Source organism: Somniosus microcephalus, chromosome 12 (genome assembly GCF_052327205.1).
Source record: "Somniosus microcephalus isolate GS21.2 chromosome 12, FLI_Smic_1.0, whole genome shotgun sequence".
Lineage (NCBI taxonomy): Eukaryota > Metazoa > Chordata > Chondrichthyes > Squaliformes > Somniosidae > Somniosus > Somniosus microcephalus.
In genome coordinates, this window is record NC_140998.1 from 11,578,107 (window position 1) to 11,650,195 (window position 72,089).

Here is a 72,089-nt window from a genome sequence, read left to right on the forward strand (position 1 = left end):
CAACACTGCTGGTGGACCCAAATAGCGCCTGAAGCCATGCAGAAGGCCCGTGAACGAGCGCAGCGCTTCTCAGAGCATGCTTTCAGGGTGCTGCTTAGGGGGTTGGAAAAGAGAAGAGAGATCTTGTGCCCGGACAGTGGCAAGAAGGCTCCCAGGAGGCAGTACAGGAGAGCCTGGAGGGAAATCGCCCACAGGGTGTCAGTCAACAGCGATGTCCCCAGGAGTGCGGACCAATGCCGCAAGAAGTACAACGACCTCACTCGGATGGTCAGGGTGAGTACCCTTTCCAGTGTCCTCCTCATCCTTGCATGTGCACCTCACATTATGGGCAAAGGGACCTCAAAGGCCTAATGGCCATCCCTCCTCCCGCAGCTATGGCACTGGCATGATCATCAATAGCACTTTCTGCACTTTACACACTGGCCAAGCTATTCGACCATGGGAGGCAGTGCACACAACAACAGGGCACCACACTGGCCATGCTATTCGACCATGGGAGGCAGTGCACACAACAACAGGGCACCACACTGGCCATGCTATTCGACCATGGGAGGCAGTGCACACAACAACAGGGCACCACACTGGCCATGCTATTCGACCATGGGAGGCAGTGCAGACAACAACAGGGCAACACACTGTACTTAGAGGCCGTCTTTTCTCTTGCAGGCCAAGCTGGCCAAGAATATGAAGAGCCGGAATGTCACCGGGGGAGGCCGTGGCCAGTTCCAGGAGCTCAGTGACCTGGAGGTGCGCGTGGCTCGACTCATGCGTGGCCGGGTGGTTGGCCCCGTTGCTATTGGAGATGCCGACCCTGTGCTGGGCCCCAATGGTAAGGACATGACCGTTTGGACCTCTCTCGTTCCCCTTGCGCTTCAGATCTACATCCTTTGCCACTGTCCGACCAATGCGCATAATGCCACCACTCATGCCTCCCTCGCTGACGCCCTGTCCTCACTCTAAAGCTACTCTTGTGCCTTCCTGCTTTCAGTTGGTGAGGAGGAGGTCCATGAAGCTGAGAGTGCCAGTCCCTCGGAAGAGGAGGACGACGAGGACCAAGAGGAAGGCGGCACATCGGGGGAACCCTCATCCGCGCCAGGGGATGGCAATGGAGGGGACACGTCTTGCCTGGAGGAGAGCCAGGGGGAAGTGTTGCAGGGGGGTGCAGCTCCTGGGCCCAGTGGCGTCCAGGCAGGCGGGAAGGGTCGGGTAGCACGGCTGCCTTCTCCCCAGAGGGGGGAAGTGTTGCAGGGGGGTGTAGCTCCTGGGCCCAGTGGCGTCCAGGCAGGCGGGAAGGGTCGGGCAGCACGGCTGCCTTCTCCCCAGAGGGGGGAAGTGTTGCAGGGGGGTGTAGCTCCTGGGCCCAGTGGCGTCCAGGCACGCGGGAAGGGTCGGGCAGCACGGCTGCCTTCTCCCCAGAGGGGGGAAGCGTTGCAGGGAAGGGCAGTTGCTGGGCCCAGTGGCGTCCAGGCACGCGGGAAGGGTCGGGCAGCTCGGCGGCCTTCTCCCCAGATGGAGAGTCCGCCCTCCAGTCCGGAGACGGTCCTCGCCCAGGAGGTGCGCCTCCTTGATGAAGTGTCCGCGGCCTCCGAGCGGCGCCACAACGAGGTCATGGGGGTTGTGGGACAGTTGCCTCAGGCCATTGAGTCCCTGGCTCATAGTGTGGCCGCTTTCGGGGACTCACAGGCCAGGGGTGTCGAGCAACTCGCGGCAGCACAGGCCAGGGGTGTCGACCAACTCGCGGCAGCACAGGACGCGAGTCGCGAGTTCATGAGTGGTGCCGTGCAGACACTGGCTGATCTGATGCGGGCACAGACCAGGGCAGTTCGGGCACTCACTTCTGCCACACTCGCTGTGTCACGGAAGCATCGACAGGGCACCCGCCGCCCTGCTGCAGCACAGCGGTCTGGCCTCCACCAGATTGCTGCGCTTGCTGCAGTGCCAGCCCGGCCGAGTGCCAATGTCTCTGGCGACCAGCGAGCGCCTGGCATCAGCCAGCTTGCCCCCATTGCTGCAGCCGCCACTGCCACTCCCCCAGCCAAGGTGCGACGAGCTGCTGCAGAGACTGATGCTGCCCAGCCACAGCTGCAGCAGTCAGCAGCCGGACCCTCCAGGGCTGGACCTCGTCTAGGCCGACCCCCAAGGGCATCTGCCGTTACGCATTGTGGCCCTCAGGAGCCTTCCCCCAGCCTTCCAACACCCACAGGGCCCAGGTTGAGGCGGAGCAACAGGTCGGGCAGGGGCCGGAGAAGCCTGCACAAGGACTTGCCCTCTCGGCACACCAAGTAGAGGGTGTCGGCAACTGTTTTTTTTATATGGGGGTGTTTGTGTTCTGGAGGTGGGAGGGCTTATTTTGGAAAGGCCGAAGATGAAGGCCAATTGGATTGACAAGTTTTGTTATTCCTCCCCAGGTTGTGGGAGTGAGATATGTTTTTCACTGTTTTTTGGGGGTCTTGTCTGTTTTTCTGTTTCATGTGGGAAGGGCCCTGAGTTTGTTAAATAAAGCTTTTTATTTATTCAGCTTGTCCAGGTGTCATGTTTCAAGTGGTTGTTGCGTTAACCGGCTGAGGGCTTGCGGAGCGGCTGCATTCAGGTGCGTTCATTGCCACAAGCCATTCCCTGACAGGGGGCCTAGAAGTGTCGTTCAATAAGCCGCCGGCGGACGGCCCTTGGACCTTGTGGCTCCCTTCTAGGCTGGTACTCCTCCTCCTCCTCCTCCTCCTCCTCATGGTCCTCCTGCTCGTCCTCCTGAGGTGGTGGCCCAACGTGAGGTGGCAGTGCCTGAGTCCTGCGGATAGCCAGGTTGTGCAGCATGCAGCAAACGACGACGAACTGGGAGACTCTATCCGGCGAATACTGTAGAGATCTGCCGGATCGATCCAGGCAGCGGAACCGTTGCTTCAGGACGCCAATCGTTTGCTCTATGATGTTCCTTGTGGCTTGATGGCTTTCGTTGTATGCCTCCTCCGCAGGGGTCCTGGGCGCGCGGAGCGGGGTCATGAGCCATGTGCACAAAGGGTAGCCCTTGTCCCCAATAAGCCATCCCCTTGGTGGAGGCTGTGCCTGGAACATGTCAGCCACAGTAGTCTGGCGCAGGATAAATGCATCGTGGCTGCTTCCTGGAAAGCGGGCATTGACAGCTAGGATGCGCTGCCTGTGGTCACACACCAGCTGTACATTGAGGGAATGGTAGCCCTTCCGGTTGCGGTAATCCTCGGCATTGTCGATAGGTGCCCGCAAAGCCACATGCGTGCAGTCAATGGCGCCCTGCACCATGGGGAAGTCGGCGATCCTGGCAAATCCGACTGCACGCTGCTCCTGCCTCTCTCGGGTCATGGGGAAGGAGATGAATTGGTGTCTCCTTGCGAAAAGGGCATCGGTGACCTGCCGGATGCAGCGATGCACGGCGAACTGGGAGATGTTCGCTATGTCCCCAGCAGCGGCTTGGAAGGAGCCGCTTGCATAAAAGTTCAGAGCCACCGTGACCTTCACTTCCACCGACAGAGACGTCCTGCACATCAGCTGTGGACGCAGATCTCTGTGAAGCAGCTGGCAGATCTCTGCAACCACCTCCCTTCTGAAGCGCAGCCTCTTAACACAATGCGCGGCAGTCATGGTGAGATAGGACACCTGCTGCCGGTATTCCCTGAGTGGGTAAGGCCTACATTGCCGACGCCTGATGGCCCCTCTGCGTCTAGGCATGGCTGGCCCTCTCACACAGCGTCTGCGAGCCCTTCGCACATAATGCTGGAACTGAGGGTTGGAACCCCATGCAGCCCCCATAATAAACTTGCAAACAGTGAAATCACAAAGAGTCAAATTTCCAAGCTCTGGCCAGAAGCCAAAAATACCTCTCCTATGTTGTCCCAAATCAGTAAGGTCTGTTCCTTGGTCTCTGTCCAGAAATCCAAAGCACTAAAGTCATTGCTGCAAAATGGCTGGCCTTTATAGTTCAGTGTAAGTGCCCTTTAATTAGCGCTCCCCGAGGCCCGCAGGGCCTCTGCTGCGTTCCACTTCACAGTTCTTAACAGCGCCACGCCCACATTGGGCGGGCGCCACTGAATTTCCGGTTTGGGGCGCACAAACAGCGTTGCACGACGAAATGATGTCATAAGCTGCGCGCGCAGCTGAGCGGGCGCAAACACTTTGCACCGGCGCTAAATGTCAACTGAAGTTGGGCGTTGCCGCAGACCGGCCTGCGCCCGGGCGCTAAGTGCCTAGCGCTGGAAATCTACCCCTCTTATGGCGTTAACGGCTGGCGAACGCAACTGAATTTCTAGGCCACTAAGTCTGTACCTTGTCAAAGTTTTTCTCAGTTTGCTATCCTTTACCATGGTCAGGTAATCAGCCATGTTGTATTGTCTGTTTAGGGCCAAGTAGCAATTGAGTTTGCTTTGGGTTTTTGTTGTTTCTGCCCAATATGACAGATATTTTTCCTTTTGCTCAGTGACAATTGTGTTGGGTTGAATTCTCTGTGCTACGATGTCACTGTCCTGGGGCTGGTTATTGTTAGTAGTGTTAGTGGTTGCTTCACTGAGTCCCAGGACTAGTTGACTGAGGGTGTTCTTCTTTATGGTCCTCTCTTGGCATTTCAAGGCTTCGTAATGATAGCAGTGGGGGTTGCTCATTTTTAGGTGTTTCCAAAATTTGGTGGCTCTTTTTTGGATAGTAATTATTAGTGGATATTGGCCTAGTTCTGCCCTGCATGCATTGTTTACGGTTTTCCTTTGAGTCCGGAGGATACTTTTACAGAATTCTGCATGTAGGATCTCAATTGGGTGTTTGTCCCATTTTGCAAATTCTTGTTGTGTTAGCGGTCCCCACACCTCACTGCCATAGAGTGCAATTGGTTCAATTACTGATTTGAAAATTTTGAGCCAAATGCTAATTGGGATTTCTATTTGGATTGATCTTTTAATGGCATAGAAAGCCCTTCTAGCTTTCTCTTTCAGTTCATTCACAGCCAGTTTGAAATTTCCCGTAGAGTTGATTTTTATGCCCAAGTATGTGTAGTTAGTGGTTTGTTCGATTTTAGTTGTTCCTAGTGTGAGATTTATTTTGGGTCCCTGATGTCTGGATCTTTGCTGGAACACGAGGACCTTGGTTTTTTGGGGGTTTATTGTCAGGGCCCAGGTCTGACAGAACGACTCCAGCAGATCCATGTTCTGCTGTAGACCCTCCTTAGTTGGTGACAGCAGAACCAGGTCGTCTGCATAGAGGAGGAATTTAACCTTGGATTCATATAGGGTGAGGCCGGGTGCTGTAGATTGTTCAAGTAGTTTTGCCAATTCATTTATGTAAATATTAAAGAGTGTCGGTGAGATTGGCGAGCCCTGCGTCACCCCCCGCCCCTGTGGGAAGTATTTTGTTTGTTTGTCTCCAATTTTAACTGCACATTTGTTGTTTGTATACATTGATTTGATTACATCATATGTTTTTCCCCCTACCCCGCTTTCGATAAGTTTCAGGAATAGACCGTCATGCCAGATGGAATCGAAAGCCTTCTGGAAATCTATAAAGCATGCGTAGATTTTGCTTTTGTTTTGATGAACGTGTTTGTCAATTAGGGTCTGTAGGGTGAAGATATGATCTGATGTTCTATAGTTTGGCAGGAATCCAATTTGGCTTTTACTCAAGACATTGTGCTCCTCAAGGAAGTTTATAAGTCTTTTGTTTATGATACTACAGAAAACCTTCCCCAGGTTACTGTTTACACAGATGCCTCGATAGTTATTTGGGTCAACTTTATCCCCACTTTTGTATATGGGTGTTATGAGTCCTTTGTTCCAGATATCAGGGAAGTAACCGACACTCAGAACCAAGTTGAAGAGTTTCAGTATAGCCAATTTCATTTTATCGTCCGTGTGTTTAATCATCTCGCTTAGGATGCCGTCTGCACCGCAATCTTTTCCTGGTCGCAGGTCCTTGAGTTTTTCAATTAGCTCTTTTTCAGATATTATGGGGTCTATCGGGTTTTGGTTATCTTTTATGGCAAATTCTAGCTTTGCCAGTTTTTCGCATATTTGGTATTGCTCTGGGCTTAGTGTGTTTTTCTGGTAAAATTTTTCAAAATGGTTTTCCCATGTGTCTCCGTTTTGAATGGCCAATTCGTCGTGTTGTTTTTTGTGTAATGTATTCCAGTTGTCCCAGAAACAATTGGAATCAATGGATTCCTCAATGGAGATGAGTGTATTCTTAATATACTGCTCTTTCTTGGTTCTGAGTGTGTTTTTGTATTGTGTTAGTGCCTGACAATAAGTAAGGCGTAATTCCTCATTTTCTGGTTGTCTGTGTTTTTGGTTTGATATTTTTCTGAGTTTTTTCCTCATGTTCTGGCAATCGGAGTCAAACCATTTTTCGTAGTTTTTTGTTTTGGGTTTGTTCTTTCGAACTTTCAAGTTTGACATTGATGCCAAATTATCAAAAATATTATTTAGGTTATTCACTGCCCGGTTTACGCCTTCTTTATTGTGTGTGTATGTATTTTCCAGAAAGGTGTCCAAGAGAGCTTGAGTTGTTTGGTTGCTAATTGCTTTCTGGTATTTTTCCGTGCTGTTTTTGGCCCATCTGTACGATTTTTTGGTAAGAGCCCATGGGATCCAGGGCAATTTGGCACATTGGAACCAAAATTGGCTTAGTGGCAGGAGGCAGAGGGTGATGGTCGAAGGTTGTTTTTGTGACTGGAAGCCTGTGTCCAGTGGTGTACCACAGGGATCGGTGCTGGGTCCCTTGCTGTTTGTAGTGTGCATTAATGATTTAGATATGAATGTAGGAGGTATGATCAGTAAGTTCGCAGATGACACGAAAATTGGTGGAGTGGCAAATAGCGAGGAGGGAAGCCTCAGGCTACAGGACGATATAGACGGGTTGGTCAGATGGGCAGAACAGTGGCAAATGGAATTTAACCCTGAAAAGTGTGAGGTGATGCATTTTGGGAGGACTAACAAGGCAAGGGAATACACAATGAATGGTAGGACCCTAGGAAGGACAGAGGATCAGAGGGACTTTGTTGTGCATGTACATAGATCCCTGAAGGCAGCAGGACAGGTAGATAAGGTGGTTAAAAAGGCATATGGGATACTTGCCTTCATTAGCTGAGGCATAGAATATAAGAGCAGGGAGGTTATGATGGAGCTGTACAAAACGCTAGTTAGGCCACAGCTGGAATACTGTGTGCAGTTCTGGTCGCCACACTATAGGAAGGATGTGATTGCATTGGAGAGGGTGCAGAGGAGATTCACCAGGATGTTACCTGGGCTGGAGCGCTTCAGCTATGAAGAGAGACTGGACAGGCTGGGGTTGACTGAGGTGTACAAAATGATGAGGGGCACAGATAGGGTAGATAGAAAGGAACTTTTCCCCTTAGTAGAGGGGTCAATAACCAGGGGGCATAGTTTCAAGGTAAGGGGCAGGACGTTTAGAGGGGATTTAAGGAAAAACATTTTCACCCTGAGGGTGCTGGAATCTGGAACTCACTGCCTGAAAGGGTGGTAGAGGCAGGAACCCTCACAACATTCAAGAAGCATTTAGATGAGAGCTTGAAACGCCATAGCATACAAGGCTACGGACCAAATGCTGGGAAATGGGATTAGACTGGACAGGGCTTGATGGCCGGCGCGGACACGATGGGCCGAAGTGCCTCTTTCTGTGCTGTATAACTCTATGACTCTATCACTAACTCACGCATCACTCACTCGCTCATCACCCACTCACTCATCACTCACTCACTGATCACTGACTCACTCATGCATCACTCAATCACTCAATCACTCACTCCTCACTCACTTCTCACTGACTCATTCACTCATCACTCACTCATTTATCACTCACTCACTCACACACTCACTTACATTCACTTACACTCACTCATCACTCACTCATCAATGACTCATTCACTCATTCACTCATTCATCATTCACTCTCTCACTCTCACTCATCACATCACTCATTCACTCATCACTCACTCACTTACTCATCACTCACTTACTCCTCACTCATCACTCACTCACTTACTCATCACTCACTTACTCCTCACTCATCACTCACTCACTCATCACTCACTCACTCATCACTCACTCACTCATCACTCACTCATCACTCACTCGTCACTCACTCGTCACTCACTCGTCACTCACTCGTCACTCACTCATCACTCACTCATCACTCACTCGTCACTCATCACTGACTTGTCACTCACTCACTCATCTCTGACTCCGTCACTCACTCACTCATCTCTGACTCACTCACTCACACACTCATCACTCACTCCACTCAATCACTCACTCATCACTCATTTATCACTCACTCACTCATCACTCACTTGCCCCTCACCGCTCACTCTCTCACTCATCACTGACTCACTCACTCCTCACTCACTCACTCTCTCACTCATCACTGACTCACTCACTCCTCACTCACTCACTCACTCATCACTCGCTCACTCATCACTCAATCATCAATCTCTCATCACTCACTCCTCATTCACTCACCCATCACTGACTCACACACTCACACAATCACTCACTCATCACTCATCTCTCACTCACTCATCTCTCACTTATCACTCACTCACAACTCACTCATCACTCACCACCTCACTCACTCACCGCCCACTCTCTCACTCATCACTGACTCACTCACTCACTCACTCATCCTTCACTCACTCATCACTCAATCATCAATCCCTCATCACTCACTCACTCCTCATTCACTCACTCATCACTGACTCACACACTCACTCACTCATCACTCATCTCTCACTTATCACTCACTCACAACTCACTCATCACTCACTCACAACTCACTCATCACTCACCACCTCACTTAACACTCACTAACTCACTGATCACTGACTCACTCTCTCACACACTCCTCATCCACTCACTCATCACTCAATCATCAATCCCTCATCACTCACTCACTCATCAATCACTCACTCACTCCTCACTCACCCATCACTGGCTCACACACACTCACTCATCACTCATCTCTCATTCACTCATCAGTCACTTATCACTCACTCACAACTCACTCATCACTCAATCACTCATTGCTCATTCGCTCCTCACCCACTCAGTCATCACTGACTCACTCACACACTGATCACTGACTCACTGATCATGGACTCACTCACTCACTCATCACTCACTCACTCATCACTCACTCATTACTCACTCTCTCACTCACTCATCACTCACTCATCATTCACTCCTTACCCACTCACTCAGTCATCACTCACTCAGTCATCACTCACTCCTCGCCCGTTCACTCATCACTCACTCAGTCATTGATCACTGACTCACTCACTGGTCACTGACTCACACTCATCAATGACTCACTCAGTAATCACTCACTCACTCATCACTCACTAATCACTCACTCGCTGATCTCTCACTCAGTCACTCACTGATCACTGACTCACTCATCACTCACAGTCACCCACTCATCACATCGCTCACTCATTCCTCACTCACTCACTCATCACTCACTCACTAATCACTGATGCACTCTCTCATCTCTCACTCCTCACGCATCACTCACTCACTCAACACTCACTCAACACTCACTCATCTCTCACTCACTCATCACTCACTCACTGATCACTGACTCATTCATCACTCACTCACTCACTAATCACTCACTCACTGCTCACTCACTCATTCATCACTCACTTACTCATCACTCACTCATCACTCACTCATCACTCACACTCTCTCACTCATCACTCACTTATCACTCATCACTCACTCCTCACCCACTCACTCATTACTCACTCAGCACTCAATCATCAATCACTCATCACTCACTCACGGACTCACTCTCTCACTCACTCCTCATCCACTCACTCATCACTCAATCATCAATCACTCACTCACTCATCAATCACTCACTCATCACTCACTCACTCACTCACTCTCTCATTCATCTCTCACTCATCTCTCACTCACTGGCTTACACATCACTCACTCATCACTCACTCACCTCACTCATCTCTCATCACTCACTCATCACTCACTCATTCCCTCACTCATCACTTACTCACTAATCACTGACACACTCTCTCATCACTCACTCTTCACTCAGTCATCACTCACTCATCACTCACTCATCCCTCATCCGCTCACTCACTCACTGATCACTGACTCACTCACTCATCACTCAGTCATCACTCACTCATTCATCACTCACTCACTCATCACTCATTCACTAATCACTGATGCACTTTCTCATTCACTCTCTCACTCACTCATCTCTCTCTTACTCATCACCCACTTATCACTCATTCACTCACTCATCACTCACTCACTCACTTATCACCCACTCACTCATTACTCACTCAGCACTCAATCATCAATCACTCATTCACTAAGTCACTGATCACTCACTCACTCATCTCTCTCTCACTCATCACTCACTCATCACACACTCACTCACTCATCACTCACTCACTCATCACTCAGTCATCAATCACTCACTCACTCATCTCTCTCTCACTCATCACTCACTCATCACGCACTCACTCACTCATCACTCACTCACTCATCACTCAGTCATCAATCACTCACTCACTCATCTCTCTCTCACTCATCACTCAGTCATCAATCACTCACTCACTCATCACTCACTCACTCATCACTCAGTCATCAATCACTCACTCACTCATCACTCACTCACTCATCACTCAGTCATCAATCACTCACTCACTCATCACTCAGTCATCAATCACTCACTCACTCATCACTCAGTCATCAATCACTCACTCACTCATCACTCAGTCATCAATCACTCACTCACTCATCTCTCACTCATCTCTCACTCATCACTCACTCATCACACACTCACTCCTCACCTCACTCTCACTCTCACTCACCCATCGCCCATCACTCATCACTCATCACTCATCTCTCACTCAACAGCAACTTGTATTTATATAGCGCCTTTAACGTAGTAGAATGTCCTATGCACTTCACAGGTGTATTATAATACAAAAAATTTGACACCGAGCCACATAATGATAAATTAGGGCAGGTGACCAAATTCTTGGTCTAAGAGGTAGGTTTTAAGTACCTTCTTAAAGGAGGAAAGTGAGTTAGAGAGCTGGAGAGGTTTAGGCAGGGAATTCCAGAGCTTAGGGCCTAGGCACCAGAAGGCTCGGCCACCATTGGTTGAACGTTTATAATCATGATGCTCAAGAGTGCAGAAATAGAGGAGCTCAGATATCTTGGGGGGTTGTGGGGATGATGGAGATTGCAGAGATAGGGAGGGCCGAGGCCATGGAGGGATTGGAAAACAAAGATGAGAATTTTGAAATCGAGTCGCTGCTTAATCGGGAGCCAATGTAGGTCAGCGAGCACAGGGGTGATGGTCGAACGGGACTTGGTGCGAATTAGGTCACAGGCATCAGAGGTTTGGATGACCTCAAGTTTACGTAGGGTAGAATGTAGGAGGCCAGCAAGGAATGCATTGGAATAGTCAAGTCTAGAGGTAACAAAGGCATGGATGAGGGTTTCAGCAACGGATAAGAACTTAAGAAATAGGAGCAGGAGTAGGCCATTTGGCCCCTCGAGCCTGCTCCACCATTTAATGAGATCATGGCGGATCTGATCTTGGGCTCAGCTCCATTTCCCCGCCCGCTCCCCATAACCCATCACTCCCTTATTGTTCAAAAATCTGCCTATCTCCACCTTAAATGTATTTAATGACCCAGCCTCCACAGCGCTCTGGGGCAGAGAATCCCACAGATTTACGACCCACTGAGAGAAGAAATTCCTCCTCATCTCAGTTTTAAATGGGTGACCCCTTATTCGGAATCTATGCCCCCTAGTTCTAGATTCCCCCATGAGGGGAACCATCTCTGCATCTACCTTGTCGAGCCCCCTCAGTATCTTATGGGGGAAAAATTCAGTTGGTTTGCGTCTCCCGTTAGCGCCTTAAGAGGGCGCTAATGGGGCGCAAAGCAACTAGCGCCCGAGCGCAACGATGTTTGCGCCGCTCACGAAATTAACTAGACATTTTGTGGCGGTGCTAAACACTGCCGCCACGATCTCCTGCGCCCGCAGATCGTGACGTCAGTCGAATGTGCAACGCCCCGTTAGCGCCCCGGACCGGATATTGAGTGGCGCCCCCTGTCTTACCGCCTGCCGCTAGCAACGACAGGTTGAGGGGAGCGTTTTGCAGTTAGGAAGGGACTGGGGGAGCGCTATTTAAAGGCGACCGCTTCCTGCCTTTTTCTGTTGGTGGCATTTTTGCACCACGCATTCTGAACGAGAGAGAGAGAGAGAGAGACTTCTGGAGAGATTCAACGCTGTGTGAAGGAGTTTTGGGTACTGAGCAGCACTTTGCAGGTTCATTTTGATTTGCCCTTCCTTGTATCGATTTAGAAGAGACTGTGGGGGCTGCATTCTGAGCTCTTTCCCTGGGCATCTCCATTGTTCTTTCTAGCAGATTTGATGTACAGGTCTCTCCAGGCCGAGTTTCAAGGCTGCAATGAGCAGGGTGTGGATGGTGAGCAAGATTGACCCTCCCCTTTAAGAACTGGCCGGCGCCATTGTGTCTGTGTTCCATTGCTGACTGACATCACATGAGCTTCGCCAGCGCTCTGAGGTAGCGCCTCGCTCCTCAGCCTTTGCGCTTTAAGATAGGTGTGTAGCGCCTGATTTAGCGCTCCAATCACCTCCAGGGGCGATAAAAGCCAAGTTTGCAGTTGGAGGCAATAATTAGCGCCAGGCGCTAATCTTTGCACCCGGCCAATAATTACGCCTGAAATGGGGCGATACTGAATTTCTCCCCCTATATGTTTCAATAAGATCACCTCTCATTCTTCTAAACTCCAATGAGTATAGGCCCAACCTGCTCAACCTTTCTTCATAAGTCAACCCCTTCATATCAGGAACCAACCTCGTGAACCTTCTCTGAACTGCCTCCAATGCAAGTATGTCCTTCCTTAAATAAGGAGACCAAAACTGTACGCAGTACTCAAGGTGTGGTCTCACCAATACCCTGTACAGTTGTAGCAGGACTTCCCTACTTTTATACTCCAACCCCCTTGCAATAAAGGCCAACATTCCATTTGCCTTCCTAATTACTTGCTGTACCTGCATGCTAACTTTTTGTGATTCATGTACAAGGCCCCCACGTCCCTTTGTACCGCAGCATTTTGTAATCTCTCTCCATTTAAATAATAATTTGCTTTTTTATTTTTCTTACCAAAGTGGATAACCTCACACTTTCCCACATTATACTCCATCTGCCAAATGTTTGCCCACTCACTTAGCCAGTCTATTTCCCTTTGCAGATTCGTTGTGTCCTCTTCACAACTTGCTTTCCCACCTATCTTTGTATCATCAGAAAATTTGGTTACATTACACTCGGTCCCTTCATCCAAATCATTGATATAGATTGTAAATAGTTGAAGCCCCAGCACTGAGCCTTGTGGCACCCCACTAGTTACTGTTTGCCAACCAGAAAATGACCCGTATATCACAACTCTCTGTTTTCTGTTAGTTAGCCAATCCTCAATCCTCTATCCCAACCCCATGAGCTCTTATCTTGTGCAGTAACCTTTCATGTGGCACCTTATCGAATGCCTTCTGGAAGTCCAAATATACCACATCCACTGGTTCCCCTTTATCCATCCTGCTCGTTACATCCTCAAAGAACTCCAGCAAATTTGTCATAGAAACATCAAAGATAGGAGCAGGAGTAGGCCATTCGGCCCCTCAAGCCTGTTCCGCCATTTAATGAGATCATGGCTGATCATCCAAATTCAGTACCTTGTCCCTGCTTTCTCCCCACATATAGAACATCCACTACATGATTTCTGTTACGTCCGTGAATAATTGAGACACGGACAGCAGGAGTGAACAAAGTAAGTCTTTACTGGTGGAAGTCAATAGTGAAACTAAATACAGCCAGTCTTCGGCATCTTGCAAATCTAAAATGCCTTCTTCCCCGATTTAACAAAATGGCGCCTCCCGCGCTTTGCCTTCTTCCCCGCTGTTGTTAGCGCTGCTTTCCACGGTTTCTTGCGCGTTTAATATTGATTTTTTTTCTTTTATTATTTTCCCGTCGTGGAGCGGACCCTCTGGGACACTTCCCTCCCTCTTCTTAGGTCTGAACGCTGCCCGGCTCCGAAGCACCGGCCACGCCCTGTGTGCTCCACCCTCTCTCTCTCTCTTTGCTTCCCGACTCACTGCCCGGCCCCGTTGAAAAGCCACCTGATTGAGCTTCAGCCCGCCGCAGCCCAGGAAGGATCAGTGCACTACCTGCCACCAGCCCGATTAGCTGGGAAACCACAGACCGAGGAACCAAGCCTGGCTCTGGACAGTCTCTCCTGCAAGTTTCCAATCCGACGATTTGGAGGGCGGTTGCCCACGGTCGACGCCCGTTTCTCGAGTTTCTTTGGATTTTTTTTTTTTTCTTTCTTCTGGCTTCGACTTTCAATAACGTCGTCTGAGGTGCTGCCGAGTTGCAGGTAAGTTCGTTTCTTACTCGTCGTCAGTGTTACGTCCATGAATAATTGAGGCACGGACAGCAGGAGTGAACAAAGTAAGTCTTTACTGGTGGAAGTCAATAGTGAAACTAAAAACACAGAGGCTCAATAGCGCCTTTTATACAGGGGTGGTCACTGCCGGTACTGCAGTCTGAGACCAGTTATTCTCTTAAAGGCACATACACAACAATTTCCCTTTCATAAAACCACGCCGACTCTGCTTGACTATATTATGATTTTCTAAATGTCCTGCTACTGCTTCCTTAATAATGGACTCCAGCATTTTCCCAATGACAGATGTTAGACTAACTGGCCTATAGTTTCCTGCTTTCTGTCTGCTTCCCTTCTTAAATAGGGGCGTTACATTTGCGGTTTTCCAATCCACTGTGACCTGTGCATAATCCGGGGAATTTTGGTAGATTGTAACCATCTCTGCAGCCACTTCTTTCAAGACCCTGGGATGCAGGCCATCAGGTCCAGGGGACTTGTCCACCTTTAGTCCCATTATTTTACTGAGAACTTTTTCTTTAGTGATAGTGATTGTTTTAAGTTCCCCCCTCCCTATAGCCCCTTGATTATGTATTATTGGGTTGGTTTTAGTGTCTTCTACTGTGAAGACTGATATAAAATATTTGTTCAAAGTCTCTGCCATTTCCCTGTTTCCCAATATTAATTCCCCAGTCTCATCCTCTAAGGGACCAATGTTAACTTTAGTTACTCTCTTCCTTTTTATATACCTGTAGAAGCTCTTACTATCTGTTTTTATATTTCTTGCTAGTTTACCCTCATAATCCATCTTCTCTCTCTTTATTATTTTTTTAGTCATCCTTTGCTGGTTTTTAAAAATTTCCCCATCCTCTGGCCTCCCACTAATCTTGGTAACATTGTATGCCTTCGTTTTCAATTTGATACCATCCTTTTCTTCCTTAGTTAGCCACGGATGATGCTCCCTTCTCTTAAAGTCCTTCCTTCTCACTGGAATATATTTTTGTTGAGAGTTATGAAATATCTCCTTAAATGTCTGCCATTGCTTATCAATCGTCTTACCCTTTAATCTCTTTTCCCCAGTCCACTGAGCTGAGGCAAGGGCGGAGACGGGCGATGTTACGGAGGTGGAAGTAGGCGGTCTTTGTTATGCTGCGGATATGTGGTCGGAAGCTCATTTCAGGGTCCAATATGACACCAAGGTTGCGAACAGTGTGGTTCAGCCTCAGACAGATGTTAGGGAAAGGGATGGAGTCAGTGGCGAGGGAACGGAGTTTGTGGCAGGGACCGAAAACAATGACTTCGGTCTTCCCAATATTTAATTGGAGAAATTTTCTGCTCATCCAGAACTGTATGTCGGACAAGCAGTCTGACAATTTAAAGACCGTGGAGGGGTCGAGAGAAGTGGTGGTGAGGTAGAGCTGGGTGTTGTCAGTGTACATGTGGAAACTGACGCTGTGTTTTCGGATGATGTCACCAAGGGGCAACATGTAGATGAGAAATAGGAGGGGCCAAGGATAGATCCTTGGGGGACACCAGAGGTAACGATGTGGGAGCGGGAAGAGAAGCCGTTGCAGGTGATTCTCTGGCTACGATTAGATAGATAAGAATAGAACCAGGTGAGTGCAGTCCCACCCATCTGGACGACGGTGGAGAGGCGTTGGAGGAGGATGGAGTGGTCAACCGTGTCAAAGGCTACAGACAAGTCAAGAAGGATGAGGAGGGATAGTTTACCTTTGTCACACCCACAAAGGATGTCATTTGTGACTTTGATGAGAGCCGTTTCGGTACTGTGGCAGGGGCGGAAATCTGATTGGAGGGATTCAAACATGGAATTGCTGGAAAGGTGGGCACGGATTTGGGAGGCGACAACACGTTCAGGACTTTGGAGAGGAAAGGGAGGTTGGAGATGGAGTGGTAATTTGCAAGGACGGAGGAGTCAAGGATTTTTTTGGTGGAGAGGGCTGATGACGACAGATTTGTGGGAAGGGGACTCACTCATCACTCACTCACTCATCACTCATCACTCGCCTCACTCACTCATCACTCATCACTCATCACTCGCTTCACTCACTCATCACTCATCACTCATCACTCACCTCACTCACCTCACTCACTCATCACTCACTCATCACTCACTCATCACTCACTCACTCATCACTCACTCATCACTCACCACTCATCACTCATCACTCACTCATCACTCACTCATCACTCACTCACTCATCACTCACCACTCATCACTCATCACTCACTCATCACTCACTCATCACTCATCATTCGCCTCACTCACTCATCACTCATCACTCACCTCACTCACTCATCACTCACTCATCACTCACTCATCACTCACTCACTCATCACTCACTCATCACTCACCACTCATCACTCATCACTCACTCATCGCTCACTCATCACACACTCACTCATCACTCACTCATCACTATCAGTCACTCACTCACTCATCACTCCTGAAGACCGATCTCCTTGACCACCTGTCCTAATATCTCCTTATGTGGCTCAGTGTCAAATTTTGTCTGATAACGCTCCTGTGAAGCGCCTTGGGACGTTTTACTATGTTAAAGGTGCTATATAAATGCAAGTCGTTGTTGTGGACCAAGGCTTGTTGACATCAGTTGTGCGATGGTTAAATTGGAAGTGAAGGGGGAGGGGTACTGAGACGAAATGGATATAGCTCAAGGGGAAGAGGTTACGATGAGGCATTAGGAGCCCAGGAGAGGCGAATAATCAATAAAGAGTTAAATAATAGATATTGTAAACTGATCTAATAGGATGCTTCTCATAGCTCCTACATGTCCTCTCCACTCATTGTGTCAATTAGTTCTGTTGATTAATTCTTACACTCTCTGCCCTTTGATTCCTTTTGTTGACAGATTCAGATAATTAATCTGCTGATTAGATCTCCAGGTTGGAGCTGACTTGTATAGTTGGTTGGTATCATCGATTGGTTCAATAGTCTGTGGCATTTCGAAGGGAAAAATTGTGTCCTTTGTTCTGACAGACTTCACCTGCCGCAGCTGGAGTATAGAGCGCAGAACAAGAGTGTGTCATTCAAGACAGCTCCAACAACAGATCACGTACGATCTGCTTCATCGCAGCTTCCAGGCACTCATTCAATCTCATGAGGATAGGTACTGTAAGTGACGCCCTTCCTGCCCTATCGCATTCCCCACAGCTCAATTGAGTGAAACTCTAAATACCTAAGTAGCTTTGCATCCTTCTATTATTCATCCCTGACCTTCCTTGTCATGACACTTCCATGATCTAGCTCTGGAACTCTTGTGTAACAATCTCTGTAACCTCCTCCTGCCCCAACAACCCTCCGAGATCTCAGTGTTTTTCCAATTCTGGCCTCTTGCGCATTCCCCAGATTGTAATCACACCACCATCGGCGGCCGTGCCTTCTGTTGCCGAGGCCCTAGGCTCTGGAATTCCCTCCCTAAACCTCTCCGCCTCTCTACCTCTCTTTCCTCCTTTAAGTCGCTCCTTAAAACCTACCTCTGTGACCACCTGTCCTAATATCTCTTTATGTGGCACGGTGTCAATTTTTGTCTGATTTACGCTCCTGTGAAGCACCTTGGGGCGTTTTACTATTTAAAGGCGCTGTATAAATCCAAGTTGTTGTTGTTGTCGCATGCATGATTGGGTCGGTCAGTACCTTACCGTTTGCATCCTTCATCCCATTTCCTAATCAGGTGCATATCCAACTATTTTAAACAAGGTTTAATCTATACAACTGAAAGGGTTAAAACGGGCTAAGATGAGGGGTTAAGGAACGGAGCATATCTCCAACCATATAAGGAATGGTTGTGAACAGAGGGGATGTCTGGCGTAACGTGGCCAAAGTGCACAAACCGTGAATCACTAACTGAGGAATGTATTGAGAGATAACGTATGGGGTCACAAGACCAATGCACACAGGTCACAAGAATTTACACCCGAAGCCAACTGTATGATGAAAGAAATGTATACGTGTAATGCACCTAATTGCAAACAGTAGCCACGACTCAGAACAAAACCTGTATATAAGGCAGGGGATTTTCAGCGATCGGGGAGCATTCGTCCCAGGATGAGTGCCTCCCCTGTCGACTTGTATAAAGTGGCTTTACTGAACGAACCTCCGGACTCCGAGTGATTGAGCGGGAATAAGTCGGACGTCGACCCTTTATATCAAGAGGGTCCGTCTCGGGGAGAAGAAGCTCTCCCGGTTTACCCTTGCAACAACGTTAACTACTTTTGGTGGGAGTCTATTCTTCACGATCCACTATTCCGGGAGAAAGAAAAGTTCTGCGATCGAAGGTTGTTAATTTTATATTCAGGTCCTCTAGTTCTGTGATTACAGCCCAAGTTTAATAACCTAAGGCTGAAGTTTCATCAACCGCCCCCCAGCAGCAGAGTGTGGGAAGAGCGGCATTTTAGTTTGGGGTCCAGTTACGTTGAGTCCTGCACCTTCTGCCTGCCTCAAACTCGAAGGTGGGTCAGTGAGATTAAGGGATATGGCGAGATGGTGAGAAGGCGGGATTGTGGGATATGGTGAGAATGGAGGGTTGAGGGATTATTTTTTATTCTTTCTCGTGATGTGGGTGTCGCTGGCAAGGCCAGCATTTATTGCCCATCCCTAATTGCCCTTGAGAAGGTGGTGGTGAGCTGCCTTCCTGAACCGCTTCAGTCCGTGAAGTGAAGGTACTTCCACAATTACCGCCCAATCAGCCGACTTTCAATTGTCAGCAAAGTGATGGATGGTGTCGTCGACAGTGTTATTAAGTGGCATTAACTCATCAATAACCTGCTCACCAGTGCAGGTGATGACTCCAGCCAGTGGAAAGTTTTCCCCTTGATTCCCATTAACTTCAGTTTTACTAGGACTCCTTGATGCCACACTCGGTCAAATGCTGCCTTGATGTCAAGGGCAGTCACTCTCACCTCACCTCTGGAATTCAGCTCCTTTGTCCATGTTTGGACTAAGGCTGTAATGAGGTCTGGAGCCAAGTGGAACCCAAACTGGGCATCAGTGAGTAGGTTATTGGTGAGTAAGTGCTGCTTGATAGCACTGCTGATGACACATTCCATCACTTTGCTGATGATTGAGAGTAGACTGATGGGCGGTAATTGGCCGGATTGGATTTGCCCTGTTTTTTGGGGACAGGACATACCTGGGCAGTTTTCCACATTGCTGAGTAGATGCCAGTGTTGTAGCTGTACTGGAACAGCTTGGCTATAGGTGCGGCTCGTTCTGGAGCACAAGTCTTCAACACAACAAAATTAGGGCTCATGGGATTGGGGGCAATATACTCGCATGGATTGAGGATTGGTTAACGGACAGAAAACAGAGTAGGAATGAACGCGTCATTTTCGGGATGGCAGGCTGTAACTATCTGTTCAACCTCCATCGCCTCCAGTCCAGATCCAAGGTCGTCCCAACCTCTGTCATCAAATTACAGTATGCAGATGACGCTTGCGTCTGCGCACACTCTGAGGCCAAACTCCAAACCATCGTCAACACCTTCACCGAAGTGCACGAGAGCATGGGCCTTACACTAAACATCCTTAAGAAAAAGGTCCTCTACCAACCTGCCCCTTAGCTACAAGGACAGGTTGGAGAAGCTGGATTTGTTTTCATTAGAGCAAAGGAGGTTGAGGGGTGATTAGACAGACTAACTGAGTGGGCAAGAACATGGCAAATGGAATATAATGTGGAGAAATGTGAAGTTATCCACTTTGGTAGGAAAAATAGAAAAGCAGAGTATTTTTTAAATGGTGAAAGATTTGGAAATGTTGATGTTCAGAGGGACCTGGGTATCCTTGTACACGAATCACTGAAAGTTGACATTCAGGTACAGCAAGCAATTGGGAAAGCAAATGGTATGTTGGCCTTTATTACAAGAGGATTTGAGTATAAGAGTAAAGATGTCTTACTACAATTGTATAGAGACCACACCTGGAGTATTGTGTACAGTTTTGGTCTCCTTACTTAAAGAAGGATATACTTGCCATAGAGGGAGTGCAACGAAGGTTCACCAGACTGGTTCCTGGGTTGGGGGGGGGGGGGGGGGATTGTCCTAGAGTTTAGAAGAATGAGAGTTGATCTAATTGCAACATACAAAACTCTTACAGGGCTTGACAGGTTAGATGCAGGGAGGATGTTTCCCCTGGCTGGGGAGTCTAGAACCAGGGATTGTTGTGTATGTAACCTGTTCCACCTTAAGAGAGCTTAAGCCTGTTCCACCTTAAGAGATGTACTACTTTCTCAGGCTGCTGTAGACGTAATGCCAGGGGTGAACACACCGGTATATAAGCACTGTGCAGTAATCTTGTATTCAGTATAGTCCCTACCTCCAACCAGTAAAGACCTGTTTTGTTGTTACTCATTAGTCTGTGTGTTAATTAACTAAACAACGCGCAGAATTAACACTGGCGACGAGTCAGATTCTTACCCTGCGGCAGTTATTCCACGGCAGCTTCGTCCACAGACAGGACGTCGAAGAGAGGTTTCAACCCTCACCACCCCACTGGAAGCAGGCATCGGGACCCTGAAGCCTCCATCAGCGACTGTGAACTGGAGTGCAGAAGACATCCCGACAGCTTCCAGCGACTGTGAACTGGAGGACAGAAGACATCCTGCAGTTTCCTTTTCAACCTCGGTGGTGGGGTAAGCCGGGCAGCGTCGGCTGCAAAGACAGGGCTGGGGAAGTCGGAGGAACAAGGGCGATCGCGATCGGGAGATAAGGGCCATCGATCGCAATCATAGATAAGGGCCGCAATTGGACTGCAAGGCGCAGCGTCGGCAGAAATTGAAGGCACGAGAGCCGCGGTGAAAAGCGCGGGCCATCGATCGCGGCGGAGATAAGGGCCGCACTCGGGGCTGAAGGGAGACGGCGTCGGGGGACGGGTGAAGACCGCCAAGCGTGGGAAAACCGCCATTTTGTGGGCGGAGGACGACGGCAAGAGCGGGAAGCCGCCATCTTGGATAGCAGTAAAAAAAAAAAAAAAAAAAATCTGAGAAATTGCAAATCTGATAAAGTAGTACAATGCCTAAACACGGGAATATTAGCAACTTTGATAGTGACATCGAAGATTGGGCCATATATGTTGAACGAGTTAAAAATTATTGTAAGGCCAATAAAATTCCTGAAGCAGATAAAGCACTAACATTATTAAATTTAATGGGTGCGAAGACGTACGGGCAATTGAAACACCTGTTATCACCAGATGAACCGGCGGATAAGACGTTCGATGAGATTGTTACTGTCCTGAAAGATCATCTAAACCCCACGCCGCTGATGCTAGCGGAACGATTTAAATTTTACGACAGAAGGCAGCTACAGAATGAAAGCAATGCTGAATATTTGATGGAATTACGTAAGTTAGCGAAATATTGTCAGTTTGGAACGGGACTGACAGAAGCACTACGAGATAAATTTGTGTGTGGTTTATTTAAACAGGATACACAAAAGCGACTGCTCGAGGAGAATGAGCTGACGCTTGAGAAGGCAGTCACTATGGCAGCAGCACACGAAGCCGCAGCGAGAGGCACGGCAGTAATGCAGCTATGGTCACCGGAGCTCAGTGCAAACAAATTGGGGTTGAGTTCTGTCAAATGTTATCGTTGTGGAAAGACAACGCATGATCAGAACCAGTGTTGGTTTAAAAACCAAGAATGCAGAACATGTGGTAGGCTTGGACATATAGCTAGAGTATGCAGGTCAGGGAAGAAGACCAGCAACAAGAAGTCACCGCAAGGGAAATACGCAAAGGTACACAAGGTGGCCGAACAGGAGTCCGATTCAGACGCTAGCAGTAATGAACTGGCTGGCTTAAGCAGTATTGAACTGGCTAGCTTAAGGGTACTCAACGTTGGTAAGGGTGCAGACCTCCAGACAATTTGGGTTACTCTTCAGATAGAAGGAGTCCAAGTAAAAATGGAATTGGACACTGGATCGGCATTGTCGGTCATGAATAAGAAAGATTACAGAAGGTTATTCCAACATATTCCCCTACAGGATACGGAGATTATATTGACAACCTACACGGGGCAGAGAGGGTACCCCATCGGGACAATAAAGGTTGCAGTGGCCAACAAGGGCGAAGGAAGTCAAATAATGGACTTATATGTGCTACCGGAGGGAGGTCCACCACTACTAGGCCGGGAGTGGTTTAGAAACATAAATATGGACTGGCATTCGCTAAAAGCCATAAAGAGTGAGAACTCGGTGCAGATAATCAGCCCAGACTCTAGAACTGATGATGGTAAGACCAACCCATGTGCAAAAGACAAAGTTTCAGCACAGAATTCCACTGAGCAACAACAACATAGTTTAACAGAGAATTCTGAGTCTGTCAAGTCTACTGATATGCACATTTTTGAGGGACACTGGGCTCGAACTCAACTCCATTTCAAACTACAACAGCAATTAGAACAAATGATTCGCCGTTTTGAGCAAGAGATGAATGAAATAAAAAAGTTCTTTGTTACAGAGTGGGAGAATCTGGAAAGGCAACAGAAGCAACTGATGGAGAAAATGGAGCAGGAGCACACCAACCATCTGCGCGAGGAGGCCGAACGAATCAAAGCTGATTCAGGTTCTGAAGGTGCGTGCCATAACCTGGTGTCAGAAGAGTTAACGGTCAGCCAACTCCTTCATATGCTGAGGGACAAGACTCTGAAATGGGAAAAACTTGAACACGAGCTGCGATCTTCAAAGGAAAAGGGTTCGGAGTTCTCAAAAGTCATTGAGATGGCTGATGTGACGACACAGACTGAAACGACTGCAACAGAGCAGCCATTGGATGCCAAAAGTACGCTGACTCACGTCAATGTAGAACAACAGACCGCTGAAACAGCTGCTCCGGTAGAGGGATTGCATAGTCCGATCAATCAATCTCCAAAGGAAGTTGAAGTATTAAAATCACAAATGAGGTCACTAGTAAACGACTTGCTGAAAGCCCAGAAAAAGCTGGATGCAGAGGTACACATGAAGAAGTCTCTTCAGGAAAGATGTCTGGATTTGGAACAAGAGCTGGCTAACGTCCAGCTGGGTATGGAGGAAATAGACGACCCTCTCACTGGTCTAGCTCAGGACGACACCGAATATTACCATGACCTGGTGGACGACACCGAATATTACGATGTCCTGTCCTGCCCAGCTTGTAACTTCGACTCCCAAAGTGCAGAAATCATGGAGGAGCACCAAAAGTCTACGGAACATCGGGAGAAGCTGGCTCTACGACGGAAACAGGAGGAAGAGAAGGAGGAACTGCGCATGCAGCTGGCAGCTGTGGCAGCTGACAATGGAGCCCAGAGAGTCTCCAAGAAGCAGAAAAGGAAAAGTAAAAACAGAAGATGACCCATCTGAACCATTGTCACCTCTACCAGATCACACACGTGGTCCCTCCGAACGGAGCCAAATCAGTTCGGAAGTTCAAGCTGTTAAATCCATGAAAGGACTATTGAATGAGTAACGTGAACCGACTACACCACAGAGATTGAATCTGTGAACTGTTTTCCGCAGAGACTGAATCTGTGATATGTTACGTTAAACATGAAGTTATATATGTATATATGTTATTACGTTATGTTAAATGGGGGGATGACTATAAAGCTAAGAAGGGAGGAGTGTTGTGTATGTAACCTGTTCCACCTTAAGAGAGCTTAAGCCTGTTCCACCTTAAGAGATGTACTACTTTCTCAGGCTGCTGTAGACGTAATACCGGGGGTGAACACACCGGTATATAAGCACTGTGCAGTAATCTTGTATTCAGTATAGTCCCTACCTCCAACCAGTAAAGACCTGTTTTGTTGTTACTCATTAGTCTGTGTGTTAATTAACTAAACAACGCGCAGACTTAACAGGGATCACAGTCTCAGAATAAGGGGTCGGCCATTTAGGACTGAGATGAGGAGAAATTTCTTCACTCAGAAGGTGGTGAATCTTTGGAATTCTCTACCCCAGAGGACTGTGGAGGCTCAGTCGTTGAGTATATTCAAGACAGAATCGATAGATTTTTGAATATTAAGGGAATCAAGGGATATGGGGATAGTGCAGGAAAGTGGAGATGAGGTAGAAGATCAGCCATGATCTTACTGAATAGCGGAGCCGGCTCGAAGGGCCAAATGGCCTACTCCTGCTCCTATTTTTTATGTTCTTAACAGCCGGGGTGTTGTCGGGACCCAGAGCATCTGCTGTATCCAGTGCGCTCAGCTGTTTCTTGATATTCCATAGAGTGAATCAAATTGGCTGAAGACTGGCTTCAGTGGTGGTGGGGACCGCAGGAGGAGGCTGAGATGGACCACCCACTTGGCACTTAGAGTCAGAGAGTCATAATGGCACAGAAGGAGGCCATTTGGCCCAACGAGTCCATGCTGGCTCTCTGTGGAGCAATCCAGTCAGTCCAGTCAGTCCCAAGGCTGGTTAACGAAATTGAGGCTCATGGAATAGATGGGTCAGTGGCAGCTTGGATAAGAAATTGGCTTAAGAACAGAAACAGTGAGTTGTGGTAAATGGCTGTTTTTTCCAGACTGGAGGATGGTAGACAGTGGTGTTCCCCAAGAGTCAGTGCTGGGACTGAAGAGATCGCAAAGTCTCTGTTTGAAGAATGGACTCAGTCGAGAATATTTTTGTGGACATTATAGGCTGAGGGTGTTTTCCCTGTGGTGGGATCGCCCTGTGCAGATGCGTGGGGGACTGGTTTGTTAAAACTCCAGAGAACGCATGGCAGTTGGCTGTGACAAAAGAACTGTCAGTCATCCAGGATGTATGGGTTCGCCCGACAGTCCTGGAAAAAGGAAGGGAGCCATTGAACTTGAACTTGTTAGAAAGCCACTCTAATATACAAAAGCACTTCTCACCTCCATCTCAGAAGAGAAGCAGAACAATGAACCCACTGAAGAGGAGCCAGTTTTTCTCAGCACAAAGACCAAAGATATGTCCCAGACTTAGGGCCATTAATCCAATCACGGAATACTCATGGGTCTGATGATGACCCATCGCTGATTAAGCACCAGAGTGCTTAGAAACAAAAGGATTTTAAAGATTGGCGGGAAAGATAGGAGTACCCAGACTCCTATAAAAATAGATCCTTTTCCACCATTCTCTCTCGCACTCTTGCTCTCGCTCCACCAAGATCGACCTAACGAGAAGTACCAGAGAAGCCGCCGAGCGGAGCGATCGAAACCGACCGTGTGTGGGGGTAAGCACAGTCTCGAGTGTCCCAAGCCGGTAACCCGATATCCCAGGGTGAGCTCTAAGTGCTCTCAGAAGTGAAGTTTTTGGGCTATTCCGAGGGGGGAGCTTGGTTTGGTTCAGCCAGGTGAAGGGGCTTATGCGACTGGGTAATTTATTGGTAGGGGTGGAGTTAGAGTCCACCATAGCAACACGGGAATTACTGCTTGTTATAATCCCCAGTTGTGTACTGTATGTATGTTGTTTGTAACCTGGATTTGATTCTCCACAGAGACAGTGATTTTGTTTAGTAGTGCATGTTTTAGCCAGTGTATGTTAGACCAAGTAAATATAAGTTTGATTTTTCACCGAAGCATTCCTGTCCATTACTTATTTCATTTACACTCTGAATAATAATTCCCGGTATAGAACTTTCGTAAGGTGGGGGTGATTCGAACCGTCCGTCTAGCAATTGGGCTAGGATCAAAAACAACTTACATCACTGTTATGTTCATAAATAAATAGACGTTTTCATTATGAACAGCTAGCTTGAGCTAGTCATTTATTCAGCCATTGTACAGGCATCCATCTTGACTACTGCCTTGTGGGTAGCCCCTTACTAAACATACAGCTCCACCTAGTGTACCATTCTAGAATGACATGTTACTGATCATTACATCCCCCTTCCTTAGAGGTTAAACAAAATCAATATCAATCAATCATAACATAAACATCTTCACAACAGTCAACACATTTTCAAAGCTTTACTTTATGAACTCTACGCTTTTCATTCTTTTATTATAGTTTTCTTTGTACTCAAAGATTAAGTCTATCAGGCTTTTTTACTTCACGTGTGGATCTTCTCAGCACAGGTAAGCCTGATGTGTTTTCATGAGAGCCTGTATGTGTGTTTGTGTTAGATTGTTCTGGTGGTGAGTGACAAGATTCAGTTGCGGCATTGTCATCAATTTGCTTTTGGATAGTTTCTTGTGTTTTCAGGAGGGAACGGCGGTTCCTCCTGAGAATCTGTCCTTCCTCAGTTCTAACAGTATATGACCTCGGTCCTACTTCCTCAAGAACTGTAGCTTTCCTGTTCCATGCATCTAGATCCTCAATCCTGACAACATCATCCCTTGTCAATGGTTTCAGAGTTTTGGATGACTTGTCATAGTGCGATTTCTGTTTCAGCTTTACCAGTTGAAGTCTCTGTCTCAGTTTCTTACTCTGCTTTTCTTTTGCGACCCATTAGGAGTTCAGCAGGTGAAGAACCACAGTCTAAAGGGGGGGCTCGGTAGCTCAGCAGGGCGAGATAAGGATCAGACTTGCTTTCTGTTGCTTTCTTCAGTAGCTGTTTGAGAACTTGAACACCTTTCTCTGCCTTACCATTCGACTGAGCATACAGAGGACTGGATGTGATGTGTTGAAAGTCATAATGTGCTGCAAACTGTTGCCACTCCTTACAGTTGAAGCACGGACCATTGTCGCTAACGGCAATCCTGGGAATTCCATGTCTGGCGAAGATGGATTTCACATGCATTATGACACTGCTTGCTGATGTGCTTGAGAGCAGCGCCATCTCAGGATAATTAGAATAGTATTCAATCACTAATAGATAGTCTTTACCATTCAAATGAAAAAGGTCCATACCAACCTTTTGCCATGGTGCTGTTGGTAAGTCAGCTACTATCATTGGTTCCTTTGCTTGTTTGTTTTGGTGTTTCTGACATGTCTCACATTCGCCTATCATGTTCTCAATGTCCTTATTTATGCCAGGCCAATAAACAGTGTCTCTTGCTCTCCTTTTGCATTTTTCAATTCCGAGGTGTCCCTCATGAATCCTTTGGAGCATGTCTTGACGTAGAGCCTGTGGAATGACTATTCTGTTCTGTTTTAGTAATAGTCCACTTGCGACACTTAACTCTGACCTGATGTGATAGTACTTTGGACAGGAACCTTTTGGCCAACCATGATGAATGTTCTCTAATACTGTTTGTAACACTGTATCTTTTACTGTTTCTTCTGCTATTCACTTTGATTTTGTGTCTGACACGGGCAGGGCAGCAGTGACCATACTCACATGAACATCCACGTCTTCCTCAGTAGAGCTCACATGACTCATTGTGGGTGCTCGGGATAGTACATCTGCTAACACTCTGGCCTAGAAATTCACTAGCCTTAGCGCCGCTTTTGAGGCGCTAGAGGGACTAGCGCCAGAGTTATGGCCAGTTGAAAAATTCCCTGGGGCCCTAAAGCGGCGTTGCACCGGTAGCACTGCGCCGGCACCGATGACGTCATCGGTGTGCGCAGCGTCCCGGTTGCCATGCCGACGGGCCCCAGCACCGAAATTCAGTTGCGGCCGCCTCGCCCGTGGCAGCCGCAACTAAGACTCTGGCAACAGAGTCCAACATGTGTTTGCGCCGGCGCATTAAAGGCCCCGCAGCGGCCGGCCGCTTTCCTGCCGGCCGCCTGCCCGCAGCTCCCTCCCCGGACTTCTCCCCCCCCCCCCGGAACAGATGCAAGCCCGGCACTTGTCCGAGGTGCCGGGCTCATTTTTAAACAGATTTGCGCGCGCCGTGGCCGGGTGCAGGCAGCTCCTCCTTAACGGAAGGAGGAGGCCTGCACTTCCTCAGCCTGCCGCACCGCATCGGGTGCCGCAGCGCCGGAATTGCGGCGTTAAACGGCAGTTAGCGCCCTTTTCCAGGCGCTAAGACCCTTCAGTAGCGCCGGCAGCCGTTTGGGCGCGGCGCTACTGAATTTTTGGCGCGCGCAGGGGGACTTAGCGCCGGCACTAACTTCCGGCGCTAAAGCCCTGGCTAAGCCAAAACCCAATTTCTAGGCCTATGTGTTTGCCTGGTGTGTAGATCAGTTCAAAGTCATATCTTTGCAGCTTCATCATGAGTCATTGAATCCTTGGAGACATCTCATTCAGGTTTTTTTTTATGATGGCAACCAGTGGGCAGTGGTCTGTCTCAACTGTGAAGGTGGGAAGTCCATATATGTAGCCATGGAACTTTTCTAGTCCAACTACCAAGCCTAGACATTCCTTTTCAATCTGGGCGTATTGACACTCAGAGTCAGTCATAGACCTGGAGGCATAGGCAACAGGCTTCCAATCTTCACCCTCTGCTTGTAGCAAGACCGCACCTAGGCCATCTTTTGATGCATCCGTTGACACTTTGATTCTCTTTGTTGGGTCAAAGAAGGTGAGTACAGGTGTGGTTGTCAGCACTGTTTTGAGGTTCATCCACTCTTGTTCATGTCTTTCTGTCCATGCAAACGCATTTGTTTTATGTAGCAGGTCTCGCAGACAGGCTGTCTTGGCTGACAAGTTAGGAATGAACTTTCCAATGAAGTTTATCATCCCCATGATGCGTAGCACTCCTTTTTTGTCAGTGGGTCGGGGCATGTTGAGTATGGCATTTACTTTTTCCATATCTGGCTCTATTCCTTTACCAGATAGATTATCTCCTAGGAAAGTGACTTCCTGGACGTCAAACTGACACTTGGCTTTGTTGAGCTTCAGTTCATTCCGGCGTATGCTCTGTAGCACTTTAGTCAGTCTCTCATTGTGTTCTTTCAGTGTGGAGCCCCAGATGATGATGTCATCAACATAGACCCGAACTCCTTCCAGACCTTCAATTATGTGTTCCATCGCTCTATGAAAGATTTCAGATGCAGATATTATCCTGAAAGGCATTCTGAGGAAACAATACCTGCCAAATGGTGTGTTGAAGGTACAGTATTTGGTGCTCTCTTCATCCAGTTTTAGTTGTCAAAATCCTTGTGAGGCATCGAGCTTTGTGAAGTATCTGGCACCTGACATTTCACTGGTGATTTCTTCTCGCTTGGGAATCTGGTAGTGTTCACGTTTTATGTTTGCATTTAAGTCCTTTGGATCCATGCATACTCTTGGATCATTGTTCTTTTTCTTTACACATACCATGGAGTTAACCCAGTCTGTTGGCTCTTCGACTTTCCTGATGACTCCCAGTGTGGTCATTCTGTCCAGTTCTTTCTTGAGCCAGTCACGCAGGGGTGCTGGAACTCTCTGTGGAGCATGTACCACTGGCTGAGCATCCTCCTTTAGCTGGATCTTGTAAGTGAATGGTAGAACTCCAAATCCTTTGAACACATCCTGGAAATTACTCAGTACAGAATCCACCAAGTCATCTGGTCTGCTTATGGCACAGTTTATACAGTAGACTCTCTTGACCAGTTCTAAGTCCTCACAAGCTTTGTCACCTAGTAGTGAATCAAGTCCTTCAGCCACGACAGAAAACGTGAGATGATGCACTTTGTCTTTGACTGTCACTTTTAGTGTGCATACACCTAAGCTATCTATTTTCTGTCCATTATAGTTCTTCAGTAGTACTGACTTTTTCTGTATTTTGGGCTTTTCTTTCATATTTTTAGTGTCACTCATACTGATTAAGTTTGCTTTTGCCCCAGTGTCTAGTTTCAATGTAACTGATGCTCCATTTACCTGCAGTGGCATTATCCATTTGTCCTCTTTTACTGCATTAACTTTATGTTCAGCATTGTCCATTCCTGAGGGCTGCACATTTTCTGTATCCTTTTTGATATTGTCACATGACACCATTCCTACAAAAAATGTCTCACTTAAATCAGTGTTCTCAATCACATTGACTTGTTGCCCTTTCTTTGTTTTTACTTTTGAAAAGCATTGTTTGGCAAAGTGATTCTTTCCATTACATTTTGTGCACATTTTCCCAAACGCTGGGCATTGTCTTGACTGGTGCTGGTAACCACAGCATTTACAATTAAAAATTCCATCCTCCGATTGCTTTGCATTTCTGTTCTGCCCACGTTTCTTCCCCTCGTAGGACACAGCACCGACAGCAGCACTATCACTTACTACAGTCGCATTATTATTAATTTCACTGAAAGTCTTTGCGTGCTGTTGAGCTAGTTCACTGGCATGGCATATTTTCACAGCTTTCTCCAATGTTAGTTCAGTTTCTCTCAACAAACGTTCCCTGACCTTTTTATCATGAATACCAAACACAATCTGGTCACGAATCATGGATGATTTCAGTTCAGAGAAATTACATGTCTGTGCTTTCAGTTTCAGATCGGTCACAAAGCTATCAAAAGTCTCATTTTGCTGCTGTGTCCGTGAACGGAACACGTACCTCTCATAGGTCTCGTTCTTTTTGGGAGAACAATGTGTATCAAACTTCTTTTGCAAATCGTCCATTTTTTCTCTGTCCTCCTCTTGATCAAATACAAACGTATTAAATACCTCTATCACCTGCGGGCCTGCAACCGTGAGCAGTAACGCTATTTTCCTTCCGTCTGGCTCCGTACCGAACCCGATGGCAGCAATATAGAGTTCGAATTGTTGTTTGAAAGTCCGCCAATTGCAGTCGACATTCCCCGTGAGTTTCAAACCCTCTGGTAGCTTCAAATTCTCCATGTCGCATTTCACAATATTCAGCAGATATTACCACTCCTGGTACCATGATATGTTCATAAATAAATAGACGTTTTCATTGTGAACAGCTAGCTTGAGCTAGTCATTTATTCAGCCATGTGGACTAGTGTACAGGCACCCATCTTGACTACTGCCTTGTGGGTAACCCACCCTAAACATACAGCTCCACCTAGTGTACCATTCTAGAATGACATGTTACTGATCATTACAATCTCCACTGCTTTTTTTGATATATATAAATGACCTGGATATTGGAATACAGAGTAGAATTTCTAAATTTGCTGATGACACCAAACTTGGGGGTGTGGCAAGCAGTGATGATGATATCAATTGACTGCAACAGGACATAGAAAGGCTAGCAGAATGGGCAGACAAGTGGCAGATGGAATTTAATACAGAGAAGTGTGAGGTGATGCATTTTGGCAGAAGGAACAGGGAGAGGCAATATACACTTAATGGCTAAAGCAAAATACTGCGGATGCTGGAAATCTGAAATAAAAATATTAGAGCAAAGGAGGTTGAGGGGTGATTTGATAGAGGTGTACAAGATTATGACGGGTTTGGATAGGCTAGACGGGGAAAGACTGTTCCCACTAGTTGAAGGTACAAGGCCTAGGGGACACAGATTTAAGGTTTTGGGCAAGAGATACAGGGGGGACGTGAGGAAAAACTTTTATGCAGCAAGTGGTGTGGACCTAGAACTCGCTGCCGATGGAAGTGGTAGAAGCGGAGACACTCAGGGCTGAAAATTCAGGAGGGTTAGCGCCCCATTTGAGGCGCTGGAGGGCCTAGCGCCGGAGTTATGGCCGGTTTGTAAATTCAGTGGGGCCCTGCCATTGGCGTTAGACCGGTTGCGCTGCGCCGGCACCGATGACGTCATCGGTGTGCGCAGCGTCCCGGTTGCCGTGGTGATGGGCCCCAACGCTGAAATTGAGTTGCGGCCGCCTCGCCCGTGGCAGCCGCAACTAACGATGTTTCAGCAGAGTCCTACGCGAGTTAGCGCCGGCGCATTAAGGTCGCGCGGCGGCCGGCCGCTTTCCCGCCGGCCGCCTGCCCGCACCTCCCTCCCCGGACTCCTCCACCCCCCCCCCCGCGGAACAGATGCGTCTGGCCTGCGAGCCCGGCACTTCTCCGAGGTGCCGGGCTCATTTTTCTCCACAGATCAACGGCCAGCGGGCGGGTGCAGGCAGCTCCTCCTTAACTGAAGGAGGAGGCCTGCACTTCCCCAGCCTGCCGCACCGCATCGGGTGCCGCAGCGCCGGAATTGCGCCGCAATGCGGCAGTCAGCGCCCATTTTGAGGCGCTGACACCCTCCTGTAGCGCCGGCAGCCGTTTGGGCGCGGCGCTACTGAATTTTTGGCACGCGCAGGGGGACTTAGCGCCGGCACTAAATTTCCGGCGCTAAAGCCCTGGCGCGGCGCCAACTGAATTTCTAGGCATCAATGTTTTCAAGGGGAGACTGGATAGGCACTTGAGGGAAATAAACTTGCAGGGCTACAGGGATAGAGCGGGCGAATGGGACTGACTGGATTGCTCTACAGAGAACCAGCATGGACTCGATGGGCCGAATGGCCTCATTGTGTGCCATTATGACTCTATTGTGGAAAAATTCAGTTGCTTTGCACCGCCCAAAAAGGGCGCTAATGGGGTGCAAAGCAACTAGTGCCCGGGCACGGCAATGTTTGCGCCGCTCTCAAAATTGACCAGAGTTTTTGTGGCAGCGCAAAAGTCTACCGCCCTGATCTCCTGCGCCCGCAGATCGTGACGACAGTCGAGCGTGCAACACCCTTGTGGTGCCCCGGACCGATATTGAGTGGCGCTCCCCTCCTTTCCACCTGGCGCTAGCAACGACAGGGAGACTGGAACGTTTCCCAGTCGCTGTGGGGCCTGGGGGGCGCTATTTAAAGACGGCCTCTTCCTGGCTTTTTATGTGGTAGACATTTTTGCACCACTCATTCTGACAGAGAGATAGAGGTTCTGAGAGAGGGGAGAGACTTATGCATAGAGTCAACGCTGTGTGAAGTAGTTTTGGCTACTGAGTATCACTTTGCAGGTTCTTTTGGATTTGACCTTCATTGCTTCGATTGTCAAGAGATTATGGGGGCTGCACTGATTCGAGGCGTCATCCTACGCCTGCAGAATCGGAGGCAACAGAGATGCAGAGAGAGAGTGGCAATCATGGCCAGAGGGAGGAGGGCCAACAGGCCTCTGCACAGGAGGCCTTACCCTCCCAGGGTATTCCGGGAGCAATTCTCCGACATTAATTTGTCTGAGGAGCAGTGTTTGCCAAGGCTGCGCTTCAGCAAGGAGGTGGTCACTGAGCTCTGCCACCTGCTGTAGCCAGATCTGCAGCTTCTACTGAGGACCAGGACGTCTCTGTCGGTATCAGTGAAGGTCACAGTGGCTCTGAATTTTTATGCCACTGGCTCCTTTCAAGCAACTACTGGGGACATCGCCAATATCTCCTAGTTCGCAGTCCATTGCTATATCTGGCAGGTCACAAATGCCCTGTATAAAAGGAGACGCCAGTACATCTCTTTCCCGATGACCCGGGCCAAACAGCATGACTGCACATTGGGCTTTGCGAGGATAGCGGGATTCCCCATGGTGCAGGGCGCTATTGACCGCAAATGGTCACATTGTCCAGATATGGGAAAGTGGCCTGCAACGCATTTTGATCGACCATCCGGTCCATCTCCCTTTGGAAGACGGAGACCCCGTTGGTGACGCCAAAGGGAACCCTAAGGAAGTGGTAGAGGCAGCCGTGTGCCTCAAAGGCAGTGTACTGGCGGTCCTCAGGGCGGATAGGGAGCTGGTGGTATGCTGATTTCAGGTCAATGGTCGAGAAGGCGCGGTACTGCGCGATCTGGTTGACCATATCAGCTATGCGGGGGAGTGGGTAAGCATCCAGCAGGGTGTAGCGATTTATTGTCTGGCTGTAGTCGATGACCAGGCGCTGCTTCTCGCTGGTCTTAACGACCACAACCTGGGCTCACCAGGGGCTGGTGCTGCCCTCAATAATCCCCTCCTTCAGGAGCCGCTCCACTTCGGTTTTAATGAAAACCCTGTCCCCGGCATTGTATCGCCTGCTCTTTGTGGCGATGGGCTTACAGTCGGGGCTGAGGTTAGCAAACAGTGGGGGGGGGTGACTCTGAGTGTGGAGAGGTTGCACCTGGTGCGCGGCGGGCAATTTGGAAGCTGCTGGCTGCGGACTGTGAGTGGGGGGAGGGGTCCACCGTACGCCATCGTAACACTTTTAAGGTGGCACTGAAAATCTAACCCCAGTAGAACGGCAGCGCAGAGGTGGGGCAGGACCAGAAGTTTAAAATTATCGTACACAGTCCCGTCTACTAAGAGTGTCACCACGTAGTGTTTGCGTGGGTTTCCTCCGGGTGCTCCGGTTTCCTCCCACAGTCCAAAGATGTGCGGGTTAGGTTGATTGGCTATCATAAATTGACCCTTAGTGTTAGGGGGATTAAATACGTGGGGTTACAGGGATAGGGTGGGATATGTGTTGGTGTAGGGGTTACGGGGATCGGGTGGGATATGTGTCGGTGCAGGCTCGATGGGCCGAAATGGCCTCTATCTGCACTGTGGCGTTTCTGTGATTCTGTTTCTGTTTCTGTGATTCTGCAGTAGCTGCCAATGTCCGCCGACTGGGACTCGGAGGCCATAGAAATCCACTGGTGCGCAGGCAGGACTGGGAGAGAGCAACGCCGCACCGTGTCGGGGTGGATGAAGCTCTCAGTGCTCCCAGAGTCAAAAAGGCAGGTTGTTTCGTGACCATTTACCTTAATGTCCATTGTGGACCGGGCCAGTTGGTGCGGTCTCGCTTGGTCCAGCGTAACGGAGGCCAGCGTAGGGGTCGGTGTGTCGCTGCGGGTATCAGATGAGGCGGTGTTGGGGGCCTGCTGCATCCCGGCTGGCGTCCAAGATGGCGGCGTCCATGATCCCCATGTGGCTGGAGGCATCCAAAATGGCTGCTGTTCCGGTGGTTCGCACATGGCTGGGGAGGCCCAAGATGGTGGCCCGCACGGCCCACACGCAGCGCTGCTGGGGTTCGGGGTGGCTTTGGCCCTGCAGATGCTGGCGTAGTGTCCCTTCTTCCCGCAGCCCGAGCAGATCGCATTTTTCACCGGGCAGCGCGCTCTGGGGTGTTTGGCCTGGCCACAGAAGTAGCATTTCTGGCCTTGGGACACTGCTGCAGTAGTTGGGCCATTGCTGGGATGTGGCTGGGGTGGCACAGCGCTATGAGACGGTCCTACCGTGTCCCAGGCTGTCATTCCCCGCGGCGTCTACGGTGCAGAGGAGTAGGCATCCATGCCCCGGTAGGCTGCGTCCAATGATAGTGCGAGTTCAGAGGCCTTGTTGAGGTCGAGGTCACTCTGCTCCAACAGTCGCTGTCGGGTGTAATTGGACCTGTGGCCCACCACAAAAGCGTCCCGGATAAGTTCCTCTGTGTACACGGCGGCCTTTACATCCTTACAACCACAGGCCCGGCCAAGCACAGACAGTGCCTGAAGGTATTCCTCGGTCGATTCCCCAGGTTGTTGTTTACGACTCCCCAGGAGGTGCCTGGCGTACACCTCGTTCACTGGGCGCGTGTACTGGTCCTTGAGGAGCTTGAGAGCAGCCGTGTACGAGGTCGCATCCTGGATGACCGAGTACGCTCGGTGGTTCACTTTGGAGGTCAGGACATCCAGTTTGTCCTCGTCCGATTTGACCGTTGCAGCGGAGGCGATCAGGAATCTTTCAAAGCACCTAAGCCAGTGAGTAAACTTGGTGGATGCGTCCGCCTCCCGATGGTCTAAGTCCAGGCATGCTGGTGTGAGGATCTTCTCCATTATAAAAAATCTTGTTAATAAAATTGATGCGCTATCAATTACTCAAAAGACTGAGGTGAAGCGAGTAACTAACAGGCTTTTATTAACAAGAGAATGAAGGTGTGCCTCGAGTGGTCGACCAGTCCAGAATACAGAGGGACTGTGGAGCAGTCACCTTTATACCTGGACTCGTGGGAGGAGTCAGCCGAGGCATGTACAGACATGTACACAGTGGAATACAAACACCCACACAGGCAGGTATAACAGTGGTTTACCACATCACCCTACTGCACCTCCATAATGGGGCCCCAGTGGCTGCAGCAAGGCTGGTGGAAGGCTGCTGAATGTCAGTTGCAGAGACTACAGATGCCCTTGCAGGACGGCCTTGACCAGCTCTGGGCCTGGAGGCCCCGGCTGCAGTCTGCACCAACTCTGCACGGGCGGCAGCAGTCTGGGCTACAGGCGGCGGCGAGTGCAATGGGGAAGTGACAGTGGTGGCAGCAAGAATGCTGTCCTCTTGAGAGAGGACAGCACCGCCCTACTCGACCGACACACTGGCACTCCCACGGGGCAGCACTTCAGCATGCGGAGCAATCTGCTGGAGCACAGATTGCTGGCCTGCTGCAGCACGGTGAGAGCCCTGGGGAAATGTGTCCGAACCAGCGAGGATGGCAGCAGTCAGTGCTTGCGTGACCTCAATCTGAGTCTGCATGAGAGCAGTCTGAGATTGGATCACAGCAGCCACTGACTGAATTGCAGCACTAAACATTTGCGTGGCATACGCCTGTGCTACAGCATAGTGCTCCACACTCCTTGCCAGTGCATCAATGCTTTCGGGCACCCTTCCCACTGCACCCATGAGCTGAGTGTGCATGTCCACCGCCTGGGTGTTCATTTCAGCGATGAGCCACTCCTCCTCTGCGTCCAGTGCAGCAGGACTCGCTGGCCTACTCTCCCTCCGGGGAGAAGGCCCCCGAGTTTCCCTACCCCCATCGCGTTTCTGTAGCCCGCTGGGTCCCGGAGCTTCACCCTCATCAGACCCTTCTTCCCTGCTCCCTTCCAGGGAAGACGTGGTCCCAGTGTGGGCATGGGCTTCCTCGGGTGAGGGTGGCGCTGATGCTCCGGCTTCCTCTTCCTCCTCGCCTGCGGCTTCGCTCCCACTGGCAGCTTCAGGGCCCGTCTCCTCAGCTGGTGAATCACCATCTGAAAGCAGGGAAGTACAAGAGTGGCTTTAGTGTGAGGACAGGGGGACAGTAAGGGAGGAATGAGTGCAGCGATTTAGTAAGTTGGATTGAAAGTGTCAAAGACTGGTGTTGTGAGGGACAAGTGGAATGACCTTACCATTGCTGTCCCGAATGGGGTCGACCTCTCCAGGGGCGACGGGACAGATCACCTGGCTTGCCACAATCCTATGGACGTGCTCCTCAAGATCGCTGAGGGGTTGCAGCTGAGGCCGCCCTCCACCCGTCCGTTGCTGCTGTCTCCTGTTATGAGATAGCTTGACCTGCAAGAAAAAGGACAGCGTCTGAGTAACTATACAGCCATGGTCTTGCCTGATGTGCCTCCCATAGTTGAATAGCGCTTAATATATGCAGCCATGGTCTTGCCTGATGTGCCTCCCATAATTGAATAGCCTTTAATATATGCAGCCATGGTCTTGCCTGATGTGCCTCCCATAATTGAATAGCCCTTAATATATGCAGCCATGAGTCTTGCCTGATGTGCCTCCCATAATTGAATAGCCCTTAATATATACAGCCATGGTCTTGCCTGATGTGCCTCCCATAGTTGAATAGCCCTTACTGTATGCAGCCATGCTCTTGCCTGATGTACCTCCCATATTTGAATAGCTCTTACTGTATGCAGGGTGTGGAATGTGCGTGTGTCTTTTATGAGAGGGCCATAGGTGTTGGATGAGTGTTGGGCATTGGGGTTTTAAGACCCTCTGGCCATAGAGTGAGGTTGCGATAGAGGGATGGAGAGGTATTGAAAAAAAGCCACTCACCCTGACGACCCGAGTGAAGTCGTTGAACTTTTTGCGACATTGAGTATGGGTCCTGGGCACCATGCTCCTGGAACAGATGCGCTGAGCCACCTCCCTCCACACTCTTCTGTACTCGCGCAGCAAAGGCCTCCTGCCACTCTCAGGGTAGAGTATAGATCTTCTGTGCTTCACCACGCCAACCAGAGCCTCCAAGGCCCACTCGCTGAAGCGCTGAGCTCGTTCTCTCACCCTCTCCATAGTCCTTGGCTGGAAAATTTAGCCACAGGTCTGCCCAGGCCGAGATTCAAGGCTGCAATGAGCAGGGTGTGGATGGAGAGCAAGATCGACCCTCCCCTTTAAGAACTGTCCGGCGCCAGTGTGTCTGTGTTCCATTGCTGACTGACATCACCTGCGCTGCGCCAGCGCTCTGAGGTAGCACCTCGCTCCTCGGCCTTTGCGCCTTAAGACAGGTGTAGCGCCTGATTTAGTGCTCCAATCTCCTCCAGAGGCGATAAAAGCCAAGTTTGCAGTTGGAGGCGATAATTAGTGCCAGGCGCTAAACTTTGCGCCCGACCGATAATCGCGCCCCAAACGGGGCGACACCGAATTTCTCCCCCATGACTGTAATTAAAGTCCTCCAATATCACCACTCTATAGCTCTTGCATATCTCTGCGATTTCCCTGCAGATTTGCCCCTCTCACTATTTGGAGGCCTATAGAATACCCCCAATAGCGTGATCATACCCTTTTTGCTCCTCAACTCTAACCAAATGGATTCCGACCTTGTGCCCTCAAGAACATCCTCCCTTTCCAACACTACAATGTCTTCCTTAATCAGCACTGCCACCCCACCTCCCTTTTTTCCTTCCCTATCTTTTCTGAACACCTTGTACCCTTGAATATTAAGTGCCCAGTCCTCACCGTTTTTAAGCCATGTTTCCGTTATTGCCACAACATCATATTGCCACACAGCTAATTGTGCTTGTAGCTCACCAACCTTATTCACCACACTTTGTGCATTTATGTACATGCATTCTAAATCCATTTTCAAATTTTTCGTAGTCTTTCTTAGTCTGCTCCTAATATGGTACTACTACCACCTCTAGTACTATCTTCTCTAGTACTATCCAACACACTTGCTCTTTTATGCACCTTATTCCTCTTTTCTACTCCTACATGCTGTTGCCCATCCCCCTACCAAGCTAGTTTAAACCCTCCCCAACAGCACTAGCAAACCTCCCCGCGAGAATATTGGTCCCGGCTCTGTTGAGGCGTATCCCGTCCGGCTTGTACAGGTCCCACCTTCCCCAGAAACGGTCCCAATGTCCCAGGAATCTAAAGCCCTCCCTCCTGCACCGTCTCTCCAGCCACGCATTCATCTGTTCTAGCCTCCTATTTCTGTACTCACTAGCACGTGGTACCAGGAGTAATCCGGAGATTACTACCTTTTGAGGCCCTGCTTTTTAATCTCTCTCCTAGCTCCCTAAACTCTGCTTGCAGGACCTCATCCCTCTTCCTATTTATATCGTTGGTACCGATATGGACCACGACCTCTGGCTGTTCACCTTCCCCCCTCAGTGTGTCCTGCAGCTGCTCAGTGACATCCTTGACCCTGGCACCAGGGGGGCAACATACTATCTTGGAGTAACGTCTACCTCCGCAGAAACGCCTGTCTACTCCCCTAACTATTGAATCCCCTACCACTATTGCTCTTCCACTCTTTTTCCTCTCCCCCTGTGCAGCTAAGCCACCCGTGATGCCGTGGACTTGACTCTGGCTGCTCTCCCCGGAGGAACCATTGCCCTCACCAGTACTCAGTGCTGAATACTGGTTGGGGAGCGTGATGCACTCCGGGGACTCCTGCAGTACCTGACCGGTCCTCCTCTTCTGTCTGGTTCTCACCCATTCTCTCTCTGCCTGCACACTCTTAAGCTGCGGGGTGACCACCTCCAGAAACGTGCTATCCACATAACTCTCAGCCTCGCGGATGCACCGCAGTGTCTCCAGCCACCGCTCAAGCTCCGAAACCCGGAGCTCAAGTTGCTGCAGCTGGCGACACTTCCCGCACATGTGGTCGTCCAGACCACGGGAGGTGTCCAGGACTTCCCACATGGCACAGGATGTGCACTCCACGGGACTGAGCTGCCCTGCCATGCCTCTATATAATATACTAAGAACTAACCCAGCAGAAATAAACTTAAAACTTAACAAAAAAACACTCCCCAGCTACTCACCAATCATCTCTTTCCCTCTATTTAATATCTATTATCTAACTTAGCAGAAATAAACTTTTAAACTTTAAAAAAAAATACACTCACTAATCAGCTCCTTCCCTTGTGCCGACGTCACTTTTTTTACTCTGACGTCACTTTTTCAAAAACTGCCTCTGTTGAGTTGCTGCCGCTCCTTTTAACTGCTCCACTCTCGCTGTGATCCATCCAGGTCCGCTCCTTCCTGTCTCCGGCTCCTGCCACTCGGGACTGGATCTTTTAACTGCTCCGCTCTCACTGTGCTCCCTCTAGGTCCGCTCCTCCCAGTCTCAGGCCTGAAGATTTTTGCAAATGCTTCAACTTTGTCTTTTGCACTCAAGTGCCGGGCTCCACCATCATTGAGGATGGGGATGTTAATGGGGCCTCCACATCCCGTTAGTTGTTTAATTTTCCACCATCATTCACGACTAGATGTGGCAGGACTGCAGAGCTTTGATCTGATCTGTTGATTGTGGGGTCACTTAGCCCTGTCTATAGCATGCTGCTTCCGCTTTTTAGCATGCATGTAGTCCTGTGTTGCAGCTTCCTCAGGTTGGCACCTCATTTTTAGGTATGCCTGGTGCTGCTCCTGGCATGCTCTTCTACACTCCTCATTTAACCAGGGTTGGTCCTCTGGCTTGATGGTAATGGTAGAGTGAGGGATATGCCGGACCATGAGGTTACAGATTGCGGTGAAATAAAATTCTGCTGCTGCTGATGGCCCACAGCGCCTCATGGATGCCCAGTTTTGAGCTGCTAGATCTGTTCTGAATCTATCCCATTTAGCACGGTGGTAGTGCCACACAACACGATGTCCTCAGTGTGAAGACGGGACTTCGTCTCCACAATGACTGTGCAGTGGTCACTGCTACCAATGCTGTCATGGACAGATGCATCTGCGACAGGTAGATTGGTGAGGACGAGGTCAAGTAGGTTTTTTCCTCATGTTGGTTCTCTCACCACCTGACGCAGGCCCAGACTGGCAGCTATGTCCTTCAGGACTCGGCCAGCTCAGTCAGTAGTGGTGCTACCGAGCCACTCTTGGAGATGGACATTGAAGTCCCCCACCCAGAGTACATTCTGTGCCCTTGTTACTCTCAGTGCTTCTTCCAAGTGGTGTTCATCAGCTGAGGGAGGGCGGTAGCTGGTAATCAGCAGGAGATTTCCTTGCCCATGTTTGACCTGAAATCATGAGACTTCATGGGGTCCGGAGTCAATGTTGAAGACTCTCAGGGCCACTCCTTCCCGACTGTATACCACTGTGCCACCACCCCTGGTGGGTCTGTCCTGCCGGTGGGACAGGACATACCCAGGGATGGTGATGGAGGAGTTTGGGACATTGGCTGAAAGGTATGATTCTGTGAGTATGACTCAGTCAGGCTATTGCTTGACTAGTCTGTGGGACAGCTCTCCCAATTTTGGCACAAATCCCCAGATGTTTGTGAGGAGGACTTTGTAGGGTTGGATGGGCTGGGTGTGCCTTTGCCGTGTCAGAATCTGGTGCCGAGGTCGATGCTGGGTGGCCCATTAGGCTTTATTCTTATTGTTTTTCGTAGCATTTTGATACAACTGAGTGACTTGCTCGGCCATTTCAGAGGGCAGTTAAGAGTCAACCACATTGCTGTGGGTTTGGTGTCACATATAGGCCAGACTGGGTAAGTGTGGCAGATTTCCTTCCCTAAAGGATATTAGTGAACATGGTGAGAAGGTGGGGTTGAGGGATATGGGGAGAAGGGGAGGTTGAGGGATATGGGGAGAGGGTGGGGTTGAGGGATTTGGGGAGAGGGTGGAGTTGAGGGATAAAGGGAGAGGGTGGGGTTGAGGGATTTGGGGAGAAGGTGGAGTTGGGGAAATGGGGAGAAGGTGGGGTTGAGGGATCACAGAATCACAGAAACCCCACAGTGCAGATAGAGGCCATTTCGGCCCATCGAGCCTGCACCGACACATATCCCACCCGATCCCCATAACCCCTACACCAACACATATCCCACCCTATCCCCGTAACCCCACGTATTTAATCCCCCCTAACACTAAGGGTCAATTTATCATAGCCAATCAACCTAACCCGCACATCTTTGGACTGTGGGAGGAAACCGGAGCACCCGGAGTAAACCCACGCAAACACGGGGAGAATGTGCAAACTCCACACAGATATGGGGAGAGAGTGGGGTTCAGGGATATTGGGAGAAGGTGGCATTGAGGGATATGGGGAGTGGGTGGGGTTGAGGGATATGGGGAGAGGGTGGGATTGAGGGATATGGGGAGAGGATGGGGCTGAGGGATATGGGGAGAGGGTGGGATTGAGGGCTATGGGGAGAGTGTGGGGCTGAGGGATATGGGGAGAGGGTGGGATTGAGGGATATGGGGAGAGGGTGGGATTGAGGGATATGGGGAGAGGGTGGAGTTGAGGGATATGGGGAGAGGGTGGGGTTGGGGGATATGGGGAGAGGGTGGGATTGAGGGATATAGGGAGAGGGTGGAGTTGAGGGATATGGGGAGAGGGTGGGGTTGGGGGATATGGGGAGAGGGTGGGATTGAGGGATATAGGGAGGGGGTGGAGTTGAAGGATATGGGGAGAGGGTGGAGTTGAGGGATATGGGGAGAGGGTGGAGTTGAGGGATATGGGGAGAAGGTGGAGTTGAGGGATATGGGGAGAGGGTGGGATTGAGGGATATGGGGAGAGGGTGGAGTTGAGGGATATGGGGAGAGGGTGGAGTTGAGGGATATGGGGAGAGGGTGGGATTGAGGGATATGGGGAGAGGGTGGGGTTGAGGGATACGGGGAGAGGGTGGGATTGAGGGATACGGGAAGAGGGTGGGATTGAGGGATATGGGGAGAGGGTGGATTTGAGGGATACGGGGAGAGGGTGGGGGTAGCTGGGGACTGATTTATTAAAAAGCAAATGGCTTGCTGAAACCTCGTGGCCTTCTGCTATTTATAAAATTACCTCTCATTGCCCGTGGTCCTACCCTCTGGTTATTTTATTTATTTTATTGCTTGTTTTACGGACAATACAGAGCGGAGATGCTCAGTGACTGATGCCCAGCACATGTTGCCAGAAGCTGACACGAGTGTCATAGTCACACCATCGCCTGTAAGCAAAGCTGCTCGCAACTCGAGTGGGCAGCCTGCTATTTATACAGCTGTTCCAATCTGAGCAGCAAGCCAAATATACACTGGCTCCGTCACCAACAGCACAGAATCCCCTGGGTTCAGATCACCTCACCTACTATCCACATTTACTCAGCTTACTGTATTGACCCAATGAATTCTTACCCAGCCTGTACTACAAATGTACTCGCCCCTCCCAATATCTGTAATCTCCTCCAGCCCTACACCCGCCTCCCCGCCCCCCCGAGATATCTGCGCTCCTCTTATTCTGGCCTCTTGACCAGCCCCAATTTTAATCGCTCCACAATTGACGGCTGTGTCTTCAGCTGCCGAGGCCCTAGGCTCTGGAAATTCCTCCCTAAACCTCTCCGCCTCTCAACAACAACAACAAGTTGTAGTTATATAGTGCTTTAACGTAGTAAAACATCCCACTGGAGAGTTAAGAAACAAAATTTGACACCGAGCCACATAAGGAGAAATTCGGACAAGTGACCAAAAGCTTGGTCAAAGAGGTAGTTTTTAATGAGCGTCTTAAAGGAGGAGAGGAAGGTAGAGAGGTGGAGTTGTAGGGCTGGAGGAGATTACAGAGATAGGGAGGGGGGCGAGGCCATGAAGTGATTTGAAAACAAGGATGAGAATTTTTAAATTGAGACATTGGAAGCTAATGTAGGTCAGCGCGCTAAGGGGAGATGGGCGAACGGGACTTGGTGCGAGTTAGGACACGGGCAGCCGAGTTTTGGATGACCTCAAGTTTACGTAGGGTGGAATGTGGGAGGCCAGCCAGGAGTGCATTGGAATAGTCGAGTCTAGAGGTAACAAAGGTATGGATGAGGGTTTCAGCAGCGGATGAGCTGAGGCAAGGGAGGAGACGGGCGATGTTACGGAGGTGGAAGTAGGCGGTCTTAGTTATGCTGCGGTTATGTAGTTGGAAACTCATTTCAGGGTCAAATATGACACCAAGGTTGCGAACAGCGTGGTTCAGACTCTGACAGTTGCCAGGGAGAGGGATGGAGTCAGTGGCGGGGACCGAAAACAATGGCTTCGGTCTTCCCAATATTTAATTGGAGAAAATTTCTGCTCATCCAGAACTGGATGTCGGACAAGCAGTCTGACAATTTAGAGACTGTGGAGGGGTCGAGAATAGTGAGGCAGTGAGGTAGAGCTGGGTGTCATCAGCATACATGACGCTGTGTTTTCGGATGATGTTGCTGAGGGGCAGCATGTAGATGAGAAACGGGCAATAAATGCTGGCCTTGCCAACGATGCCCACATCCCAGGACCAAATAGTAAAAAAATAGGAGGGGGGGGGGCCAAGGACAGATCCTTGGGGGACACCAGAGGTAACGATGCGGGAGTGGGAAGAGAAGCCATTGCAGGTGATTCTCTGGCTATGCCTAGGTAGATAAGAATGGAACCAGGTGAGTGCAGTCCCACCCAGCTGGACGACGGTGGAGAGGCGTTGGAGGTGGATGGAGTGGTCAACCCTGTCAAAGGGTGCAGACAGGTGGAGAAGGACAAAGAGGGATAGCTTACCTTTGTCACAGTCACATACGATGTCATTTGTGGCTTTGATAAGAGCCATTTGGGTACTGTGCCAGGGCCTCTCTACCTCTGTCTCCCTCTTTAAGACACTCCTGAAAACCTACCTCTTTGACCAAGCTTGTGGTCACCTGTCATATTATCTCCTTATGTGGCTCAGTGTCAAACTATCTTTGATAACGCTCCTGTGAAACACCTTGGGCGTTTTACTACTTTAAAGGTGCTACATAAATGCAAGTTGTTGTTGTTGTACAAGGGTTAGCACTGAGATGTGCAAGAACCAGGTATTGCCTGTGGAGGGACGGGGGAGTGAGCTGTATGATGCATAGTCCACTGATCTACAATGAGGGTAACACTGGAATCTGCAGGGACACTAAGCCCATGGTTTGGGGTAGTTTGAGGTAGTCTTAAAGGGGTGACGTAGATTCCCTTAAGGCAGACAGTGGCAGGCTTGGGAGAGTTGCACACGTCCACAAAGGTGGAGGTGATGTTACAGAAGGAAACACATCATAACAAAGGTAGAGGTGGCCTAGCAAGAGGGGTTTTGGCAGCTTGGAACAGGGAACAGTTGCTATAGGATGTGGAGAGTGTTACCACTGGTAAAGCTTAGGCAGAATGATGTCTGCAACTTGGGCTAAGCCGCAGCAACCTCAGGTGTCAGCCGTGAGCAGTTAGGAGTCACCTGCGTGTGCCAGCTATGGCTATGGGCAGCACTCTCACCTCCGAGTCAGAAGGTTGTGAGTTCAAGGTCCACTTCCAGAGACTTGAGCACGTAATCTAGGCTGACACTGCAGCGCAGTGCTGAGGGAGTGCTGCACTGTCGGAGGTGCCGTCTTTTGGATGAGACGTTAACCGAGGCCCCGTCTGCCCTCTCAGGTGGATGTAAGAGACCCCATGGCACTATTTCGAAGAAAAGCCGGGGAGTTCTCACTGGTGTTCCAATATTTATCTCTCAACCAACTTCATTAAAACAGATTATCTGGTCATTATCAGATTGCTGTTTGTGGGAGCTTTCTGTGCACAAATTGGCTGCTGCTTTTCCTACATTACAACAGTGACTACACTTCAAAAGCACTTCATTGGCTGTAAAGCGCTTTGGGTCGTGAAAGGCGCTATAGAACTGCAAGTTATTTCTTGACTTCAGCCCTGGGCTGTTGGAAAGCCTTTGTGATCTCTGAGTGGGCATTGTAAGAGGTTTTTAAAAATCAGAACACAGCCTTCGAGTTCGGCTGGAGCATGAGACTGGAACTGGAGAACCTGAGCCTGGTCAGGGAGAGGTCGTGCGTCTATGTTTAGTAAAGAGCCCGTCGAAGTGGGTTTGTGCACGCATTTTCTTTACTTGTTTTTGTAATCGTACGTGAACAGAAGTTATACTGATTGTACCGAGTATGACTCATTGTACTCAGTGTCCTGTATGTTTTGCCCTCTGTGGAATAATGCCCTTTAGGGAAGGAAACCTGCTGTGCTTACCTGGTCTGGGCCTATATGTGACTCCAGTCCCCACACCAAGTGTGGTTGACTCTTAACTGTCCTCTGAAGTGACCTGCAAAACACTCAGTTTGTATCAAACTGCCACCCAGTGGTTCAAGAAGGCCCTCCACCACCTTCTCAAGGGGCAACTGTGGGATAGGTGATAAATGCCGGCCTTGCCAGCGACGCCCACATCCCGACTATGAATAAAAACAAGTAAAGCCGTTTTTGAGCCAAACTGAATGTAGCCTCACCATGTATCAGCCGTGGTTCAGTGGGTGGCACTCTCGCCTCCGAGTCAGAAGGTTGTGGGTTCTAAGTCCCACTCCAGAGACTGGAGCATGAAAATCCAGGCTGACTCTCCCAGTGCAGTGCTGAGGGAGTGCCGCACTGTTGGAAGTGCCGTCTTTCGGATGAGATGTTAAACCGCGGCCCTGTCTGCCCTCTTTGAAACTCATTGAAACTTATAAAATTCTAACAGGACTAGACAGACGAGATGCAGGAAGGTTGTTCCCGATGGGGTCACAGTCTAAGGATAAGGGGTAAGCCATTTAGGACTGAGATGAGGAGGAAATTCTTCACCCAGAGAGTGGTGAACCTGTGGAATTCTCTGCCACAAAAGGCCGTTGAGGCCAATTCATTAAATATATTCAAGAAGGAGTTAGATATATTTCTTAAGGCTAAAGGGATCAAGGGATATGGGGAGAAAGCAGGGACAGGGTACTGAATTTGGATGATCAGCCATGATCTCATTAAGTGGCGGAGCAGGCTCGAGGGGCCGAATGGCCTACTCCTGCTCCGATCTTCTATGTTTCTATGGCGCTCTCAGGTGGATGTAAAAGATCGCAAGTCACTATTTTTGAAAAAGAGCAGGGGAGTTTCCTCAATCAACATCACCAAAACAGATGATCTGGTCATTACCACAATGCTGTTTGCGGGAGCTTGCTGTGCGCAAATTGGCTGCCGCGTTTCCCACATTACAACAGTGGCTACACTTCAGGAAGTACTTCGTTGGCTGTGAAGTGCTTTGGGACGTCCTGTGGTTGTGAAAGGCGCTGTAGGAATGCAAGACTTTCTTTGTTGAAGCTCTGGAGCAAGTGAAGGAGTACGGCACGGATATCTGGTCCAGATCACAAGAGAGTTTGATTGTTACACTCCCGGGTCCTGTTAGCACACAAGCAGATAGATGCGATGGGAGGCATCATCCATAAACAGGAGACGCTCAGACTGTCCAAGGGAGCTACTGGTTCCACTGAACCTGAGGAGGAATTGAGGGGGGTCCCAAATTCGTAACTCCTGATGTGTTCTTTAGGGGTGTTCCAACGATGCGCTATTCCAAGCCAAGCGCATCGCGGGGAAGTGGTGTACGTGCCCCCTCTCCGCTGGGAACGCTGGGTCAAGGAATCACCAGCCTCCCCACCACCCCCCCTCCTTTATGTGTTCAATGACCATGTACGTTTGGGAGGGGGAAGCGGGTGAAAAAATGGGGGAGGAGAAGGAATAGAGAGAGAGAGACCCTGGATGGGGTTTCGCTTCCTCAGCTCCAGCACAACAGCTGACTAATTTTAACAATCGAGCATTCTCTGAGAGTCTCAGCTCTCATGATGTAAATCCGCTCAGTGTGTGGGTTTGAGAAAATTACAGTTTAACAAAAGCCTCCGATCTGACCCGGCTCTGGGAAAACCTCCCTTTGGCTGCGTGCCCTCAGGAAATGATATAATGTCACGAGTTTTTTTTCTCGAATGTTGATGGGAAAGTGTATCGCCTCGAGGCACACGGCTCCTGTGCACATGCCATGCCGGATACCAGTTCGATAAGCCGCCTTGACCCACACAAATCCCAGAACGCTTGGTGCTTCTGCTGCCCCCAGCTCCCAGATGTCCGAGTGGGCATGACATCATGGAAACACATCTGGAGCAGGAGAGACGGAACCAATCCAGCCTCACCTGTCTCATGGGGTCCAGGTCGAGTGCTAACCCGGAGTATATATTTTCCTAAAACCTTGGTGAGGGGATCAAGGCACAAAAGAGGAGACAGATTGAAAAGGGGAGGAGATAAATAAACAAAGACCAAGCATTTCTATAGCATCTTTCATGACTTCAGGACGTCCCAAAGTGCTTTACAGCCAATGAAGTACTTTTGAAGTGTAGTCACTGTTGTAATGTAGGGAGACGTGGCAGCCAATTTGTGCACAGCAAGCTCCCATAAACATTATTAAGTTAAATTACCAAATAATCTTTATTTAGTGATGTTGGTTTAGGAATAAATATTGGCCAGGACACCAGGGGAGAACTCCCCTGCACCACTTTGAAATAGTGGCCGTGGGATCTTTTACATCCACCTGAGAGGGCAGGCGGGGCCTTGGTTTAACGTCTCATCCGAAAGACGGCACCTCTGACAGTGCAGCGCTCCCTCAGTACTGCACTGGGAGTGCCACCTTGGGTTACCTGCTGATGTCGCTGGAGTGGGACTTGAATATTGGTATCGAGGCCGTCGACTAACAGGCCTGGCAGAGGAGGGAGTGTCAGTAAGACAGATCCCTAACCCATCAATCTTGGGCGCTAAACTGCCTTTAATGCCAAAGCAGGAAGAATACCAGTCCAGACAAATGATCAGATTCAACATCTGTAATTATTGCAAATAACAAGTTGCATTCTGCTGCATGTTTGCAGTTGCAACACTTTCCTTTTTTAAAAATTTGTTCTCCGGATGTGAGCGACACTGGCCTGTCTGCATTTATTGCCCATCCCTAGTCGTCCTGAGAGTCAACAACGCTGGTGTGGGGACTGGAGTCACATGTAGGCCCAGACCAGGCAAGGACATAGAAACATAGAAGATAGGGGCAGGAGTAGGCCATTCGGCCCCTCGAGCCTGCTCTGCCATTTAATGCGATCATGGCTGATCATCCAAATTCAGTACAATGGAAGTAAGACTAAGGGGTCTGTAGTGTGTCTGTTTATTCCTGTTTTGAATGTGATCACCATGTTAGCCCATTTCCAATATACTGGCACCTCCCCAATGTCAATTGACTCCCTCATAATGATAGTCCTTGCCTCCCGAGTCTCTCTTCGTATTCTGAGATAAATATCATGCCCAGAAATTCAGGTCAGGGGCTTCCCGCGGGTGCAAGCCCCCGACCTGCACTTACCTTGCGCGCCGGCCGTTGAGCTGTAGGGCCCCGTGGAATTCCGATCCGGGGCCTGGTCCAGCTGCCGGCGCACAGTGCTTGCGTATCCCAGGGGCGCAGTTAGTTCGATGCGTCCCCTGGGATCACGTGGGCCATGGGGAGCCAATCGGAGCAGGGAATGCTCCATTCATAAGATTGACAGGAAGAGCTGTCAAAACTTATAAATACTACAGCCCCAAAACATCACTAAATCTTCAAATAAATTTTTTTTAAATCACATTTTTTAAATAAACTATAAATTACATGAAATAACTATTTTAAACAATAATTTAAATTTTTGAAAAAAATAATTTTATTTTCTAACGGGGCTAAAAATAAACGGGTCCGGTCCCTGCTTTCTCCCCATATCCCTTGATCCCTTTAGCCTTAAGAAATATATCCAACTCCTTCTTGAATATATTTAATGAATTGGCCTCAACTGCCTTCTGTGGTAGAGAATTCCACAGGTTCACCACTCTCTGGGTGAAGAAATTCCTCCTCATCTCAGTCCTAAATGGCTTACCCCTTATCCTTAGACTGTGACCCCCTAGTTCTGGACTCCCCCGCCATTGGGAACATCCTTCCTGCATCTAGTCTGTCTAGTCCTGTTAGAATTTTAAAAGTTTCAATGAGATCCCCTCTCATTCTTCTAAACTCCAGCGAATATAAGCCCAATCGACCCAATCTCTCCTCATACGTCATTCCTGCCATCCCAGGTATCAGTCTGGTGAATCTTCGCTGCACTCCCTCCATAGCAAGAACATCCTTCCTCAGATAAGGCGACCAAGACTGCACACAATACTCAAGGTGCGGTCTCACCAAGGCCCTGTAAAACTGCAGGACGGCAGGTTCCCGTTCCCTGAAGGGCATTGGTGAACCAATCGGGTGTTTACGACATTTCAACCACTTCATGGTCACTCGATCTGGTGCCAGCCCTCAAGTTACCCGACAAGTTATTGAATGCATAGGAATTGCTAGACGGAGAAAGACCACAGTCCATCGAGTTCACCTTCTACCATTCTGGTAGTCGCATGATAATGGAGTTGCTGACTAATCATAGCATAAGAACATAAGAATTAGGAGCAATACGGCCCCTCGAGCCTGCTCCACCATTCAATAAGATCATGGTTGATCTTCTACCTCAACTCCACTTTCCCGCCTGATCCCCATATCCCTCGATTCCCTTATTATTCAATAATCTATTGCTCTCAGTCTTGAATATACTACAACAACAACTTGTATTAATATAGCACCTTTAACGTAGTAAAACGTCCTAAGGCACTTCACAGGACCGTTATAAAACAACATTTGACACCGAGCCACAGAAGGAGAAATTAGGGCAGATGAGGTCGGTTTTAAGGAGAGTCTTAAAGGAGGAAAGAGAGGTAGCGAGGCGGAGAGGTTTAGGGAGGGAATTCCAGAGCTTAGGGCCCAGGCAGCAGAAGGCACGGCTGCCAATGGTTGAGCGATTATAATCAGGGATGCTCAAGAAGCCTGAATTAGAGGAGCGCAGATACCTCGGAGGGTTGTGGGGCTAGACGAGGTTACAGAAATAGGGAGGGGCGAGGCCATGGAGGGATTTGGAAACAAGGATGAGAATTTTAAAATCGAGATGTTGCTTAACCGGGAGCCAATGTAGGGGTGATGGGTGAACGGGACTTGGTGCGAGTTACGACACGGGCAGCCGAGTTTTGGATGACCTCAGGTTTACGTAGGGTAGAATGTGGGAGGTGGCCAGGAGTGCGTTGGAATGGTCAAGTCTAGAGGTAACAAAGGTACTCAATGGCTAAGCATCCACAGCCCTTTGGGGTAGAGAATTCCAAAGTTTCATACCCCTTTGAGTGAAGGAATTTCTCCTCATCTCAGTCCTAAATAGCCAACCCCTTATCCTGAGCAATCAAGCTCCATCAATCAATCTACAACAGACCCAGGCATGAGGTGAGGAAAACCCCCAGTGGTGGAGAGCTGGGGAACCACAGGTCCAGAGTCACCTGTTGCTCCCGAGCTCGCTGCACTCCTCACACGTCACGTCTCAAATTACTCACGTATTGTGTTCCAAAATGTTATTTTCTGAAAGTAATCTATCTAATTTGCTTTTGAATCAATCAACACTAACTGCTCCCACCGTCTCCCTCGGGAGCCTGTTCCATAGATTGACCACTCGCTCACTGAAATATTGTTTCCACAGGTTAGTGTTGAATTTACGCCCCTTCCGTCCGTGTCCTGTGGTTCTACTGCTCTGGACGAGGTGAAATAAAATTGAACAACTTGCCACAATGGGATCTGAACTCACAACCTCTTGGCTCCTCGGCCAGTACCATAACTACTAGGCGACAACAAGTAGATTTACAAAGAGAACTGGAAGAGGGAGAAGAGTTTGGGGCTTGGATTGAACTTGGCTAGAATTTTACGATTGGGTGGGGCTGATTTTTAGTTGCTTTGCTGGGCAGGAGTGGGACGGTCACAAGGTGCTAATCACGTGAATAAGGACATACGTAGGACTCTAATTCAATGTAGAGGTATCGGTGGGTGGGGGGCATGCGGCAAGTAGGATGCTGGGGGACCTAACCACAGCTCCTTAAAGGGACTGCTGTAGACCACTCCAAGACCATGAATGCCACACCTCGGTTTAAGGTCTCATCTGAAAGACGGCACCTCTGGCACTGCAGCACTCCCTCAGTACTGCCCCTCCGACAGTGCAGCACTCCCTCAGTACTGCCCCTCCGACAGTGCAGCACTCCCTCAGTACTGCCCCTCTGACAGTGCAGAGCTCCCTCAGTACTGCCCCTCCGATAGTGCAGTGCTCCCTCAGTACTGCCCCTCCGACAGTGATTCACTCCCTCAATATTGCCCCTCCGACAGTGATTCACTCCCTCAATACTGCCCCTCCGACAGTGCAGCGCTCTCTCAGTACTGCCCCTCCGACAGTGCGGCACTCCCTCAGTACTGCCCCTCCGACACTGCGGCACTCCCTCAGTACTGCCCCTCTGACACTGCGGCATTCCCTCAGTACTGCCCCTCTGACACTGCGGCATTCCCTCAGTACTGCCCCTCTGACACTGCGGCATTCCCTCAGTACTGCACTGGGAGTGTCAGCCTGGATTGCCTGCTCAAGTTTCTTGGAGTGGGGCTTGAACCCACAGACCTCAGACACAGACGTGAGCGCTCTACCCACTGTAACACGACAGGCACAGGCGAGGGGTGAGAGGGGTGCAACTTATGACGTACCCCACCACCTCACGAAGATAACAATCTGGTCCAGAGCTTTGACTGCATCACCACATTAAAACAGTCGGCAACACCTCGGAGGCAGAGTGATTGAACCTGAGGGCTTTCCAGCACCGAATTTTTGTCTGGAGAATGTTGCAGGTTTGCTCTCCTTAATTACACATGACACCGTAGAGGGATAATAAGACATGAAAGACCTGGGTGGTTTAAATACCTATTTTGATGTCGCTCCTTCCTTCTGCTACTCTAATGCTTTGAACATTCACACACATCAATTTTTAAATACAGTCATTGAACGTGACTCACCCAGCCTTGGGTTCCTGGGGAATCTGGTACCACTTCAGCTGGTTCCAGAATGTTCCTCACTTCAATTTGAAACTGAAGTCCTTCAGTTATCGGCTACAGTTATTTACTAGCTGAATGGGGCAGAATTGGTATTGGGTGGGAGCACGAAGCGGGCGATAAAGAATCGGCAACTCCCGTTTTACGGCCCACACCCGATCTTCTACTCCCGCTGGCCGCAGATTTCGCTATCGCCCCTTTCGCTCTCCTGCCCATGGCCCATGTCACCCTCCAATAGGTTGAAGGCTGAAGCTCAGAGGTTGAATTCCCCGGGGGTCGTGGGGGGGCGGGGGGGGAGTTTCTCGTGATTGAACAGATCGCAACCTGGGCGGAGGATCTGCAGAACCCCCCCCCCCACCGTGAAACCAGTGTGATATCAGCCTCCTCCAGGCACTCGTCCAAGTTCTTCTTAGAATGTTTGCAACAAATCGGCATCCAGCACACCAGCCGTGGACCAACTCCAAAGGTCAATGACCCTCTGGGTAAAGAGAAACCATCTGACGACCAACCTGGTTCGCTGCTTGTGTCACTGATACGCATGTCCTTTAAAAAAATATTTGTTCCTGGGATGTGGGCGTCGCTGGCAAGGCCAACATTTATTGCCCATCCCTAATTGCCCCTTGAGAAGGTGGTGGTGAGCTGCCTTCTTGAACCGCTGCAGTCCGTGTGGTGAAGGTGCTCCCACAGTACGGTTAGGGAGGGAGTTCCAGGATTTTGACCCAGCGACACTGAAGGAGGGTTTCTCGGGGTGGGGGGTTTCTGCAGGTCCTCCGCCCAAGTCACGATCTGTTCAATCACGAGAAACTCCCCCCCCCACCGACCCCCGGGGAATTCAACCTCTGAGCGTCAGCCTACAACCTATTGGAGGGTGACATGGGCCGTGGGCAGGAGAGCGCAACGGGAGGATGTTCAAAGTGGTGGATGGGGCGCCAATCAAGCAAGCTGCTTTGTCCTGGATGGACATAAAAGCATAAGAATTAGGAGCAGGAGTTGGCCCTACGGCCCCTCGAACCTGCTCCGCCATTCAATAAGATCATAGCTGAATTTCTACCTCAACTCCACTTTCCCGCCCGATCTCCATATCCCTTGATTCTCTTAGTGCCCAAAAATCTGTCGATCTCAGTGTTGAATATACTCATCGACTGAGCGTCCACAGCCCTCTGAGGTAGAGAATTCCAAAGATTCATAACCCTTTGAGTGTAGATATTTCTCCTCATCTCAGTCCTAAATGGCCGACCCCTTATCCTAAGACTATGCCTCCTAGTTCTAGACTCCCCAGCCCAGGGGAAACAGCCTCTCAGCATCCATCCTGTCGAGCCCTCTAAGAATTTTGTACAATTTAATGAGATCACCTCTCATTCTTCTAAACTCCAGAGAATATAGGCCTAGTCTACTCAATCTCTCCTCATAGGACAGCCCTCTCATCCCAGGAGTCAATCTAGTGAGCCCCCGCTGCACCCCCTCTCAGGCAAGTATATCCTTCCTTAGGTATGGAGACTAGAACTGTACACAGTACTCTAGGTGTATTCTCAATAAAACCCTATAGAATTGCAGCAAGACTTCCTTACTCTTATACTCCAACCCTCTTGCAATAAAGGCTAACATACCATTTGCCTTCCTAATTGCTTGCTGTACCTGCATCTCCCACCATATGAGGGGATCAGGACTGGACTCTATCGTCTAGATGGGGCCTAACCAAGGTCTTGTTCAGGGACATTATGGTGCTATTAGTTTAATATTGAATTGTCCTAGCTATACATCCTCTTGCCCTAATTTATTTCACTGTAGTCTCTCAGTACTGTTGATGGAGCTTGAGAAACTCCTTCACTATAACTCCCAGGTCTCTTTCTCCCTCAACAGCCTTTACTTCAGAGCTGGGCATGGTGTACAGATGCTTGGCTTCCGTCCTACCCACATGCATCACACTACATTTATCAACACTGAATGTCATCTGCCAGATGTGGGCCCATTTCCCCATCGCATCTAGATCAGATTGTAATCTTTCCTTCTCCCCGGGCATTCTGACATCAGCACAGATCTTCGTGTCACCACAAACGTGTGGATATTACACTCCCCGCCTTCATCAGATCATTGATCTAGATTGTGAGGAGTAACGACACCTAACTGAAATAACAGCAGAAAATGCTGGAAATACTCAGCAGGCCAGGCAGCATCCGTGGAGAGAGAAACAGAGTTAACGTTTCAGGTCTGGGACCCTTCATCAGAACTGGAAAAAGCTGGAGATGGAACAGACATTAAGCAGGTGCAGAGATGGGGGTGGGGGGGTGCGGTGAGTAGGAGGGGAGGAAGGAATTGAAAGAACATACTGTGAAAATGTTGCAAATGGGAATGGCAAAATCATACAGCATGAAAAATGGGGGCAGGGATTATTATCTGAAATTGTTGAACTCGGATATTGGCCTAGAAATTCAGTGGCCTGCGCCACCAGTTTGCGCCCAAAGAGGGCTTTTGCGCCAGTCTGCAAACTTCAGGCGAAATTCAGCGGTGCGCTAATGGCGGCGTTAGGCTGTAGCGCTGCGCCGCCACCGATGACGTCATCGGTGTGCGCAGCGCCCCGTTTCCGCGAAGAACGCCATATTAAGTCGCGCCCGCCTCTTCAGCGCCGGCCGCAAACAACGACCGGTACACAGGGCCTACCTGTGGCGGTAGTGGCGGTAATTAAAGTGGAGGTGCGGCCGGCTGCTTTTTCGGCGGCCGCCTGCCCGTACCTCCTTCCCCGGCCTCCTCCACCCCCCCCCCCCCCGCGGCATTGCCGGCTGGTTTCCGGGAGCCCGGCACTTCTCCGTTCTGCCAGGCTCTTTTGCCGGCACTCGCGATCGGGGCTCCGGCTGCTGCAGGCACCTCCCCCTTAAGAGAGGGAGGAAGGCCTGCAGTACCGCAGCCTGCCGCTCCGCTGCGGGTGGCGCTGCGGCCACTAGCGCGCCGATAATCAGTTTCAGCGCCCAAGCGGAGCGCCGAAACCCCTGTTTAGCGGCCGCCTTCCACTTGGTGCGCTGACACTGAATATCCCGCTTGCGCAAGTGGATCCGCGCGCAGCGGTAATTCCGGCGCCCAGGCGAGCTGGGCGCCCCACAATGAATTTCTAGGCCATTGAGTCCAGAAGGCTGTAAAGTGCCTAATCGAAAGATGAAGTGCTGTTCCTCAAGCTTACATTGAGCTTCATTGCAGCAGTGTAAGAGGCCGAGGACAGAGATCAGAGTGGGAGTGAAGCGGAGCATTAAAGTGACAGGCGACCGGAAGCTCGGGGTCACGCTTGCAGACTGAACGGAGGTGTTCCGCAAAGCGGTCACCCAAACTGCATTTGGTCTCCCCAGTGTAGAGGAGACCGCATCGTGAGCAGCGAATACAGTATACTAGATTGACACATAACTGTATCCATTCGATGGGATAGATATAGTTCACAGTTGCAGGGTGAGACTGGAGAAGCTGGGGTTGTTCTCCTTAGAGCAGCGAAGGTTAAGGGGAGATTTGAGAGAGGTGTTCAAAATCAGGAGGGGTTTTGATAGAGAAAATCAGGAGAAACTGTTTCCAGTGGCAGAAGGGTCGGTAACCAGAGGAGACAGATTTAAAGTGATTGGTAAAAGAACCAGAGGCGAGATCAGGAGACACTTTTTACACAGCGAGTTATTAGGATCTGGAACGCGCTGCCTGCTAGGGTGGTGGGAGCAGATTCAATAGTGACGTTCAATAGGGAATACAGACACGATGGGCCAAGAGGCCGCTTTCTGCGCCGTAAATTTCTATGATTCTATGAAATACTTGAATTTATTAAAATTTACAGGGCTATGGGGAAAAATACCAGGTTGGGGGGGGGGGAGGTGTGGGATTAATTGAATGGCTCATTTCAAACAGCCGGCACAGGCCGCTGGGCTGAATGGCCTCCTTCTGTGCTTTATCATTCTATGATTCTACGTAAAGACAATTAATAACTAGACAGGTGAATATCAGAAGACATTTAATAATGTGGAATGGGCAGTAAGAACGGAGAAAGGACTTGCATTTCTCCAGCACCTTTCACAACCTCAGGACGTCACAAAGCGCTTTACAGCCAATGAAGTACTTTTTGAAGTGTAGTCACTGTTGTAATGTGGGAAACGCGGCAGCCAATTTGTGCACAGCAAGCTCCCACAAACAGCAATAAGTTAAATGACCAGATAATCTTTATTTATTGATGTTGGTTGAGGGATAACTATTGACCAGAACACCGGGGCGAACTCCCCTGCTCTTAACTTTCAATAGTGCCGTGGGATCTTTTACATCAACCTCAGTACTGCACTGGGAGAGTTAGGCTGGATTATTTGCTCCAGTCTCTGGAGTGGGACTTAAACCCACACCCTTCTGACTCAGAGGTGAGTGTGACACCCACTGAGCCATGGCTGAAAATGTAATGTTTAATGAGTCGGTGTCCATGGTGGCATTGCCGGGATAGGGACGGAGGCACGGGGGGGGGGGGGGGGGAGATGGGGAGATGGGACAGTGGGCAGGGAGGTGAGGGACGGGGGGCGGGGGAGTGGGGGGGATGAGGGATGGAGGCAGGAGGAGAAGGAGGAGATGGGGAGATGGGACGGTGGGCGGGGGGGTGAGGGACGGGGGCCGGGGAAGGGGGCGGGGGAGTGGGGGGGGATGAGGGACAGAGGCGGGGGGGGGAGATGGGGAGATGGGACAGTAGGAAGGGGGGGTTGAGGGACGGGGGGGCAGGGGAGTGGGGGGGACGAGGGACGGAGGCGGGGGAGATGGGGAGATGGGACGGTGGGCAGGAGGGTGAGGGACGCGGGGCGGGGAGTGGGGGGGATGGGACGGTGGGCAGGAGGGTGAGGGACGCGGGGCGGGGGAGTGGGGGGGGTGAGGGACAGAGGGGATGGGGAGAGGGGCCGAGGTGTGGGAGAGGTGGGGTGTGAATCAGCCAACTCCTGGTCACTCTCTGGGCACACCTGCTGGAAAGGGCCTTTCTGTAGGCCACCTCACTGAGGTTACAGGACGGAGGGAGGCCCTTCGACATATCGGGGATGCACAGTGGGAAAAAAATAGATTGGCGAGGTCACAGAGGTGATTCCAGGAGCAAGTGAAACTGTATTTCAGCGAGGAAAGGTAGGGGACAGGAGGGGAAGGCAAGGGACGAGAATTAAAACAACACTTTTACACTACACTCAGGAACCTGAGTGAAATTTCCAAATCATTCACCCATCATCAGAAACTAGCGTGTCTGTCGAATATTAACAGGCTCAGGGCAGTGATCCTAGTGGGTTTGGTCCCTGTCTGTCTGTACGATCTGCCTGTCTGCTCCTCAGCTGTGGGCATTAGGTAGCTAATTGTGCCAAAGTTCATTTCCCCGCTTTAATTCTGTTTCCAGATTATATATTCTTAACGATTGCCCATCCCAACAGCTAAGTAAACAACGTACATTCTTCATCAAGGGCTCAGTCTAATTTACTGCATGCTGTGCTTTCAAATTATCACCCATTACCGTCAGACAGACTCTCTCTCTCTTACTGAAACCACCGTTCCCACGGAGACAGGGCCTTTAATCTTCGCTCTCTGCACCTTTGGAAGAGGATGCTGGGTGACAGTGCGACTGGAGCCAAAGTGCCTTCAGTCTATCAGAGCCTTGCAATTACTGACCGCACAGGAAAATAATATGGCCCAGAAATTCGGGTCGGGGGCTTCCCACGGGTGCAAGCCCCCGACCTGCACTTACCTAGCGCGCCGGCTGTTGAGCTGTGGGCCCGCGTGGGATTCCGATCCTGGGCCTCCTCCAACTGCCGGCGTGCAGTGCTTGCGTATCCCGGGGGCGCAGTTAGTTCGAAGCATCGCCTGGGATCAGGTGGGCCATGGAGAGCCAATGGTAGCAGGGAATCTGTATTCATAGATTTGACAGGAAGAGCTGCAACACATCACTAAAACTTCAAATAATTTTTTTTTTAAATCACATTTTAAAAATAACTATAAATTACATAAAATAACTATTTTAAATAATAATTTAAAGTTTTGAAAAAATTAATTACAGTTTCTAACGGGGCTAAAAATAAACTTACCTTTCTTTAAAGTATTTAAAAATAATAAACCTGTGGAAAAAATGTTTTAATTTTACTTAATTCACCACTTACCTTGTTAAAAGCAGGTCTTGTGACTGCTTTTTAAAAGTGTAACTGCTGGAGACTTACCCTCCCAGAGAAAGCTGCAAAAAAACCGGAAGTTCCAGGCATACGCGTTGCCTCTCCGGCGCACGCATTCGACCCGTGAACCCCTTCCTTTAAGGGAACGGAAGTTCCGGTTTCCCGCGCATGCGCAGTGCACGCACGAAACTGGCACTTTCGTTGGGCCTACGCGTGAGTACCCAGCGCGTACTCACCCGTGGGGACATGAAGTTCTGGGCCAATAGCCTGGGCGGGGTGGTGGGGAATGGCAGGTGAGGTCAGGGCTTTGTCCCCGATGGCTGCTATTGAGGCCTCTCATTGGGTGATCTTGCCGTGTCCCCTCTCTCCCGATCTTGCCATGTCCCCTCTCTCTCCCGATGTCCCCCCCCTCCCCCCATCTCCACCAAGCTGGCTCGCAGCACTTGCAGCCTTCGGGCACCTTGCCCAGTGGCCCATTCTTCGTGGGCGAGCCAAGACGATTTGTCCATTGGGCCGCCACCTCCGAGCCTGATCCCGCCTTCGCCCTCCAGCATCAGCCACTGGGATAGTGAGCACGGACCAAGAGCGCGGACCCGGGTTCATTATTTTCTCTCCCCCTGCACCAAGGGTCCTGAGGCTAACCGTCATGCCTGCAAGGCGTCAGCCGTGGCTCAGCGGGTAGCGCTCTCGTCCTCCAAGTCAGGTGGGCGTGGGTTCAAACCCCACTCCTGCGACTTAAGCACAGGACCCAGGCTGACACTCCCAGTGCAGTACAGAGGGAGAGCTGCACTGTCGGAGGTGCCCGTCCTTTGGATGAGATGTTAAGCCGAGGCCTGCCCTCTGAGGTGGATGTAAAATATCCCCTGACTACTATTTCGAAGCGGCGCAGTAGATTTCAGAGGGCTGGAGGAGGTTACAGAGATAGGGAGGGGGGTGAGGCCATGGAGGGATTTGAACGCAAGGATTAGAATTTTAAAATTTGAGGTGTTAGTGGACCGGGAGCCAATGTAGGTCAGCGAGCACAGATGTGGAATAAAGCAGTTAATGTGAGTTGACTAACACCTTAGCAAAGAGTCGGGATAGACACCTGGTTAGGAATGGGATGGAGAATTATAAATACAAAGCTCCTGTGGTGCCTCTAATGCAGTAAACATCCCAAGGCACTTGTCGGAGGAGAACTGGCTCTGGGTCCTAATTCATAAAATTAACCCCCACAAGATGTTTTGTGAGCAGGAGTGATGCTTTCCTTGGGGGGTGGTGGGGAGGGAGGGTGGGTCGGTTTGGGGCTCCTATATCGATAAAGTCGAGAGCGTTAAATTCATCACTGGTTCCGCTTGGTGACTAATGGCGCCCCCGTTTGTTAGGGTGGGACACCCTGTACCCAGGAGCACTTACAGCAGGCAGTGGGGTTAGCAGCAAAGATGGGAATGGTTCCATTCCCTAGACGTTCCTCACCTTGTCGAACACTTAAATTAGTCTCCCGATGTGTTTTCTCTACAAAAAAAACATATCAATGGTATCAATTATAATTAAAAGCTAGCAGTGCCTTTGTCTCTCTTTGGCGCCTAGGTGTCAGCTGTGGTTCAGTGGGCAGCACTCTCACCTCTGAGTCAGACGGTTGTGGGTTCAAGTCTCACTCCAGAGACTTGAGCACACAAATCCAGGCTGACACTCCCAGTGCAGTGCTGAGGGAGTGCTGCACTGTCGGAGGTGCCGTCTTTCAGATGAGACGTTAAACCGAGGCCCATCTGCTCTCTCAGGTGGACGTAAAAGATCCCACGGCCACTATTCCAAAGAAGAGCAGGGGAGTTATCCCCGGTGTCCTGGTCAATATTTATCCCTCAACCAACACCACTAAAAACAGGTGATCTGGTCATTATCGCATTGCTGTTTGTGGGAGCTTGCTGTGCGCACATTGGCTGCCACGTTTCCTACATTACAACAATTACTAGAGTTGAAAAAGTACTTCATTGGCTGTAACGTATTTGGGAGGCCCTAAGGTTGTGAAAGGCGCTATAGAAATGCAAGTTCTTTCACTTCAACAGGATCGGTTTATCACAGATAGGCCTATTGAATGGTGTGAGAGGTGAAATGGGGGTCAAGCAGTGTGAACGAAAGACTTGCATTTCTATAACACCTTTCCCGACCTCAGGACGTCCCAAAGTGCTTTGCAGCCAATGTTAAACCCAACCATCCCAATGTCATAGAAACATAGAAGATAGGAGCAGGAGTAGGCCATTCGGCCCCTAGCGCCTGCTCCGCCATTCAATGAGATCATGGCTGATCATCCAAATTCAATACCCTGTCCCTGCTTTCTCCCCATATCCCTTGATCCCTTTAGCCTTAAGAAATATATCTAACTCCTTCTTGAATATATTTAATGAATTGGCCTCTACTGCCTTCTGTGGTAGAGAATTCCACAGGTTCACCACTATCTGGGTGAAGAAATTCCTCCTCATCTCTGTCCTAACTGGCTTACCCCTTATCCTTAGACTGTGACCCCTGGTTCTGGACTTCCCCGCCATCGGGAACATCCTTCCTGCATCCAGTCTGTCTAGTCCTGTCAGAATTTTATAAGTTTCAATGAGATCCCCTCTCATTCTTCTAAACTCCAGCGAGTATAAGCCCAATCGACCCAATCTCTCCTCATACGTTATTCCTGCCATCCCAGGTATCAGCCTGGTGAATCTTCGCTGAACTCCTTCCATGGCAAGAACATCCTTCCTCAGATAAGGCGACCAAAACTGCACACAATACTCAAGATGTGGTCTCACCAAGGCACTGTACAACTGCAGCAATACATCCTTGCTCCTGTACTCAAACCCTCTTGCTATGTAGGACAACATACCATTTGCCTTCTTAACCGCCTGCTGCACCTGCATGCTTACCTTCAGCGACTGGTGCACAAGGACACCCAGGTCTCGTTGCACTTCCCCTTCTCCCAATCTATTGCCATTCAGATAATAATCTGCCTTCCTGTTTTTGACACCAAAGTGGATAACCTCGCATTTATCCACGTTATATTGCATCTGCCATGCTTCTGCCCAATCACCCAATCTGTCCAAATCATGCTGGAGCTTCTCGGCATCCTCCTCACAGCACACACGCCCACCCAGCTTTGTGTCGTCTGCAAACTTGGAGATATTACATCTAGTTCCCTTGTCTAGATCATTAATATGTATTGTGAATAGCTGGGGTCCAAGGACCGATCCCTGCGGTACCCCACTAGTCACTGCCTGCCACTTGGAAAAAGACCCGTTTATTCCAACTCTTTGCTTTCTGTCTGCCAACCAGTTCTCTATCCAAGTCAATACCTTGCCTCCAATCCCATGTGCCTTAACTTTACACGCTAATCTCTTATGTGGGACCTTATCGAAAGCCTTTTGAAAGTCCAAATACACCACATCCACTGGTTCTCCCTTATCTATTTTACCAGTTACATCCTCAAAAAATTCCAGTAGATTAGTCAAGCACGATTTACCTTTTGTAAATCCATGTTGACTTTGTCCGATCCTGTCACTGTTTTCCAAGTGCTCTGCTATTACATCTTTTCTAATGGACTCTAGCATTTTCCCCACTACCGATGTCAGGCTTACTGGTCTGTAATTCCCCGTTTTCTCTTTACCACTTTTTTGAATAGTGGGGTAACATTAGCTACCCTCCAATCCATGGGTACTGTTCCAGATTCCATCGAATGTTGGAAGATGATCAGCAATGCATCTACTATTTCTAGGGCCACTTCCTTAGGTACCCTCGGATGTAGATTATCAGGCCCTGGGGATTTATCGGCCTTCAATCCCGTCAATTTCCCTAACACCATTTCCCTACAAATACTGATTTCTTTCAGTTCCTCCCTTTCATCAGACCCTATGTTCCCAATGTCTTCAGAAACACAGTCTGTACAGGAACAGAACTGCACAGAGCTTGTGGGAGCTTTCTGTGCGCAAATTGGCTGCCGCAATTCCTACATTGCAACGGTGATTACACTTCAAAAATAATTTGTTGGCTGTTAAGCACTTTTCGACCTCCTGAGGTCGTGAAAGGCGTGATCGAAATGGAAATTCTTTCTTTTCTTCTTCTTCTTCGGCAGTCCCTCGGAACCGAGGATGACTTGCTTCCACATTAAAAATAAGTTCTCAGGTGACTATGTGAAGAGAAGAAGACTGGTGAAGTCAAGCGTAGGTCCCTTGTAGTCAGAATCAGGGGAATTTATAATAGGGAACAAAGAAATGGCAGGCCAATTAAATACATACTTTGGTTCTGTCTTCACAAAGGAGGACACAAATAACCTCCCAGAGATGTCGGGGAACATAGGGTCTAATGAGAGGGAGGAACTGAATGAAATCAGTATTTGTAGGGAAATGGTGTTAGGGAAATTGACGGGATTGAAGGCCGATAAATCCCCAGGGCCTGATAATCTACATCCTAGGGCACTTAAGGAAGTGGCCCTAGAAATAGTAGATGCATTGCTGGTCATCTTCCTAAATTCTATAGACTCTGGAACAGTTCCCATGGATTGGAAGGTAGCTAATGTAACCCCACTATTTAAAAAAGGTGGTAGAGAGAAAATGGGGAATTATAGGCCGGTAAGTCTGACATCGGTAGTGGGGAAAATGCTAGAATCCATTATAAAAGATGTAATAGCAGAGCACTTGAAAAACAGTGACAGGATTGGACAAAGTCAACATAGATTTACATGCTTCACTAATCTACTGGAATTTTTTGAGGATGTAACTGGTAGAATAGATAAGGGAGAACCAGTGGATGTGGTGTATTTAGACTTTCAGAAGCCTAGTAAAGGATCCCCTTGGAATGAGTGACCACAACATGGTTGAATTCCATATTCAATTAGAGGGTGAGAAGGTTGGATCTCAAACAAGCGTGCTAAGCTTGAATAAAGGAGACTATGAAGGTATGAGAGCAGAATTGAGTAGAGTGGATTGGGAAAATAGATTAAAGGGTAAGACGATACATGATCAGTGGTGTACATTTAAGGAGTTATTTTACAACTTCCAAAAAAAATATATTCCACTGAGAAGAAAAGGGTGTAAAAGAAAAGACAGCCATCCGTGGCTAAGTAAAGAAGTTAAGGATAGTATTCGACTAAAAACAAGGGCATATAAGGTAGCTAAATCTAGTGGGAGGATAGAGGATTGGGAAAACTTTAAAAGACAGCAAAAAATAACAAAAAGATTGATTAAGAAAGGGAAGATAGATTATGAAAGAAAATGAGCAAAAAATATAAAAACAGATAGTAAGATTTTTTATAGTTATATAAAAAGAAAAAGGGTGGCTAAAGTAAATGTTGGTCCCTTAGAGGATGAGACCGGGAAATTAATGATGGGAAATATGGAGATGGCAAAAACACTGAATGAATATTTTGTATCAGTCTTTACAGTAGAAGACACTAAGAATATCCCAACACTGGACAAACAGGGGGCTATAGCGGGGGAGGAGCTAAACACGATCAAAATCGCTAAGGAAGTGGTACTCGGTAAAATAATGGGACTCAAGGCGGATAAATCACCTGGACCTGATGGCTTACATCCTAGGGTCTTGAGGGAAGTGGCAGTAGGGATTGTGGATGCATTGGTAATAATTTTCCAAAACTCCCTGGACTCAGCAAAGGTCCCGGCAGACTGGGAAACTGCTAATGTAATGCCCTTATTTAAAAAGGGCAGCAGACAGAAGGCTGGAAACTATAGACTGGTTAGCCTAACATCTGTGGTCGGTAAAATATTGGAGTCCATTATTAAGGAGACAGTAACAGGACATTTGGATAATCATAATTTAATAGGACAAAGTCAGCATGGTTTTATGAAGGGGAAGTCATGTTTGACAAATTTGCTGGAGTTCTTTGAGGAAGTAACATATAGGGTGGATAAAGGGGAACCAGTGGACGTAGTGTATTTCGACTTCCAAAAGGCATTTGACAAGGTGCCACACAAAAGATTATTGCTTAAGATAAAAAATCACGGGACTGGGGGTAATATTCTGGCATGGATAGAGGATTGGCTATCTAACAGAAGGCAGAGAGTTGGGATAAATGGTTCATTCTCGGACTGGCAATCAGTAACTAGTGGTGTTCCACAGGGGTCAGTGCTGGGTCCCCAACTCTTTACAATCTATATTAACGATTTGGAGGAGGGGACCGAGTGTAACATATCAAAGTTTGCAGATGATACTAAGTTGGGAGGGAAAGTAGTGAGTAAGGAGGACATAAAAAACCTGCAAGGGGACATAGACAGGCTAAGTAAGTGGGCAGAGATTTGGCAGATGGAATACAATGCTGGAAAGTGTGAGGTTATGCACTTTGGCAGGAAAAATCGTAGAGCAAGTTATCTTAATGGCAAGAAACTGGAAAGTACTGAAGCACAAAGGGATCTGGGGGTCCTGGTGCACAAAACTCAAAAGGTTAGTATGCAGGTGCAGCAAGTGATTAAGAAGGCCAATGGAATGTTGGCTTTCATTGCTAGGGGGATAGAATATAAAAATAAGGAGGTATTGCTTCAGTTGTACAAGGTATTGGTGAGACCGCACCTGGAATACTGCATACAGTTTTGGTGTCCATACTTAAGAAAAGACAAACTTGCTCTCGAGTCTGTACAAAGAAGGTTCACTCGGTTAATCCCGGGAATGAGGGGATGGACGTATGAGGAGAGGTTGAGTAGATTGGGACTCTACTCATTGGAGTTCAGAAGAATGAGAGGCGATCTTATTGAAACATATAAGATTGTGAAGGGGTTGGATCAGGTGGATGCGGGGAGGATGTTCCCGATGATGGGTGAAACTAGAACTAGGGGGCATAGTCTTAGAATAAGGGGCTGCTCTTTCAAAACTGAGATGAGGAGGAACTACTTCACTCAGAGGGTGGTAGGTCCATGGAATATGCTGCCCCAAAAAGCTGTAGAAGCTACATCATTACATAAATTTAAAACAGAAATAGACAGTTTCCTAGAAGTAAAGGGAATAAAGGGTTATGGGGAGCGGGCAGGAATTTGGACATGAGTCTAAGTTCGGATCGGCCATGGCTCTGTGGGTGGCGGAGCGGGCCCAGGGGCCGTGTAGCCTGATCCTGCTCCTATTTCGTGTGTCTAATTCTGTTAGATTCAGGAGATGGTTCTGTGATAGTGGATTGGCGGTTAGGATCAGATCAGCCATGATCTTATTGAATGGCGGAGCAGGCTCGAGGGGCCGATTGGCCTACTCCTGCTCCTATTTCTTATGTTCTTATGCTCTTATAAGGTCCCGCATAAGAGACTAGCGTGTAAAGTTAAAGCACATGGGATTGGGGGTAAGGTACTGACTTGAATGGAAAACTGGTTGGCAGACAGGAAGCAAAGAGTTGGAATAAACGGGTCTTTTTCCGAGTGGAAGGCAGTGACTAGTGGGGTACCGCAGGGATCGGTGCTAGGACCCCAGTTATTCACAATATATATTAATGATCTAGACGAGGGGACTAGATGTAATACCTCCAAGTTTGCAGACGACACAAAGCTGGGTGGGCATGTGTGCAGTGAGGAGGATGCAGAGAAACTCCAGTATGATTTGGGCAGGTTGGGCGATTGGGTAGATGCATGGCAGACGCAGTATAATATGGATAAATGCGAGGATATCCACTTTGGTGGCAAAAACAGGAAGGCAGATTATTATCTGAATGGCAATAGATTGGTAAAAGGGGAAGTGCAACGAGACCTGGGTGTCCTTGTGCACCAGTCGCTGAAGGTAAGTATGCAGGTGCAGCAGGCGGTTAAGAATGCAAATGGTATGCTGGACTTCATAGCGAGAGGATTCGAGTACAGGAGCAAGGATGTCTTGCTGCAGTTGCACAGGGCCTTGGTGAGACCACACCTTGATATTGTGTGCAGTTTTGGTCACCTTATCTGAGGAAGGACGTTCTTGCCATGGATGAGTGCAGCGAAGATTCACCAGACTGATACCTGGGGTGGCAGGAATGATGTATGAAGAGAGATTGTGTCGATTAGGCTTATATTCGCTAGAGTTTAGAAGAATGAGAGGGGATCTCATTGAACCTTATAACATTCTAACAGGACTAGACAGACTAGATGCACGAAGGATCTTCCCGATGGCGGAGGAGTCCAGACCCAGGGGTCACAGTCTTAGGATAAGGGGTAAGCCATTTAGGACTGAGATGAGGAGGAATTTCTTCACCCAGAGAGTGGTGAACCTGTGGAATTCTCTACCACAGAAGGCAGTTGAGGCCAATTCATTAAATATATTCAAGAAAGAGTTAGATATATTTCTTAAGGCTAAGGGGATCAAGGGATATGGGGAGAAAGCAGGGACAGGGTACTGAATTTGGATGATCAGCCATGATCGCATTGAATGGCAGAGGAGGCTCGTGGGGCCAAATGGCCTACTCCTGCTCCTATCTTCTATGTTTTTATGTTTCTATGACCGTTGAGTCCAATGCGGGACTTACAGTCTCTGTCACAGATGGGGCAGACGGTGGTTGAAGGGGCGGGTGGGGGGTGGGTGGGGTGCTTGGGTTGACGTGCGCTGCTTGCGTTGCTTGCGCTTGGCTTCCGCTTGCTCCCGGCGAAGAGACTCGAGGTGTTCGGCGCCTTCCCGAATGCTTCTCCTCCACTTTTTGCGGTCTTGAGCCAGGGATTCCCAGGCGTCAGTGGGGATGTTGCACTTTTTCAAGGAGGCTTTGAGGGTGCCCTTGAAGCATTTCCTCTGCCCACCTGGGGCTCTCTTGTCGTGTTGGAGCTCCGAGTAGAGCACTTGTTTTGGTAGTCTCGTATCGGGCATGTGGACGATGTGGCCCGTACATCGGAGCTGATCAAGCGTGGTCAAAGCTTTGATGCTGGGGATGTTGGCCTGAGTGGTGCGCCTATCCTGCCAATGGATTTGCAGGATCTTGCAGAGGCAGCGTTGGTGGTACCTCTCCAATGCTTTGAGGTGCCTGCTGTACATGGTCTATGTCTCTGAGGCATACAGCAGGGCGGGTATCACTGCTGCTCTGTAGACCATGAGCTTGGTTTGCGGACTTTTCTATGGCTTTGGATGGTAACCTGATTGGGGAGGAAGGTCAGTGAGGCTCTTTTTAACTTTTATACTATTTGAAGCCTGATCAGAGCAAATTTCAGTTGGAGTGACTGTGACATTCACACAAAGCTGGATTCCTTGGCTGCCATCTCTCCACCAAGCCTCTCCCCCCTCAACGCCCTCCAATCTCAGTGCCAAGGCTGGCAGCACAGCAAATCGCAAGTAATTATCGACTGAAAAAAAAACACAGTGGCACGAAGGCAAGGAATATCTGATCCCGCTGTCAAACCTTCTAATTGCTGTGCTTAAAAAGGAATGTTGTACCAAATATGCTGTAACCTGTGGTTTATAAGCCACCCTCATCTCTTCCAAATCAGTGTTACTCACTAACTCTTCATCCTCGCTGTATTCTCAGTGTTGAACTCAAGACTCATTGCATCTTCTTCTACTCTAACTCATTCTTAACCAGGCCATCAGAACAAGGTGATATCTGGTTCAACAATTTCAGATCATAACCTCGGCCCCTATTATATTTTTATATTTTTTATCCACACTCTTGGTTTGTGCCTTTTCCTTTTCTCTCTCCCACATGGCAGCTGTCTCTCACTCTGCCAGCGCATTTCACACTTCATCTAGAGCCATTGTCTGTTTCTTTACCTGTCCTATTACCATCTCGTCTCGCCTTGAATATCTCTCAATGTCTCTTCTTTCATCCCCTCCCCCATTTCCCAGCCCCCAAACTGTCTTTTCATCTGTTTCATTTCCTGCCTTTTTTTCTCAGTTCTGACGAAGGGTTTCGACCCGAAACGTTGACTCTGTTTCTCTCTCCACGGGTGTTGCCTGGCCTGCGGAGTTTCTCCAGCGTTTTCTGTTGTTATTTCTTTTTTTAAATTCGTTCCTGGGATGTGGGCGTCGCTGGCAAGGCCCAGCATTTATTGCCCATCCCTAATTGCCCTTGAGAAGGTGGTGGTGAGCCGCCTTCTTGAACCGCTGCAGTCCGTGTGGTGAACGTGCTCCCACTGTGCTGTTAGGGAGGGAGTTCCAGGATCTTGACCCAGTGACAATGAAGGAACGGCGATATACTTCTAAGTCATGATGGTGTGTGACTTGGAGGGGAACTTGGAGGTGGTGGTTGTGGTGTATGTAACCTGTTCCACCTTAAGAGAACTTAAGCCTGTTCCACCTTAAGAGATGTACTACTTTCTCTGGCTGCTGTATACGTAATACCGGTGGTGACCACACCGGCATATAAGCACTGTGTAGTAATATTGTATTCAGTATAGCCCCTACCTCCAACCAGTAAAGACCTGTTGAATTTACTCTTGTAGTCTGTGTAGTAATTATCACTATAACACACAGACTTAACAGTGGCGGCGAGTCCAATTCTTACCCTGCGGCAGTTATTTCCACGGCGGCTTCGTCCACAGACAGGACGTCGAAGAGAGGTTTCCACCCTCATCACCCTACTGGAAGACACGTCGAGTGGCAGGCATCGAGAAACCGGAGTGCAGAAGACATCCTGACCTCGAAGCCTCCATCAGCGACTGTCAGCTTCTTCTTTCTACCTCAGTGGTGGGTAAGCCGGGCAGCGACGCGACAGAAAGTCAACCGCGTTGGCTGTACAGACGGGGCTGGGAAGACGGAGGAATAAGGGCGGTGAGATCGATCGCGACCGGAGATAAGGGCCGGGCCGCTTTCGAGCGAGAGGCGCAGCGCGGGGACATCGATCGTGACCGGAGATAAGGGCCGCATTCGGGCTAAAAGGCGCAGCGTCTGGGGAAACTGAAGGCGCGAGAGCTGCGGTGAAGCAGAGACAGCGTCGGGGGACGGTTGAAGACCGCCAAGCACGGGAAAACCGCCATTTTGTGGGCGGAGGACGACGACAAGAGTGGGAAGCCGCCATCTTGGATAACATAAAAATACAATAAATTGCAACGATGCCTAAACATGGGAACATTAATACCTTTGATAGTGACATCGAAGATTGGGCCATGTATGTAGAACGCATACAAAATTATTGTAAGGCAAATAAAATTCCTGATGCAGATAAAGCACTAACATTATTAAATTTAATGGGTGCGAAGACATACGGGCAATTGAAACACCTTGTATCACCAGATGAACTGGCGGATAAGACGTTCGAGGAGATTGTTACTGTCCTGAAAAATCATCTAAACCCCACGCCGCTGATGCTAGCGGAACGATTTAAATTTTACGACAGAAGGCAGCTGCAGAATGAAAGCAATGCTGAATATTTGATGGAATTACGTAAGCTAGCAAAATATTGTCAGTTTGGAACGGGACTGACAGAGGCACTACGAGATAAATTTGTGTGTGGTTTATTTAAACAGGATACACAAAAGCGACTGCTCGAGGAGAATGAGCTGACGCTTGAGAAGGCGGTCACTATGGCAGCAGCACACGAAGCCGCAGCGAGAGGCACGGCAGTAATGCAGCTACGGTCACCGGAACTCGGTACAAACAAATTGGGTTTGAGCTCTGTCAAATGTTATCGTAGTGGAAAGACAACGCACGATCAGAACCAGTGTTGGTTTAAAAACCAAGAATGCAGAACGTGTGGCAGGCTTGGCCACATAGCTAAAGTATGCCGGTCAGGAAAGAAGACCAGCAACAAAAAGTCACCGCAAGGAAAATACGCAAAGGTACACAAGGTGACAAAGAACAGTTTGACCGAACAGAAGTCAGATTCAGACGCTAGCAGTAATGAACTGGATAGCTTAAGAGTACACAACGTTGGTAAGGATGCAGATCTCCAGACAATTTGGGTCACTCTTCAGATAGCAGGAGTCCAAGTAAAAATGGAATTGGACACTGGATCAGCATTGACGGTCATGAATAAGAAAGATTACAGAAGGTTATTCCAACATATTCCCCTACAGGATACGGAGATTATATTGAAAACATACACGGGGCAAAGAGTGTACCCCATCGGAAAAATAGAGGTAGAAGTGGTCCACAAGGGTGAAGAAAGCCAAGTAATGGACTTATATGTGCTACCTGAAGGAGGTCCACCACTACTAGGACAGGAGTGGATTAGGAAAATGAACATGGACTGGCACTCCTTGAAGGCACTAATGGTAGATTCCGGGGAAACAGATGTCAAACCTAAACGATTGTCCAGAATATTGGATGATGCTAAAGAGGTGTTCCAGCAGGGACTGGGAACACTGAGAGGAATTACGGCAAACATCAAGATTGATGAACATGCACAACCAAAATTTTTTAAAGCCAGACCGGTACCCTATGCAATACGACCTACTGTTGAAGCGGAACTGGAAGCACTAGAACGTTCAGGTGTACTGTCTAAGGTAGATTGGAGTGAGTGGGCTACGCCCATTGTTCCCGTTATGAAACGTCCTGTGAGCAACAAGCCAGGAGATCCAGGGAAGGTTCGCATCTGTGGAGATTTCAAAATCACCGTTAATCCGGTGCTTCACACGGTGCAGTATCCGCTTCCACGGATTGAGGATATTTTCGCTTCATTGACTGGCGGGAAACACTTCACCAAGATAGACCTGGCGCAGGCGTACTTGCAGATGGAGGTTGAGGAAGAGTCACGCCAATACCTCACGATCAACACGCATCGAGGGTTGTACCGGTACAATAGGCTGGTTTTTGGAGTGGCATCGGCTCCAGCAATTTGGCAGAGGGCCATGGAGCAGGTATTACAGGGAATTCCAGGCACACAATGTTACCTGGACGATATTCTGATCACAGGTGATGGTGATGAACAACATCTCGCAAACTTGGAACTGGTGCTCAACAGACTGAAAGAGTATGGACTTAGAGTAAATCGGCAGAAATGTGAGTTCTTCCAGAAGCGGATCTCGTACTGTGGCCATGTCATTGACCGGGAGGCGCCTCATAAGTCTCCTGACAAGATTGAGGCAGTTGTAAAGGCT